The 72089-nt window shown below is 46.8% G+C and overlaps 1 protein-coding gene across 2 annotated transcripts; it reads right to left on the bottom strand.

Moving 5' to 3' along the window:
- Nucleotides 1–927: 927 nt before the first annotated feature.
- Nucleotides 928–55114, bottom strand: DPYSL2 (dihydropyrimidinase like 2). Of its 2 annotated transcripts, none has more exons than XM_059490959.1 (14): nt 54752–55114; nt 41395–41483; nt 39990–40174; nt 21695–21859; nt 20879–20940; nt 19715–19795; nt 18388–18456; nt 14376–14496; nt 11113–11269; nt 10815–10956; nt 10457–10627; nt 7230–7409; nt 4691–4856; nt 928–3717 (listed from the first exon to the last, which is right to left on the bottom strand). In XM_059490959.1, exons 1-14 carry the CDS (start codon nt 55097–55099, stop codon nt 3626–3628), a joined length of 2028 nt encoding a protein of 675 aa, XP_059346942.1. In that variant the 5' UTR covers nt 55100–55114; the 3' UTR covers nt 928–3625. The 2 variants fall into 2 exon arrangements, with proteins under 2 accessions (XP_059346942.1, XP_059346941.1); XM_059490958.1 differs by lacking the exon at nt 54752–55114 and adding an exon at nt 44717–45142.
- Between the last annotated feature and the right edge of the window lie 16975 nt (nt 55115–72089).

Consider the following 72089-nt stretch of genomic DNA (forward strand, 5'->3'; position numbering starts at 1 on the left):
TCCATGGGATCTGATTGCACAGATAGTAATATTTAATTTATGATGCCAGTAGCCAAATAGCAGCATGTCACTGGTGCCAGAGCCAGGATCCTCATGTTAACCAGAGGACTATTTACCAGGGGACGACCATTGACCCCTTCACAGAATAAGGAAAAGCCACTCCGTGGGGTGCCAGGTTTAAAGTTGTGTGGAGGAAGCTCAATGCATTTCACAGAGCGCCCCAACATTTGCATTTGTTCAGATGAGGAACAAGAGCTAAAACTCCTCACAAAGTCAGTCACAAACTTCAGCTGTGCTCAGATTTGGGTGAAGATCCCCCAGAGGGCTGAGCTGGTGGGTGTAGGAATGCAACATCCAACATTCTGAGCAGCTGACAGGGATGCTTATCCCTGTGACAGTGAAATCCAACCATCACCACCCCAAGTTCCACTGGTGTTTTTGCTGTAAATCCCGAGCACCACCACCCCAAGTTCCACTGGAGTTGTTCCAGCCAGCTCCAAATCTCCCCACTCAGCTGCTATTTACAACTCTGCTTTTTTCCCCATTCCTTGGGTGGCAGAAGGTCCAAGCACATCCACACTGAGGGGCTGAGAGCTATGATGATACTTTTAGGGGCCTTTGCTCACATTCCAGCAGCCATCCGTGCAATGCAGAGCCAGGATTTTTCAGGCAACTGCCTCTGCTTTGCCAAATGCTGTTTTAAACCAAGTGCCCTCAGTCGCAGCTCACTTTCTCCAGAGGAAATGACTCCGTGGCCCATCAATTCATCTTTACCATCACCATGGGAGTTCCTCTCCAGCTGCGCCCCTGCACATCTCCACATCAGCCCACCCCTGTCTGGTTTTCAGGACTGTTTGTCCCTGCTGAAGGCAACAGCCCAGAACACAGCGACACACAACACACAGCGCCTTGAGACACAGGTGCACCTACTGGAACAACAACATTTTGTCTTTATTAGGAGTTCGCATGGTAATATAACACAGAGTTCTTAAGGAATAAAACACAAGACTTGGGGTTGGGATAGGGGGGTTGTTTTTGCCATTGAGACAATGGTCAAATATCAGTACTCCTCTTTGTCTACACACATGATCAGCTTTAGCACTTACAGCTCCTCCACTCATGGTTCACAATCACAAATCCAAGGGTTAAATCCAGCTAGTATTAAATCCTACGTTTTTCTTTTATTATTTTTAGAGCTTCAAGTCACTGCGGTTAATTAATTAATTCATTAAGTCATCATCTTTTTTTAGCATTTACATATGACATTCATTAAACAGACACAAAGCGGACGAGTTCTCACAGAAAAAACATGCTTACATAGCCTGCAAAAAACTTTTTTTTGTGATTTTTTTTCTTTCCTTTTCAAGAACAAATTAAAATTTAACAAGTTAGCATGAGTCAGTGAAGGAAAAAAAAAAGGAAGACTTAAGTGAATACTGAAGAGCCGCAAGTGTTTCGTAGAACTGAAACAGATCCACAATTCTTTTTTTTTTTTCCCCAACTCGTTCAAATTGATTTTAACATACAGGTGACAAAGAAAAAATTAAAAAATGAAAATAGCTGCAATATATATATTAAGTTCATGGATTACTTAACAAACAAAGTGCAAACTCTTTATGCAAAACTAGAAGACCCAGGAGTTGAACCTAAATGCAAAATACGTGGAGGAATATGGCAAAGTTTTTCTTAACTTTCGTGTTCAAAGTGGCCTAAAGAGTTTAGGTGCTGCAGCTGGGAGGATTTGGGTAGCTAAGTAGCTTCCAGACACTCTGCAGATCCCAGCATTGATACCTCATAACAACAAATTTGGTACTAATTTCTTGAAAGCCTTCATATATATATATTTTTTTTTTCCTAAAAGAACCTGTAAACACCATTTAAGAAATACAACTATGGAAAAACAAGGTTGATGGAGGTGGCAAAGCACAAAGAGAAGAGGGAGCAGAAGATGCAGCCAAGTGCCAGGGCAGGCAGACAGTGGAGGCAACACTGTGGTAATAAAAGCTCTGTGCTAAGACAAGTCCTTGGGACTGCTGAGCCCTCCAGCTATGCATAAGTGGGGATCTGAGGGCGCAGGTTTATCCTCCATGTCCCAAAAACAAGAAGCCTCTAGTCCCAGAGCTACCAGACCTTCGATCCCAGAGGGTGGTTAAACACCCAGACCCTGCTGGCTGCCCCAAAGCTGAGGCATTCCTTTAAGGACCACTGATGGTGTCTCAAATCCTAGGCATGTGAGGCTGGGTGGGGAACAGCCAGGCCTTCCCCTGTGCAGGATTCCTGCAGGGCTGGATAGCCGTGACATTCGTACAAGAGATTCTCAGCTGCTGGGGACCCAGCCAGCTCCCAGTTACAGCAGCTGGGCCTGGACTGGAATTGCCACAGGTGCTCAGCACACATTCCCTGACTGCCCTTTGAGAACTAAAGATAAGCCCTCAAAGCTTTAAATAACCTGTCCTTGATGGCCAGGGAGGGAGTTTCTGCTACAAAAATCTTTCAAGCAACGTGTTGCTCTTTGCCCACAGCTCCCTGCCCGTCCATGCCCACCTTCAGGAACAGAAGAAAAACTAACTGCTACAATCTCTTCCAGATACTCCATCCCAGCAGTTCAGATGGTGTCCAGCTCCTCTGTTTGCACCAGCTCAAGACCTGATGGACTGAAGATCCTATGGACCTGCTCCATGCCCTTACTGCAGCTACATGACAAGAAATGTCTGGAAAATGCAACTAAGGGACACCTGAAGTACCAGGGTGGCAGTGGCAGCGACACTGGTGGGAATCTGTGACTTGGATGAGGTTTGGGAAGAACAGGGAGATTCCCAGTTCTCAGGTAAGGCTTCATAAACACAATGATACAAACATATTGAAAACACACACACAAACATTAAAAAAAAATTTTCCTCAAGGACCTAATTTGCAGCAAAATCCAGGAGAAAAAAAGAAACCAAGGAAAAACCAACTGAACAGAATAGAAGTCCCCAAGGATTCTGGCTCAGCCACTGGATGGGGTGATGTTCTCCACCATTCCTAGTGCTGAGTCCTGTTTCTCTCTCCTGGCAGCATCTAGTGACCTCAGCACTGGTGGTGGAAAATGGCCACAGACAGGCTGGGATTCCTGGTCCTTAGTGCTTGCCTAGCTAATTCTGTTGGAACACAGAACCCTACAGAATATCCAGTTTAAAACCCTTGAATTACTCTTCTGCTTGACATTAAAAAAAAAGCTTTTTCTATGCATTTATCTTTACTTCTTTCCTTTTTTTTGTGTGTGTGTGTCTTGAAGGCAGCTCCTGGGAAATTCACTTTATCCTTCCTTTACTAAAAGAAAGATGCTGAATAGGACAGAGACCATGTATCTCAAATACCCTCTTTACATTTACTCTTTCATGTCAGAGGTGTCAAAACACGGTTTATTTCTTTAAATGTGTAAGGGGCTGAGGGGGGGGAAGTGCGAGGGGTTGGTGAAGATGAGGAAGGAACCTGAGGGGACTGAAAGAGGTGCGTTTACTTCAGCCCCTCCCCACACTGGGTGCCCACAGTAACTGTCACAGGCTCTAAAAGAATCAAAAAGGGTCTCCAGGTGCCCCAGTCCCCCCAAGGTGTACCCAGTGGGCACAGGAGGGTTTGGTCCTTAGCCCAAGCTGGTGATGTTGGCACGGCCACCCGGCGGGGCCACGATGCGCTGGGTCGTGCGGCGTGGGATGTTGTCATCGATCTGTGCCCCTGTAGGAGAGAGAGGAGGAGTCACCAACTCTGCCAGTGTTTAAAATCCATGTGGGTGTAGCACTTTGATGCTGCCTTAATGACTGGATTTGCTCTTAGAAGGCTTTTCCAGCCTAAACCATTCTGTGATTCTGTCTTTGGAGGAAAAGCCTTCACTGGCCCACACTGCCTTTATTCTGCTGAAACCTGTTCTGGTCTGAGCACCTGAAGCACCCAGTCCTGCACAGGTAAGAGCTGGATGAATGATTATCTTAGCCAGCTTTACTATCCCTTTCTATAGTCCGCCCTTCTTGCAACTGAAGCACCAGCTGAGAAATCAAATCTGCCACATCCCAGATCCAGAGCTGCTCTCAGCTGGCAAAGTTCTCCTGAAGCTTGTGTCATCTTAAAAAAAAAAGGGTTTTTTGCTAAAGCCTCTTAAAACCAGAAAATACCCATTTCTAAACACAGTTGGGATGGTCTCAAGCTGAAGGAGGGCAGTTAGATGAGATATTGGGAAGAAATTCCTCCCTGAGGGTGGTGAGGGGCTGGGGTGAAATTTGCAGAGGAGCTGTGACTGCTCCATCCCTCTAAGTGTCAAAGGCCAGGCTGGATGCAGCTTGAAGCAACCTGGGATAGTGGAAGATGTCTCTGCTCATGGCAGGGGGTGGGAATGAATGGGCTTTAAGACTCTTCCCACCCAAACTATTCCAGGATTCTATGATCTGCCCTCTCTAGACAGCCAGCCAAGGACTGAGCCCAGAATACATTGGAGCATTCATGTGACATCATGAGAAGAAGCAGGAATTTAGGACAGCTCCTGTACTACTCTTCTTCCTCCCTAAAGGGAAAAGCTCAAAACTGAAATCCCCCCACAGCCTCTCTCATTCCATCCCTATCCCAGAAGAATGAACTCAGAGCATGGGAGCACAAACCAGCCGTGATTCCAGTGCAATAAATCACTCAACAATCAATCATTCCCAAAATAACATACCAGACAAGCTGAACCCAGACTGGTGCAGGTTCCTCACGGGCGGTGCCTGCTGTTTGGCAGGAGAGGTCTTGGCTGAGGACGCTGGTGTGACCGTTTTGGGTGTCACCGACACCTCACACACTGGGCCGTCGTAGAGGCCTCGGGGCACGCCCCGCAGCTCAGCCAGCTGAGGGAGAGAGGGCAACACTGCCTCAAACACAGCCACAACACAGCCTTAACACAGCCACAACACAGCCTTAAAATACAGCCACAACACAGCCTTAAAATACAGCTACAACACAGCCTCAAAACACAGCTACAACACAGCCTCAAAACACAGCTACAACACAGCCTCAAAACACAGCCACAACACAGCCTCAAAACACAGCCACAACACAGCCTTAAAACACAGTACAACACAGCCTTCAAACACAGCCACAACACAGCCTTCAAACACAGCTACAACACAGCCTTAAAATACAGCTACAACACAGCCTTCAAACACAGCTACAACACAGCCTTAAAATACAGCTACAACACAGCCTTCAAACACAGCCACAACACAGCCTTAAAACACAGTACAACACAGCCTTAAAACACAGTACAACACAGCCTCAAAACACAGTACAACACAGCCTTCAAACACAGCCACGACACAGCCCTCAGCTGCTCAGATGTGGCTCAGCCAGTGACACACATTTCGGGATTGCCTGTTGGTAAGAAAATTTGAAAGCACACAGCATCTCTTCTGTACTCATCCCTGAGGAGCTGCTCTCTATCTATATTTATCTTGTATCTATATCTAGATTTTATCTATATCTATTTTACATCTATATTATATCCATATCTATATCTATATATCTATGTATTTATATCTGTAACATATTTATATCTGTATTATACCTACATCTATATCATGTCTATTTCTATTTAATACGTAGCTCCATATCTGCATTATATCTATATCTATTTTATATCTCTATTATATCCTATCTATATATCTATATGTTTATATCTCTATCTGTATTGCATCTACATCTATTCCTATTCTATATCCATATCTATATAAATCTATCTTTATAAACATGTCTGTGTCTCTGTCCAACCCAAACAGTTTTGCAGCAAACAACTATTTTCCTACAAGCTAAAACAGATGTTGGTGCAGCTCAACACCTTCCATGATGGAGAGCTGAGGTTCCCTGAGTCCGTGGGCACCCAAGGCTCCTTGGCAATATGGACTTGGCTGCTCTGCACTCCTAAAAACCCCCACTTTTGGATCATCCTTGCTGTGCAATACTGTGAGTTGGGAAGAGCATAGGTTCCTACTCTGACTCTAGATTTCTGTGCAGGACAAGATGCCTACTAATTAGTATGTGACATGGAATGTGCTGTGGCTCCAGCCAGTCTGTCCCCTGCCCCAAAGGTGCTGTCCTTTAATGATCCCAACCTATGTGCCCCTGGATTAAAGGCTCCTGACAGGTCTCAAATGCACCTTATTACTCATCCCCAAAAAGCCAAGCAGTGCTGAGACCAGCAGGGCAGCCCAGAGGAGCCAGGCTGGCTTCAATGGCCACCCCTGGAGCTGCAGATTGGGATAAATGCAATTATTCCAGTTGAGATGCTGCCCAATTGGATTTATAGGTCAGACATATATTTCTGTGGGAGGACACAGTTCCTGACCCCAGGAACAGGGAGCTGTTCTCCATGGGGCTAAATTATGCCAGGTTGTAATTTTGATAACTTGCAATTTCTTCAAAAGAAAAATTTCTTCAAAAGAACAATCAAAGAAAGATGATTTGCAAGGAGTGGGAGGATCACTTGCGCCCAGCAGAACCAACAAAGGTCAGGAGTTGTCCAGCAGAAGGCAACACTTCAAACAGCAAAATAATTTCTCCCCAGAAATAATTTCATCTATAAATAAGCTCCTTCAATTCTCAGCAACTGAGTTCAGTGTCATCTCCCTTGTCAGGCAAATTCAGGCATATCAAAAGACAGGTTCAGTTTTGAATGAGTGCATTTTAGAGAATCATTTTCCAACTATTTTAGCCTCTTAAAAATAGAACATTGTTCCTCTTAAGCAGTCTGTAGGCTGTGCCTGTGACTCACTAGTCACCAGACAAGAGCATCTGATCGTATCTGGCAGAAGGGAAAGCAGCATAACATATCTGTAGAAATTACAATTCTAAATTGCTGCTGAGAGCTTTGATATATAAATGCTAATGATAACTTTTCCTGGGACCTCTGTGACAGGAGAAACCTGGTGGGTTCTGGGTAGTTTGACAAAATGGCAAAATTCAAGGGTTCCTGGACACATACTCAGTTTGGCCCTCCTCAGAGAGAGAAAAATTAAAACCTGCAGAAAACCCAAGCTCAATCCAAAGTATATTCCTGTAATGACTTGAGTGAACAGCAAAAATGAAAGAGGAATGAGATAAATGTGGCTCCCATCCAGGAAACAGCAGTGTGGCCTGAGCCAGGGGACAGCATCTGTTTTCCAGCCACTTTAACTCGGTGTTGTCAGAGGGAGAGAACAAATGTGCAGCCAGGCATTGACACTCACCCTGCTCCTTGCTTTGATTCGCTTGTACACAAAGTCAGGGAAGGGTTTCCTGGGGATGTACCTCCCAGAGCCCTCCGTGACGTGGAGATTCCCATCCTCCAGCACGATCTTGCCCTGGCTGATCACCACCAGGGGAGACCCACGGCACTCCATGCCCTCAAAGATATTGTACTCCAGAGACTGCAATGAGAAAACCAGCACATAAGGCAAACATATTCACCCAGCAGAGTCTACTGGGCTTTAATTAGCAATCACTGGCCATGCTAATTGCCAAAATTTTAAGGACAGATGGAAGCAAACTCAACGGTGTTTACCTGAGCTGTATATGCTGTGATTTAATAAAGGCTGCTATAAATTATCAGTCTAACTTTAGGGCTTTATTAATGCAAAATTTCCACTGAAATAAGGTTCATAAAGAATCCCAGAATGGTTTGGGCTGTAAGTTTATCCCATTCCACCCCTTGCCATGGGTTGGGACCCTTTCCACTACATCCAGTTGCTCCAAGTGGCATGCAACCTGCCCTTTGACACTTCCAGCCACAGCTTCTCTGAGGAAGAAATTGTTTTTTCTCTTCTCTGAGAAAAAACAATTTCAAATGAGAGCCTCCCTGTTTAAATATATTTAGGCACCTATGTCTGTTGAGCTGGGGGCAGATTTAGGAGCCACAGAAAGCTTTATGTGAGTTTCCTACTAAAAAGAATAATTCTGAAAAATCTGTATCTTAAACCAGTGTTTTGGTTGATGGATCAGGGACCAGGAAAATCTTATTTTATTTTAATGGGATTACTCATCCTCAATTAACTGGATTGGAAACATCACACCATGGAAAAAAGGCAAGTTTGAAAGAAATCACTGCAAATGTGAAACATCCTGGAATGAGATGCACTGCAACCATGTCATTTGGGGACTGTTACTCTAGTGACCATCTCTGAGTCAAATGCAGGTCTTTTTTACCGAGTTAATGATGGAGTTTGCCCTTGAAGTGTGTTATAAGTATGGGAGGCCTGAGTGCAGCTTTGCAATTAGCCAGAGCAGTGGTTAAACCAAGTCTGAACCAGGTCCAGCCTGAAAAGAACTGGGGTGGTAAAGGAGGCTGGGTCGGGAGCTTATGGATTAGGCTGCTTCCAAGAACAACACCACCTCCCTCTCCAGCTCCTGACGCTTCCTTGCCAGAGAGTGGCAAGAGCAGTGCGAATTCTTGGAAAATATCCGTAAGTTGCTCAAACATTTAAAAAAGTAGCAATCGTCCAAGGCCACATAATCAGAGGGTGTCCCTGCGCCTGTCAAGGGGCCTTTTGTTTTCTGCTTGGCCAAACCAGGATATCTGGACTCCAAGGGCATCACTTGTATCAGTTTCTCCTCTAACACAAGGCATCGTGAGACCCAAAAAATTACAGACTTTGGGAATCATTAAGGTTGGAAAAGAGCTCCAAGGTCACTGAGTCCAAGTTGTGCCTGATTCCCACTTTGTCACTGGCCCAGAGTGCCATGTCCAGACTGCCTTCCTTGGACACCTCCAGGGATGGGGACTCCAAACCTCCCTGGGCAGCCCCTTCCAATGTCTAATCACCCTTTGCATGGAGAAATTCCTCCTGATGTAGCTTCAGGTGTGACGCCAGGTACAACAGGCAAAGCAATGACAGGGGACGAGGTCAGAGATGTGTTTGTAAGCAAACAAGCTGTGATTGCTCAGCTTTTCAAACTCTTGGGAATGAGAGCCCTTCCTCCTCAATGCTCTTGGCACAGCTCAAGGGTGCAGCCTTTAGCCACAGCTGAGTGCTAGGGCCTCTGACACACTGTCAGGGTTTTGCGGGATGTGCAGCTTTCAGCAGACAAAAATACTCCTGAATGGAGCTGCTTCTCCTTTGTCTTGCCCAGATCCATGCCAAAATCGTGGAACCAATCCTGACTGCACTTGGGCATATCCACAAAAGAGAAAGTCTATGAGTTCTGTGTCAGGAAACTGAAAGAGCCCAGTTCATTTCCCAAAGACAACAGCCACTAAATAGAAATTACTTTCAAGCACTCCACCCAAACTACTTCCAGCTCTCTGAGCTATGCGTAAGTACATGCCCAGGTTCAGACCATGAATTCTGACACCTAAAAGCAGTGAGTTGTTGGGTTCTGTCTTCTAAAGTCATTCCTCTCCAGATTGGAAGGAGTCTGGAAGCACCTCTGAGGTGACTGAAGTGACCAGACTCCTGGAATTCCTCTGTCAGAAGCCTAAGCAGAGGCAAGATGAAGCGAAACCATCTGTGACCAATTTTGACAAAGAGTTAAGTCACAGGGAAGTGAACCAAACCTTTAAAAAAATGATGTTTCCTTGTGAATGTGCCCAGGGATCCAAGTGTGGAAGAAAATTTTGCTCCTTCAGCTCCAGAGTGAATGAAAGCATTCATGGGGAAAAAGAACAAGCAGTTTTTTCTTTTTCCAGGGAAAGATTCCATACGTTCATAGTCAGCAGCGAAACAAGTTGTCAACAAATGCAAACAGTGGCTGCTTTCTCTGAGACAGGGCTTGAATGTCACGGAGAGACTTTAGCCAGGCCCCTGCACTGGAACCATTCTGCAGATTCCCACAGGCTGAGACAGCTTGATAACTGCAGGGGCCAGGTGTAAGGCATGGGACTCAGCAAAAGTGTCCCTAAGAGTGCTACCACTGCAGAAGCTAACAGCGACAAGCTGCAGAAGAGCTGAGGGGAAGGTCTGGTTGTTTTGGGTACTGCCCTTTGCCAATTAATTTGGGGGTCACCACCAGGAAAATCCTGACTCCACACACATGTGCCAGATCAGTAGGTGGTATAAATCCACTCAGACCCTGGATCTGGGCCAGATTTCCAGAAAAAGTGTCCGTGAGCTGATAAAACTTCAGTGAAAAGGGGCAGTTCCCATTCCCACCACTGGCAAGCCTGGATGTCATAAACAACACATTGTCCTACGAGGCCTTTGCGTATTTTAGAGGATTTAAAGAGCTTTCTGTGAGCTCAGATCTATGCACCCAACACTCAGGAAGAGCAGATATGCTCTCTGCTCCAGGGGGAATCCATGTGATTCCAGATGGACTCATCCTGCTCACACAACTGAGCTCCACAGTGAGACCAGACAGGGCTTCAGGCACAGGGAAGATGACCCCGGGGCTGTCACAAGCTCCCGTTGCTAGCAGCACAGCCTGGCACTGAGGATGAGAGGGGTAAAGGACATAGGTAAACGGTAGGGAACATCCTTACTATGTTGTGAGTCTTGGCAGAGATTGTTTTGATGCTGTCAGGGTCCCAGATGACCAGGTCGGCATCGGAGCCCACGGCGATGCGGCCCTTGCGCGGGTACAGGTTGAAGATTTTGGCTGCGTTTGTGCTGGTCACAGCCACGAACTGGTTCTCGTCCATCTTGCCAGTCACCTGGGGGGACAGCACAGGAGTCAATGCATGAGCCAGCAAAGAGCTGGCAGTGCAGCAGATTCCCAAGGATCTCCACAGGGCTAAAAACACCACGTGGAAGGACCATGACAAGAAAGTAACACATTCCTGCAGCTCCTTCACTCTCAGTGTCCAGCTGAAATGTAAACCCATGACAGGTGTGACCTACCACAGCCTTATCCCAGATGATGGACATCCTCTCCTCGGTGCCATTGGTTCCTTCAGGGATCAGGGTGAAGTTGTCCTTCCCAACAGCTTTCTGAGCAGTGTTGAAGGTGCAGTGGGCACTGCCAGTCACTTGGAGGTCTCCACTGGAAGAAAAACAAAAGGTATTCAAGATATTTTACGGTAACAAGAATGCTCCTGAAGGTAAAACAGCTTTTTGCTTGTTGGCAGCAACATCCCTTTTATCACCCATTTCCTCGTGATGAATCACATGTTGTTTGAACACAGAAAGCTCCACTCACCAGGACAGTAGTGAGTTGAGAAAATCAGGAGTGGTCGGGTCAGGACTCAGTGGTGGGGATGTAACAAAAGCTGCTGCCTTTGCCCAGTTCTTGCTCCAGTAATGGGATCCATCGGTGCCCAGGCTGGCTGTGATGGGCTCTCCATACACCACGGTGCCTGTGGGACAGGGACACACATAAACCTTCTGTGAACGCCAAGGAATGTGCACTTCCAGCCTGGCTTCCTGGCAGAAAGCATCTCCTGGGAAAGGACACATGCTGCAGGGCTGCCTGATGCTTCCTCTGAAGCACTAAATAAAGATATTGCTACTGACTAGAGCTGGGAGCAGCAAAATGGGCACAACCCTTCACACAACTGCAGAGGTTGGCACTGATTAATTGGTCTTGAAATGGTTACTGTAAAGATTCATTTTATTGCTTATATTCATTTTATTATTTATTTATCCTGAGCCAAGAACTTTGGAAGAACCTGAGAGCAACTGCAAGGGAGTGAGGAGATTCAGTCTGATCTAGAAGAGATGTGCAAGAAAAAGGATTTTAAAAAGAGTTTTTATAAATTATAGTTTGAATTAAAGACCTTCTAACAAGGCCAGGTTTCTTGGAGTAGGGTCTATGCATAGACCAGGTGAGAGAAAACTCCTAGCAGGAAAGTTTTTCCACATACAAAGAAAACCCATCACAGGGGAAATATCAGAGTTCCTGGTTCACAAATGCAATGCAAGGGAACTCTGTGATCCCCCCAAGGCACACAGCAAATCTGTGGCAGAACTGGGAAATGGAACTGCATCTCCTGACTCTGTCCAGTGCGCTCACCACCAGTGCATCTTTCCTCCTCATTAACATTTTTGGAACCACATGAAGGAACAGCAGATCCTTAAGGCCAGGATACTCTGCAAGCTGGAATGCACCAGCACCATCTGCACACCAAGCACATGCTGCAACTTCAAAAGCAGCACAAGCTGGCAGTCCCAGGGATCTGCTTACCAAATGCAACCTCACCAAAATCTGCTCTGTGCCCACCCATCTGCCTCCCCAAGCACTTCACGGGTTTGGATCTGCCTACCAAAGATGTGGGCAGCTGAGATGCCAACCCTAAATATTTCTGTCAGGAAAGATGGGCAGAGGGACAACCAGAGCTGGTCAGCAGGGTCTCACACCTCACCATGCAGAATGAAAAGACAGAATATTTCTTTCACTATATTGCCAGAGCTACTGTTACATCTCTGGGGGCTCAAGACAGCTGGAAAGAGCCTCCTAGCTGAGGCAGGATGATGATTAACTGGCTCCATGCTGCTCCCAGGACCCTGCTGACGCAGGAGGTCCAGGAACAGCCTTTGCTAGAGAGCTTCCAGGAGCAAAAGAAGAAGCTCCCTGACATCACTGGCCTCTAATAGGGTTCTGAAAACAAAACAAAGCCAAACACATGCTGGCTATTAATGGGAGGCCTCTTGTGGTCCAGCACACTGGCAATATTGTTCTGCAGGGAGTGATGTTTTCAGGCCCCAATCTGCCAGCGATGGAGTCTGCAGGGAATCTCCTCCATACAAAAGCCACTGGGAACATCTGGCTTTATATAATGTCTGTTCTTTGCCATTTAGCAAGTCAATCCTTGGATTGATTGTTTTTGCCTTGGATAGTCTTTGGTTATATTTCCTCTATTGTTTGGGAGGGCAAGACCAGTGCGTGTGGCCCTTCTGGGTTACTGCACAGCATTGAACTTGAGTTATTTGAATAAAAGGAACAGAGGATGGGGCACTGTTTATACCCCAAATTCTCTTTATAAGGAGAAAACACATTTTGAATGAAAACTGCATGTTTTGGCTCACTCAGGAGGTTGAGTGAAGCGATCCCTGTTGATCATTCATCTGGGACAATCCCAGCGCCTTTCACAGGCAGGGTAACATCCACACAAGCCAAGTTGTGCTTTATGGCTTTCTGTGATCCAGGTGTGTGGTCCCTCATCCCAAAGCCCCACTTTCAAGTGGTGGTCTCAGGACACTGAGTGCAGCAAGAAGATGTTTCTATTGATGCTCCACCTTTGTGGGGCACATGCCTTCAATATTTTTATCTGGAAAAGAGAAGAGAGACTTCCCTGGCTCTCAGGATACAACTGCACTACGACATCAAGTTCTTTCCTGGGGGGATGCAGCATGCAGCCACATTACTGCCACATTTGGTCAATGCATCTTCCTTCAGAATGATCCCCTCTGATGGAGCTGGGAGACAAAGATTCATTCCAAACAGCTTGAGCTGCTTTCACAGACAGCCCTGAAAATCAGTCCTCCTCACCAATTCCTTTCACAGGAACCACGGGACCAAAATACTCCCGAGCTTATGCACAAACACCAATCTGTTTGCTGGAAATCAGCTCCTCTCACATCAAACACCCAGATGGAAAGTGATGTAATTTGTATACCCATCCAGGCTTATTTAGGCTGCAGAAAATTAAATCCAAGCCTTGTGAGGAAAGAAGGGGGTAAATCATCCCTCCTGGTTACTCACCCAACCAGAGCAGCTTTAAATAGAAGTGAAAGGTTTAGTCACAGGATAAAGCAGCAGACAGCACTCACTCTGTGGGCAATCCTGACTCCTTGAGGGCCAGGCAACAGGGGAAGGGCTTGGGGGAAGCTCCTGCATCCCTCAGAGCAGTTCAGCTCCCTCACAAGCCTCAGTCAGAGAGGAGACATGAGCAGCAGCATCCACAGGGGTCTAAGTCTTGCTTCTTGCAGCATCCCCAAGCAGAGTTATCAGAGGCAGTCACAATTCTCAAACCTAACCCAGCCTGCTGATTCTCATCCCTGCATGGATGTCAGGCTATGAGTTACACCACATGAAAAGCCTATTCCACAAACAAGAAGTACAGCCCAACAGCTACAACTGGTGAGCCTTTTTGGCTACTCCAGCTATATACAACAGAGCTTGTGAGTCAAGAACTCCAGCAGGAATCACTGCTGACCCCAGGAAGCGCAGCAGAATGCACCAAGGGAAAACCATAGCAGCTGGAAGGAGGACCCAGTTGCAGTCTCTGGGGGAATTCACCACATGGGCAGAGCATGGAATGACTCTGTGATATCATGAAGGCACATGGCTTGGTGGGGGAGGATGAGTGTGAATAGACAAGCTCAGGACTGAGCAGAACAAGCAGCTCCTGGCTCTGACCCAACCACTGAATCCTCATGTGCTGGAAATGAAAAAGAAACCTTTCCTGTAGGGATGAAGCTGATGTTGGCAGAGGTGCATGAGCTAAGGAGGAAATAACTTACCCTTTTTCCTGGCTTGAGCAATGACATCAGCAGCACTTTTGCTCATCACCTTGGTGATGTACAGGGGGCAGTTGGTCTGGTTGGCAATGGTTATTGCCCGGTTCACAGCCTCTGCCTCCACCTGAGAAACAGAGGCGGCAGGTCAGGGACACCCAACAGCACCCCACTCATCCTCAGAAGTCACACACCCTGCTCTCCCAGAAAACAAGGAGTGACAAGGTATTTCCCACCTCTGTGCCTGAAAAGGCACAGTGTAATCACAGCAGTTAAATGACATCAAGCTGCAGTTCCCTCTCATTACTACCTTTCCTCCCAGGCCACTTCAGAGCCCCTCTGCCTGAACTAAAACAACACTCCAAGTGCCCAGGGTCAGAATGATTAAGCCCCTTCTTTAAACTACAAAAAAATAAGCAACTAAATGTTGACTCAACAGACCTGCTCCTGCTCCAGCCCACGCAGAAGGGAGATGCTGTACCACATACTCTGGTAAACCACATTTGCAAACAAGCATCCTAAATTGTACTCTCCACTACAATCTCTGGCTTGGGATCTGAGAGAGTGTGAACCACCCCATAAATCAACTGCTCTTCCTTGCATGTGTACAGAGAATTAACCTCAGCCAAACTGAGGGTCATGTTGTAACTGCAGCCTCAGGGCATCACTCTGACTTTATGGATCACACATCCCAATCAAAGGATCCAGGGACAGATTGAGCAGCTGGGTGATGCTCACTGTGCCTGCTGCCAGCAATGCCACAGACATTTTCCAAGTGAACAACAGAGGAAACAAACCCAGAGCAATCCCCCACCAGATTCCCCAATGCAACAGGCTCCCAGAACCTCTTCCATGGACTCTGGTGGCATTGACACACACTTAGCACTTGTGATAATCTGCCCTGCAGTGACTGATCACAGCCCAAGTGCCTCAAATCATCATCACCTGCCCCAGAATACATTGCCCAGGCAGGTTGCAGGAATGTGTCCCATTCCTGGCAGTCTCCAAGGCCAGGCTGGATGGGGCTCGGAGCATCCCGGAATAGTGGAAGGTGTCCCTGCCCATGGCAGGAGTGGGATTGAGGGGCTTTGAGGTCCTTTCCAACCCAAATCACTCTGGGATTCTGTCACTGCTGGCTCTCAACACTGTGCTTGGAGGAAAAGAACCACCAGCTTAGGGAACCATGGCCAGGCTGATGTCCAAGTGTCCTGAACAGCTCGACTCATGCCAGCAATGCCACCACTTGCACTCATGCCCTGTGTGCAGCCAGAATGCCCCAGGAAAACAACAGCCAGGAGTTTTTACAGAAAACCAGCCCCCCAGAGTCAGCAGGGTGGTCACAGCCCCAGCAGGGGATGCTCACAAGGGGGTATTTTCTCGCCCAGATGCTCCAGACACACGGGAAAGGCTGTGACGGAGGGTTTTGTTCCAGGATGTTGGACCCAAAGTGTCACAGCCAGCAGCACTCACAAAGGCTGAAAGGAAGAGCCAAGAAAAGCCCGTTGTCCCTCCTGAGAGACAAGGGGAGGACTCAGACAGGCCAGAGCTTCCAGGCCATGGCCTCCCTTTGCAAACTCCCCACTAGAGCGGGTCTGTGCACAGCTCTGCCTCTGCAGCACCTGGGAACCACATTTCCACTCCGTGCCTCCGTTTCCCATCAGGCAAAGCAGAGATGAAACAACACACACCTCCAGACTTTTGGGCAGAAGGCATTTGAGCAACTGTGAAGCAGCAGGAGAGTATTTTCTGAACAAGACTGCTGAATTCCTGCCTTGTGCCCAGATGCTATGGTGACAGGCATATAACAATAACCCAACAAGTAGTCCAAAGCAGAATGTTTGCAATTACCAGGATGCATTAGAAGCCCTAGCACAGCAGTTCTCTTGGAAAAAAAAAAAAAACAAAACAAACCAAAAAAGAAGACAGACATTTCCTGGAGCATTACAACTGCTTGTGCTTCCAGCATTTTTGTGGCTGAAATAAAAACAAAAAAATGATGGATTGCTTGAAAAGTCATCACAGAATGAACTGAGCTGTGAGGGGGAGAGTTTTCCAGAAAGTGATGGGTGAGGCTGACTTGGGATGGTGCTGTCTTAACTCAGGCCCTGTTTTGTGGCTGGAATAATGTGCTGAACACTGAGGTGAGCAAAGCTAAACCCCTGAGTCAGCAGTGAAACTTAAGCCTCAATTTGAGCCTCCTGCCAGCCTGGGAATTCAGATGTGTGTACTCCAAGACACAAGTGCATGTGGCCAGCCCCTGAATGCTTCACTCTGATATATTCTACCTGAAAGGAGCAGGAGTTTTGAGTTAATAAATGTTTTAGATTTGCTCAGCAAGTCCTGCTGGTTTGCTGTAGATGGAGCACTGAATGACAGAGCTGTCCAGTCAGATGCCAACCATCCTTAGGATGGGCTTTGCATTCCCTGAAGGACAGCAGGAAAACCAATTCTAGTGTCAACCGCACCCCAGAGAGACACAACAAACATCCCCTTCACTGAAGTCAACAGGAATTAGGGATCTGCTGCCACCCTTGGAAACTGGCCTCTTTCAGCAGCCAGCCCAAGGGGAGCTGGATGTTTTTAAAGCAGAGAGGGGGAGGAGGGAAGCAGATGACATCGTTTCCTGCTCTGCTTCCTATGACTTTCAAGGCGGAGAATGTTGGACCAAATGCTTCCCAAGCCTGGGCAGAGCACAGCTGAGTTCAGCTGCACAGAGGCTGCCCCATATGACATCAGGGAGAGGCTTCACTGAGCCTCATCTGCAGCAGCCACGCGTCCTCAGGCTGCCTTTTTCCTCCCTGCACTGAGGTAGAGCACAGTCCTGCACAGACTAACAATCCATCCATGCCTGGGAACCACACAACTCACACTTTAAAGCTCCTGCTCCATGAAGGATGAGCTCTTAAACAGCCAGACACAACTTGGCTGGTTTGATGTCCAGATCCTTTAAGGTAAGAGCAGCATTCCCTTGAACACAACACAAATTGAACTCCGTGAAGTGTCACACCAGCATCTGTTCCCAAAAAAGAATGTTGGCAGGCCAAAAAATATGTTAAAAAAATCACAAATTGGATGACTGACTGGAAAGCTCAGTGCAAAGTGCTCACAATTTCAGGAAGCAAAAGATTCCAGCTCTGGGAGCCACACACAGATTCTGTGTTAATTCACTTACAAGTGGAGCTTGTTTTTTTTTTTTCTCTAGGCAACAGAATGATTTATGTTCCCACTGAACTGCCTCTGGATGCTGTTTGTCAGAATCCAGGGGAGGAAATGCAGAGTGAGCATGAGGGGCATGTGTGGATGATCTCACAGCCCCAGCTCCCAGCTGCCACATCTGGAAGGCAGCAAAGCCCCAGGATGTTGGAGGAACAAAAAGAGCTGCTTGCACAGAACAGATGAACCCCACAAACCTGGAATGCCATGGTGAGGCGTCCGGCTTAGAGACAGTGAAGGACTGTGAGTGAAGAATGCAATGGGAAACAACCTCAAAGGAAAAGTTTTAAGGCTCTTTAAAACTTCTGGGATTTATTTCAAAGGCTTAGAGGGACTGGAGTGCTCATCCCTGGAGAAATCCATGGGGAAATATGAAGGGTAACTATATTAAAGTGCTGCGCTAAGGCCTGAGCATGACCTCCTCTCTCTGGTACATATTTTCTGTGCCTCCAGCAAACCACTTCATCCATTGCTGTAAAAAAACCCACACCATTGGTAAAATTTCATCAAAATATCAAATATCACAGTAATGGAAGCTATGGAAGTACATAAAACAATGTTAACATTTGGGCATATATTTAAAAATTCTGCTGATTCACTGGAAGTCTGACAAAATAATGACCAAGAGAGAAGCCCAAGACACCAGACCTAGAAAGGACAATAGCAGAATTCCACCAACATAACCCCAAATGCATAAAAATCCTGTTTCCAGCCACATTCACCCCAACACGAAGCATTTAATGGCAATGGAGAGATATTACAAAATTGGGGGGGGGGGTAAATGCAAAGGCAGGGGAGTTCTCACCTCTTCAGGTCTGCTCAACACATGCCCTTCAGGGCCTGTGATCCCCAGCTCCAGGATCCTTTGCTGCTCCTAAGGCAGAGAAGAAAAAAGAGCACGGATGAGATTTAAAGCAACAGGGAATTTTTCTTGCAGTACACACAGCTATTGGAAAGGGGCATGAGTGAGATCCTGAGCATCTGTGCTGGCTAAAAATCACATGAGGCTTTGCATAAGGGCCCTGCAAGAAAGTCCTGTCCAACTCCCCTTGCTGAGAATAACCAGAGCTCACAAAACCTTGCTGATTTGTTCACAGGAGGTCAAGGAAACTTTTTATTTGGATTCTCTTCACACTGGGCTCATAGCCCCTCGACTTTCAGCACTAATTTGTGTCTATAAAATCATCTTTAAGATGTGGCAAAATGATAACTCGTGGAAAAAATCATCCTGCAACTGGGCTCAAGGACTGGAGCAGGCTCTTGCCCAGTCAAAGAACACAGAAATCCTCTGGGTGCTTGAGACACAGTGTACAAAATGAGCTGGAGATAAGATTAAATTGAATACATTATTAACATTTCTCCCTTGCTGCTGTTTGAAGGATAAACAGACCCCAAACATCAGCACCCCATGTACTGTATGAAGCTACATCCCTTCCCACTCCCCCTCTTCTTATGCCCTGCAGAACAATTTGTTCCACACAGTGACAGTCACACCCAGCTTTTCACTTTTGGGGAGAGAGGCAGAGATGCCCAATATCCACCCCAAACTGTAAGCTGCCACAAAACCCTATTTTATCAGTGTCAAAGGGGTTAAAAACTGCTGCACAGCCCCACTCACACCCTTGGTACAACCATGCACAGAATCACAGAATTTCTAGGTTGGAAGAGACCTTTAAGATCACAGAGTCCAGCCCATGTTCTAATACCTCAACTAGATCATGGCACCAAGCGCCACATCCAGTCTTTTTTTAAACACATCGAGGGATGGTGACTCCACCACCTCCGTGGGTGGATGATTCCTGTATTTCACCGCTCTTTCTGTAAAAAACTTCCTCCTTAATTCTAACCTGTATCTCCCTTGGCACAATTGAGACTGTGTCCTCATGTTCTGTCTGTTGTTGCCCAGAGAAAAAGACCGACCCCCAGCTCACCACAGGCACCCTTCAGGAAGCTGAAGAGAGTGAAGTCACCTCTGAGTCTCCTTTTCTCCAGGCTGAACAACCCCAGCTCCCACCCAAGCTTTTGCCATTCTCTCAAAAGCTTGGGTGGCTCTGAGTTTGCAAAGGAGGAGCCAGAATTTAAACCCCTCCCAGCGTTTGAAGCCAATAACTCAGAGAATAAACAGGCCATACCTCAGCAATGATGTCACCGTTCTCAGCGTGCACTTGGGCTGTGGCGCCAATGTCCCGGATCACACTCAGGACCTCATAAATCTGGGGGACAGAGAACACACATCACACCAGGAACACACCGGCTGGTGAGGCCACAACCCAGATCCACAGAGAAAACACAATTTTGCAGAGGAGAAAAGAGAAAGACAAGCACTAAGCAATATAAAATGTGGTTTGCTGGAGAGAAGCAAATAATTTTCATGCCTATCACTGGATTTCCCAATTCTACAGCTGGATGCTGCTGATGTGGCAAAGAAGGATTATCCAGTGGCAGGTTTGGAGTACGGGAGGAAGAAACAGCAACAACTCAAGCCCCACAGCTGGATGATTTTAAAGCACTTGCAGAGTTGTACCTGTTTGATGTCTCATTTACTGGTGCCTGGCACGAAAAACATCCCTTATATCTGAGTGCTGGGGGCATGTTCTCCATGGATATCCAGTGTCTGGAGGTAGGAGCAGTGTGATTTCCCACTCCAGCTGCCACTCTGAGAGGGCTCAGGTCCAGTAACCCCCAACTGGCGCCATCAATGTTCCCTCATCACAATGTTTCCAGAGCCCTCAGAGATAACTCACACACCAACACTCCCAGGCATTCCTCTCCTCCCACGCCTTCAGAAACATAAACTGCTCCTCTGAACAGCTAAATGTGCCCAAATGTGCCCACCAGAACAGCAAACAGGAGAGCAATTAATTCCTTTCTAAGGTCCCAGTGATTCTACCACCAAAAAAACACTTCTGGACCAGGATCAGCTTTAGCTTCTAAACAGAATAATTATAATTAGCCCAGAAATCTCCCTGTCCTGCCCTGTGCAGAGGCATAAAGCAGCAATTCAAAGAACTGCCACTGCTTCTACCCCAAAGAGCTGGGAAAAAACCTCCAACCTCTCAAAATGAGTTTTACCATTGCTTCCCTCAGCCAGGCCTTTCAGGGTTTGCTGTTGGTTAGGTTTTATTTTTAATTAAAAATATAATCTTCACAGCAGAGCTATGGGTGGTGTTGCCAATCTTAGGTATTGTTACACACATAAAGATTGGAACCAGGATAGAGTGTCAGATCCCAGGATATCTTAACTTATAACTTAAACACTAATTTGTGACAAATTAAACACAAAGTTTCCTTCCTACCTGAGAATCACTGAGCTGAAAGCGATCTTTGAAGGCCATGTACACCAAGAAGGAATTCACACCTTGGGGAAAGAGAGCACATTGCAGTAAAGCCATGGACTACAATCCCCAAATCAGCCGCCAGCAATAATTCCATAAATTCACTGTAGGAGGTTGAGTAACAAAATAAAAGCAAAACTGTATCTCACCCAAAATCAGAGACTGGGCCTGCATGGCTGATCCCCCTCACCCTCCAGAGAGAACAATGGGAAATCTGTGTCTGTGACATGTCCAAACTGACCCTGGCTGATCCTAAGCTGGCTTTTCCTCCACAGCCTTTAGCACATGTGGGAAGCTCCCATTATGGCATAAAATGCTGGGTTTTCAAACTACAATCAGGATGGAAAATTACTCCAGCCTGAGGATGAAATGCCAAGGGTAAATAAAGAGGGGGAAAACCTATGAGGTCGTTTTACTCAGCTCTTCACTTTTAGCATCCAGAGCTGGATTGGTCCTCCTGGGGCTCTTATTTCCCTTGTTTACAGCACTTTAATGGCTGCAGGTGTCATCAAGGGCACTGATGGACCCTCCACTGGACACAGGAGCTGCTCTGCGTGGGAAAAGCAGGAGATTCACCTCAGGAAAATCAGTGCTGCAACACCAGTGTGCCCCAACCCCTGAGCCCTCTGCAATCCCAACTGCCCAAACCTTCTCAAGGAGCCAGAATGGGCCTAAAACAGCTTTATTGGGATATAAAAGGAAAATACTGCATGAGAGACAGCCCTAAGTAATAGGGGATCCTGAAAAACAAGGAGGGGCAAGGCTTCCCTGGCTTACCATGATCTTTAACTAGAGCTTCCATCTCCTCCTGGACACCTTTATGCCACTCAGTGATGTCCACGTGCAGGGAGTAGTCACAGCAGGATTTGCTGTCTGCCCACTCTCGCCACTGGTCAAACGCCGTCAGCAAACTGGTCCCAGGCTCGGGCACCACGTGGTCAACTGGGAATGACAACCAAAGCACTGGTAAATTGCTGGTGCAGTGTGGGAACTCAGCACATCGCTCCGGATGTCCAGAGTTACCAAGACAACCCTTGGGGGGGCTCGGAAATCCTGGAATGTTGCCAGGAGTGCTTGGTGGTTGGATTTTGACCCTGCACGGGATGTGCCACCTGTCTGAGGGCAAGAGAATCACTTGGGGATAAATGATGTAAGAATTAAGTATTCACAAGGTGGAAATACATATTTTAGGATTTTGGTACAGGGGGGATATGGAGACAAGATGGAGGAATCAGGGCGTGTCTTGTCCTTTCTTCTTCTTGTCATCCACTTTCTGTGGTGATGTTGGCACTTTGGGATTGGTCCATGGTGAAGGTGCACTTGCTAATATGGGTGAAAGGTATTGGGAAATAAAGGTAAATATGATGTATGTAGTTTTTAGTATAAAAATAGACGACCGCCCAGTGGGAGGTCAGAGTGCCCTTGGCTGCCTTGCTGGTCAGACCTCTGTCAGGCTGGAAGAAAATTTTGTAGATAAGAAATAATAAACAATATCGAAGACTGAAAATCTGAAGAGTCCAGACTTGTCCTTTGGAGCATGGGCTGTCCCAAGGCCATCCTACGTGTGACCGGGCAGAGACAAAAGGCTGGACAAAGTGCAGAAGCACAAGCACAGCTGTGCAGAGGCTGCTGCAAAATCAACGCATCCTCTTTTCCCTTAAAGTATTTCTAAGTTTGCAATTTCTCAGTGGTTTCTAGAGAATGCAGCACGGAAGTCGATTATGGAGCAGCAGCTGAAGGAAAATGAGTTGTTATTACAACCTGTTTACTACAGCTGTTGGTGTTACACATCCCAACCAGGAGCACCTTCCAGAGGACTGGAGGAAGCAGGACCAACAATTTGTGGTTGGAGAGATCTCTCTGACATTGAGAAGGTCCTGCTGCCTCTGGCACCTGCTTAGTTTGATCCTCACACCAAATCCAGCAGCAACTGGATTCACAGGCAGCTGCAGCTGCAGGACAGCCTCAGTGGGTGATACAAGGGACCTGGATCCGAAGGCTCAGTGCTCCTGGTTTTTACTTGAGCACATGGAGTCTCTGAGTTCTTCAAAAGACACAGTGAAATAAAAAAAAAAAAGCAAGTCAGCATCTCCAATACTGAACTGTGAGAACAGGAAAAGCCTGTGTGATTTTGGGGTCACAAACTGGGAAGCATTGCTGGGAAGGAGGAGAGGGTCCGGCTTGAATCTACATTAAACCTCCAGAAAAATAAAAAGTTGTTTCAATTATCAGCAGAGAAATCCCAGTAGCTTTTTTTTTTAACTTTATGGTGACGATCAGGGCTGCTCTAAGTCACAGCTGGGATGAGAGAGCGCCTGGGATCCACTCTCCCCCAGGGCAGAACAAAGCTTTGCTTTGCCCCCACACAGACACAGCAGCCAAGATTTACTGGTTTTGCACCACCTAAGGAACCAGATTCACACTGGGAAAGGCAGCCCAGCTCTCCTGAAGTCAGCAGAGACCTCTCAGCTGCCTGAGCTGTGCACACACTGCACAAAGCCAAGAGCTCACCCAGAACAACATCCCTGCGGCAAAACGCTGCCCACCCTCTCCCCTTTGCAAAGGGAGACAGCTTAGAATATTTCTGCTTTCCAAGAGGCTTTTCCCCTGGAAGTAATCACACCAAGGCAAGGACATGATATGCACATCCTTACTGCCTTGGCAGCTGCAGCTTTCATCAGCCCAGGGCTGCAGGAGTGGCTGGGCATCTCTTTGTTCCCCCAGTACCCATCATAGAAATCTGTGCCATGAGTGAAAACTCGGAAATTTGCCTCTTGTCTGGCACCACACCAAAGATGTGCTTTTCACCACCACTGCAAAAAGCAGCCCAAATATAAGCAGACAACAAACAGATCTGTTTTTTAAAAAATCATCCAATTTCTGTTCCATGATCTGACCACCCCAGTGGTCAGAAACCTTCCACTGACTTCCAGCCTGAATTGTTTCTTGGCCAGTCCAGAGCCCTTGTTGCTCTGTCAAAGCTAATCTTTAGCTTAAGTAGAATGAACAACAAGGAGAAAAATAACATTCCTTTTGCTTTTCCAATGGGATGTGGAGAAAGCCCAGGTTTACACAAATGTCTAATTAAAAAAAAAAAGTCCATTTAATCTCTAACACATCACAGGAATAAATCCATCTCCACTTGAGACTAAAGGTGCCCTCAGAGTTCTATCAGCCCCAAGATGATGGATGGGCTGTGGGCATTGGGAAATCATGCCTGAAGGCACCAAGGGGTTAACACAGAGTCCCCAAAGCCCAGGACTGAGCCCCTGGGAATGCTCTGGAGCTCCCAGGAATGACTGTGTTGTCAGGGATGAGAGCTTTATCACCACCTCACTTCATGCACTGCCCAAGGATGACAAATGGGATTTTTTGGAGGCAGTGGAACCAGGGGTAAGGGAGCTCTGTCAGCTCTCTGACAAAGCCAAACCACAGCTGGTTGCAATAAGAGTCAGGCATGGAAGTGCTGGTGCAAGTGTGCAGGGAAGTCAGCCCCAGGGGCTGGGAACATCTCCTGTGGCAGCACCCTACAGCTGCCTGACAGACAAATCACTGCCCTGCCCCTTCAAAACACAGCACACTTTGTCTCCACAGCAGCTCTGCCAGGCAAACATCAGTGAACAACCACTTCCCCACATCCACATGGAAGAACTCAGCAGGAAAGCAGCCTGAGAGTGCAAGGTCAGGGACAGCCTTTGCACCCTGGCACTGAACTGCTCTGAAGAGGCTCAGGGGGAGGTCCCAGCAGAGCACACCAAGAGACAGCCATGGTGACAGGGACATCCCTGCAGAGGGGCCCAAGAGCTGGGGTCCTGTGTCCTGTACCTGACCCTGGGGCAGGATGGAAGCTATGCTGCCACAGAGCAGTGGATGCTGCACAAAAGGCATGGAGCAAGTGGATGTAGTACCACATCCTGGTCTGGAGGCAATTCAGAAACAAATGGCAGTCTCCTTGACTTTTCCATCCTCTGTGCAATGAAAGGGGCCAAACACTGTCCAACATGATACAACAGAAATAACCAGAGTTCTACAAAGAATAAAACAAAATGTGGATCATCACTGGTGGCATGTGGTCTTTGGGTGGTCACCAACTGCAAATGAAATCTTTAATAAGTTGTGTCATCCCATTGTAATTTTGTTAACATTAGTTGGGATAAACTTAGGATTATCTATTATATTGCTAATTTTGAACTTAGAATTTTGAAATGGAGAAAGTGGATGTAACACCATATCCTGGTCTGGAGGCAATTCAGACACAAATGGCAGTCTCCTTGATTTTTCCATCCTCTGTGCAATGAAAGGGGCCAAACACATTGCAAGATCATGGCCTACATCCCCCCATGCAAGGGTGGGCTTTGGGGGAGACCAAATAAGTAAAAATGAGCCCAGATCCAGGAAAGGAGAGTAGTCAAGGTTGACTCTTTTCCTGCTCTTGAAAGGACTGAGCTCTGAAACTGCTTCTGCCTGTTGAGATGGCCAGATGGAAATGCAGCTTAGAGAAGCTCCTTCTAGCCCTCAGGCACAACTCAAGAGCTCAGAGTAAAACAAAAAGCTTTTTCTTTCAGGTCCCTGTGCTCCAGAGCAGCACAAGAAACTGATGGAGGCTCCATCCCACCACGTTCCCACAGCCCCAGGCTTCTAGGCTGGCCCCTGGGGATGATCTGTCCCAGGACCATGGACATGAGGGCTGACCTAGCCCAGCTCACAGCAAATCTCCCTCCTGGAGAATTCCCAGGAGGCTTCCCATGGGAAAGGCAGTGCTGTCCTGACCCCACAATGCTCCTTCTCCCTGGGATCCCATCCCACTGCCCCATCTTTCCTTCCATGGCTTCGGGAACCAGGACTGTTCAATCCCTGGGTGACCCCACGCCTGCAGGGCACACTTCAAACAAGCTGCAGTGACACAGGCTGCTGTCACCCCTTTATTCCCTCCACCACCACAGCCTTGATCTGCTGTGCTTCCCAGCCCAGATGTTTTCTTCCTGTTGTTGGTTTTTTTGCAGTGCAAATGAATTCAGCTGCTTGAGGTCTGAGAAGGAAGTTGCCAGCTCTTTTTTAAACTAAAAGCTTGTTCCAAAAACAGAAAAAAAAAAAAACTGAGAAGAAAAAAAAAAAAAAAAAAAAAAAAAAGAAAAGGAAAAGATAATGTAAGAATCCTTTAATCAGTGCTGAAATCTTCAAAGAAGAAATTAAATAGCTTTGTGGGCCTTGTAGTGGCTCCCTGAATCTGAGTGAAACTCAGGTCTAATCCAAATGTTTCTCTTTATTTAACATTTAAATGTTTCTCTTTATTTAATTCTCAGCAAGGCACAGGGCAAAGCCAAGCTCAGGGTTACACTGGTTTCTCAGCTAAGAGCAGAAAACATTCTGTAGATTATCTTTTCACCTTTTGAGCTGCAAAACCCAAAATGCAGCAGCCCAGGGCTGAGGGCAAACAAGGCTGTTACACCAGCAAAGGAACTTCTTTAAAAAGAAATGAGAAAAACCATTTTATACATTACAAATACTCTAATTTTTTCCTAAACACTGACAGGATTCCAAAACACCTGGACAGTCTGTCTTTCTCCCAGACAACCCAAGTTCTAAGCTCCCTCTGAGGGCAGTGGGATTTGAGCACCTGTGGACACACAAGCTCCAGCCCTAATCATCCAGACTCTTAATTACCCTTCCCATTCCTGGTTTGGCTCTCCTGTCATTACACACAGGATTAAAAGGTGCACCTGCTCCTGCTGCCCAGTGTTCCAGCTCCCACCCACCACCAGCCAGGGCTGCTTCCCTGCCTGCCCTGCTCAGCTCAGGGGCCTTCGCTCCTCCTCCTCCTCCTCCTCCTCCTCCTCCTCGGGCAGATTAATGGGCTCAGGATTAAAGGCAGACAATGAGCTGAAGTGAGACAACAACACTGGGTGATCCACGTGGCTCCTCTGCACCAAAGCTGGCACCCAGCCACGCTGGAATATTCTGTATCTCATGGGCCAAACTGGTTAGATGCTGGTGGGGAGATAATTGGGTGTGAAATGAAAGGGAAAGGCAAAAACTTAGGGGAATGGATGAAATGCTCCAAGGATGGGGAAAATAAAGCAGCGTTGCTTTAACATAAGCATGGAAAAAGCATGGAAAAAAAGTTTAGAAGTGCTAGCAGCACTTTATATAGAGTGCTAGCATCACCCATTATTAACACAATCTTATCATGCATTAACATAAAACCTGTACTAAAATCAGATCCCAGCACAATCCCATCCACACAAGTAATTTCAAAGTTCAGATCACTCCTACTGCTTTTTTGCACAATTCACAGAAACATGGAATACCCTGAGCTGGAAGGGACGTGCACAGATCAAGTCCAACAACTGATTCCAGAAAGAGCAGCCTGAAAGCTGAACCACAGTTCAGGCTGGCCTGAAACTCCTCCTTGTGTTCATCCAGCTGTCCCAGACTTTAAAACCACTTCCACAGCCCACTGAAAATGGTGCCAATTTCAGCTTTAAATGGTGGCTTTAGGAAATGCTGCATCACATCTTGGTTCCCTTTTGGGGCTTTCTGCTCCTGAAGAGCTTTCCTGGAGCAGAGTGGAACCTGCACCCTGAGCAAGAAGCCAGATGGGCAAGAGGGATCCAGCACAGAAAGCTGGGGAATTACCCAACAGCCTGCAGGATACTCTGAGACCAGAGCCAGAAAAATGCCATATGATCTCTTTCTGGCACTTTGAATCTCTCTCAAATTAAAAAAAAAAAAAATGCAGATGAAGAGCAATGCCTTTATATTTTTGACCCCTTGCTAAACTCCAGAGAAATTATTGCTTCAGAGGGAGAGCTGGATCAAGCTCTTTGCCTTGCCTTGAAAACAGAACTCTGCTTCTGGGATGGATGTGCTCATGGGTGGGGATTAATGGATTTTATAGCTTCCTGGCATTGTGGCATGTGCATTTTTTTTTTCTTTTTTGCATCCTGCCTCAGTTGAGCAAGCCTTGGCTTGCAAACAACCCGTTCCTGGAGCTTCTATTAATAGCCCATGCTTGCAGCTTTCCACTGGAAAGGATTTTTTTCAACTGGTTTAATTAAGTGTCATCCAAAGCATGCATGAAAATTTTCTGGGGCTTCAGCTCATGAATGCCACTATCAGGAGAAGAAAAACTGTTTGAAATGGACAATATAAACATGAATTAGGGTCAGATGTTACCAAAATTGTGTATGTAATAAAAACCATGTATTCAGGGTGGTTCCAGTTGCTATTACAGACTGCAGTTTTACACATTATTTCTTGCTCCTACCAGCATTAAATGTGCCTATTGTTTAAGAGGAGTTTATAAGGTGAAAATCCTTAACATTTAAGCTTAACTGTTAACAGGCAGATCTCTCCTACCCAAAACTTTAAATAGCAACTTGATCACTCTAAACACATCTGCCTTTTTAATACTACCTAATCCCCACAGCAACTGCGTGTGGTGAAATCTGGTGAATTTACTGAGTTGTACATTCTGTCACAAGCCATTTTATTGAGAAGCTGTAATTAAATTCAACCCTGGTAATTGCACAGGTCCCTACTTAGAAGTCTGGAGTTGTCAGGCTGTGGCTGCAGGAATATTCTCCTGGCACTGATGTGAAGTGGGAGTAATTCTGTGAAAGCAAGAGGAATAAAATCAATCTCTGTGAACTGAAAGTCAGGCCCTTGACCGACGCACAGATTATATCATCATCATCATCACAGACCTTATTTCATCCAGAGGCTTCAAATTCTCAGCTGGTAAAATACCACAATTCCTTCTACCTTTTATGTGTCAAGGAATTGAGCTACCAAAAGCCGCCCCATCCAGTAACAAAGCCATTTTCAGCAGCAAAAATTCTGATTTAAGTATTAAACCCCAATTTCCAGCTAAGCAGCCCTGCACCCATCCAGAGACCACAACCTTTCTCTGAGCTCAAAAATCCCAAATAAAGCAATCCAGAAGAGCCTCACACCTCCTTTTTTTCTGATTCCATCCCAATTCTTCCTCTAAACCACATTCTGGGTCATGGGTTTGATCTGGGAAAAGGAAGGACAGCGACAAAATCACTTCAAAGGAAACTGCTCCATGGACCTGATGCACCTCAGCTAAAGAGAAATCAAATGAAGGATTTTCTTCACATCCTGGTTCCAGCAACCAGATTTTCAGCTGTGTATTTGTGGGGATTTATTCCCACAATATTTTATTCTTGTTCCCTCCCCCCTGTCCCCCTTCCCCAAGAAAAGATACTGCAATAAGGAGATTGCTCTGAAGAGCTACAGCCCTGCACAGAACAGCATTTATGGTACTAATACAACTACCCAAGGGCTGGTGTCCTGTGCATGCCTGCCAAATTCATAGTAAAGGCAGCCTAAATGACATCACATGTTGTTTTCTGTCAGTTCAGATCCAGTTTATAAGACCTAATGTGGAGAAATCAGAAGCTGGACCAGGCTCAGAAGAATCAGACACATCCGTGCTCCACTGATTGCATTTTCAGACTGCAACATTCCCTTATTCCCTCACTGATGTCACACAGATATTTCACTTGCCCTTTTGGCTGATTACATCCAAAATACAATTGACAATCTGAGGCCAGCTGGACACAAACATAAAGAATTCACACAATTATTAATAACCCCCCAGCAGCTGGCATGGCAACATATGAAGGTCAGATCAAAAAAAAAGGCTCCATCTCTTCCCAGTACAGGTTTATTGTGCATTTATTGTATCTCAGGAGGTCACCATGGCAGAGAAGGAGGGGAACCAAGTTCAAAAGAGACATGGAAGTGGTTCCAAGATTTATCACTTCTTTCAGGCATTACTCCACACTTGAAGGCCATGAAAAGAGCACACAGAGCTTCCAAGGCTTCCATATTAATTGCTCTGTAAACCTTGAGGGACTGATATGGAAAAAAACCTCGGTTTGTAGCCACGACTTTCAAGTCAAGACAAAACACAAGAATTAATAACACATCCAAGGGGCAAGAGCTGATCAGACACAGGAGGACAAAAGATCACGTGCCATGAGCCAACTCTGTCTCTCTCAGGTCACTGGAGATGTGTGCTGCCCCTTGGGCTTTTTCCACTCGCTGGGAAGCTGGAACAGTTCTGGACTGGCATTATTCTCACCGAGTTTTGGATTCGCACCTTCATTTCATGGCCTGGGGCTGTTTCAGGGGCGTTGGAGATGAAGACAAACATGTTTTTACAATGGAAATTTGTAGTGGTTCTGAGAGGGCTTTGTGTGTTTGGCATTAGAAAAGTTGGTTTTTTACCCCCAAAAAATAAACTAAATGTGAAGAGCTCTGATTCTACACAAGCACTTTTTATTAATACAGCTTGTATTAATACAGGAGAAAAGAAAAACCCTGTATTTGTCAAATAAACATCTCCCGTGCCTGGATGAGAACCAGACACTTCCTCTCCTCGTGACTGCAACAAGGTGACATCATGTTCCAAGGAGGAAGCTGTCACCCACCACTGCCAAACCACAGCCACTTCTGCTCCAACACCAGCAGTCCCCACCCTGCTCCCACTCAAACTGCTCTCACACAACTGCAGGCAGGGCAGAGCACTGAATGAGACCTGAATGTTTATGGAGAAATCCTGCTGGGAGGTGCAGCAGAACCTGGTTTCCACCAATGGACAAGGATCAAGCAGCACATCCGTCCCTCACACAGCCATTTCCTGACCACACCTGCCCATCTGCAGGTGTTCTCTCCACTCTGTGGCACTGATATTGCCTGAAAATTAGCTCTGGTGCTTGCTGAAATCATTAACCTGTGGGAGGTCCTAACAAGATTATCCCCAGTTTAAACAGAGACTCCTGTGGCACGTTCCCCAAGCCCTGAACCTCCTCCTCCAGCTCTGAGCCAGCCCAGCCCAGCCTCACAAGCTGTCTGGTGTCTTCCTAGACTTGTGAAGAGCCCAAGGTTTGGGGCACAAAGTATCACTCCTGAGCTGCCCACCCAAAGAGAGACACCCATCCTGTGGCAAACTGGTTTGGGAAACTCCTACACACAAGATCTAACTTTTGTTTTATCTGTGCACCAAGTCTTTAGGGGCAACTGTTGCTTTCTACACCACAGCTTTATTTTCTGTCTCAAATGTGGTATTAGAAGGAAATTATTTACTGTAAGGGTGGGAGGTCTTGGCACAGGTTGTCCAGAAAAGCTGTGGCTGCCCCATTCCTGTCCAAGGCCAGGCTGGACAGAGGTTGGAGCAACCTGAGGCAGTGGGAGGAGTCTCTGCCCATGGCAGGGGGTGGGACTGGATGGGCTTTAAAGTCCCTTCCAACCCAAACATTCTGGGATTCCAAGAACAGCTGGAATTGCCCCTGGATCTGGGTGGGATGGCTCAGTGCAAGGTGCTCCATTCAGCTGCCACCTTCCCCTGTATGACAATGTTTGCATTGCAGCAGGACTGACTGGTTCAGAGCCCTCAGCTGTGGTCCTGGTTCCATGGCCCAATTCTGCTTCTAGGAACACACTGCACACCTACATTTTACTCAGCTGCACTACAAAATCTTTCCAAAACTTTTTCCATTCACAGTGGAAAGTCTCCGCCCATCAGGCTGAAAAGTCCTTTGTAGCCCATCAGTAGCTGAACTCTTCTCTTGGGACACTGATACTAATCCTCAGAAATCTTATCTGAAGTAAAGAAAAGCCTGCTGGAAAGTATCATTAACTGACAGCCACTCTGGAATGAGATTTTTTTTTAAGCAATATTGGAATATTTGAACAGAGAATCCTGTGACAGTCCCTAGCTGCTGAACCGGCCTTGCCTGGCTTTTCAAGGAGTCTGCAATCTCGCCAGGCCCATGAAGAGCCCAAATTTGAGGGCACAAACCACTCAGGGCACTCCAGATTAGGAACTTCCCCTTCCCTGCACCAACTCGGTGCTGTGCAATAATTTGGGAAAGTTCTCCAGGAACTCCTTCCCCACTTCCTGCTGCTTGGAGGCTGTGCAAGGGAATTTCATTCATATGTAAAACACCACCATCAATCCCCCAGACCCAAAAATATCCACGCTGTACATATGTAGCTGCTTCTAGGGACAAAAGCAATGTGGTGGAAACGCACTTGGACAAATGGGAAGGGAAGCTTCCAAAAGCTGAGCCCTTTTTGGTGGGCTCTGAAAACCAACCAAGGCATCTCCCAGCTCACATTTGCATGTGAAAGCTACAAGTTCCTTCTTTTACCTACATAGGAAGCCAAAAGCACTCTCCTCTGGATCTGCAGATATCAAGTGGGATAGGGATTATCTCCTTACTTCCAGGGTTGCCCACACCAGCTTCTCAGGTACCTCTTCACAAAAATAATCACTTTTTACTTATGATATGAGGCTCTAGGTGAGCTTAATGAATTTGAATTAAAACCACAACCCCTCAGCAACAAAGCCACCTCCCATTACAGACAGCCAGCATGAAGAAATGGAATGATATTCCCATTGTCACAGAGGAGGTCCCAACACCAACTGCAGGGTATCAGGGAAGAAAAGAGTTCTCCCAGAAGCCATAACTTGTAAATGTCCATCCCTGCATTCCTTGCAAATGCACAGGGCTTCCATGGGAGTGAGGGCTGTGAAAAGATGCAGGCCCAGCCCCAAGCTGCCAACAACTGGCAGTTCCTGAGGGTGATTAAAGTGTGCCAGACAGGAGGAGCTCATTTGTATTCCTCAAACAATTCTCCCTCTCACCAGAAAGATTAAAAAAAAAAATAAATCCAGTTTCTAAGAAACAGATGGGATCTACAAACTCTAAAGGCACTGGGGCTGAAGGAAAGAGGGGAAAAAAGGCTCTGCTGATCAAAGACATCAAATCCCACTCCACAGGCAGCATTCCAAATCCATCCCAAGTGGGGAATCCTGCAGTTGGTTACAGCCTTTGCTTCTTTCAGGCTCCACTTGCTTCCTTCCCATGGCACACAGAGCTCATTTCCAGTGTGGAGAGCTGAAAGGTCCTGCCTGACCAGGGCATTTTCTGCTTAGTCAGGCTCACAGGAAGGCAAAAGTAGCCAAGGTGTTGAACACTGGTGGGGAGGCAAAAATTCCCTGCCCACAAAAACAGGCCAAGAAAAGAGCTGGGGGCACCACTTCCTGCTGCTGCCTTGAAGGCCTTGGCAAGACTTGAAGGTGATTAGGACATTGAAGGTGATTAGGACACTTTAGCTAGCAAGGTTTAACACAGATGCTCTGAAAACCTATCACAAGCAGCTAATGATGTTAAAAGAAGCAAGGTGGATAATTATATTTTATTTTTTAAGATTTTTTTCCATCCACACCAGACCTGGAGGAGCCAACTTTCACACCAGCCCCCATGAGAACATCACGTACATTTCCCATGGATGTAAGCAGCTGGGTGAGACACAGCCCACCAGAGAGACCCACCAGCTCTTCACTCCTGTGTCATCTCTAAGGCCTGCATCTTGGGGTTGACAGCAGTGGACAAAGAAAGCAAGAATTTGGGGATTTTTGGGACTTTTCACAAGGGCATGTAGTCATAGGACAAATGGGGTGGCCTTAAGCAGAAGGGGGGCAGGTTTAAATGACATATTAGAAAGAAATTCTTTATTCTAAGTGTGGTGAGGCCCTGGCTCAGGTTCCCCATCCCTGGAAGTGTTTAAGGACAGACTGGACAGCGCTTGGAACCATCTGGGTGGTGGAAGGTACCCTGCCCGTGGCAAGGGGTGGGACAAGATGATCTTTAAGGTCCCTTCCAACCCAAACCATTCAGTGATTCTGTAAGAAAAGCACTTCAAAGCAGCTCTTCAAGCAAAAGAACTCTTCCCTATGCAGTGGGAAAGCAGCATCATTGATCCCCACCATTAAATGGAATAAGAGGGACGAAGTGCTATTGCATCAACAGACAACACAGGTTAATTTCTCCTGAGATAAATCCCTCTTTTTGAATGCATGAAAAAAATCTGAGTCAGTCACACCTGCACTGTCAGAACTGCTGCCACTCCAGCCCTTGTGTGTTCCAAACTAAACCAAGCTCCAGCACGTGTGGAATTGATTCCATCCCCTCCTTCCTGCACAGGGAGAGGCTGGAGCAGAATGGGTCAAAACAAACAGAGAAAGGGACCTCTCACCTGCTCCTTAAAAAAATCAGTGCTACCAAGAGGCAGAAGGATGGAGAGGAGAAAGGGGCAGGATGCCCAGCAGCTCTGGGGACGGAAAAGATGGAAAACAGGGAAAAATCTCCTGACTGACTCAAAAACAAGCCAGGCTAGACTGCACAGAGGTTTCACAGGACTCCAGCCCAACATCAGGGCGAATGATTTCACCCTTCAGCACTGAGGGGGAATGACGGCCCAGCTGAGTGTGACACCAGAGTTAAACACCTCACCACACCATAGGTCTCTTGCACCATCCCAGACAAAGCCAAAGGGCCCCCGAGTCCCTGTGTGCTCCCACAGGAGCTTGTTCCTCACAGCACAGAGAGGTGGCAAACAATAGCTATGGCCCAAAGGGTCACAAAACGCCCCCTCAGCACACACGGAAACACATCACACATCTGATCTGCACAGCTGCTTTCTCCTGTGCTCTCTGACAAGGGACATCAAGCACTTGGCATATCTCCATAAGCCCCCACTGGAATCCCCCACAGGACAATGGGGATCCCATCCAGCACTGCTGGGATGCTGGGAACAGAGCAAGCCCTGGACAGAGGCTGCACAATCCCTGCAGGCAGAGCCTGATGGACTTAGAGGGGTTTAAAAGCTCGGCAAGAGAAGCTCACACCAGGGAACTGCCCAGCTCTGCTTACAGCCCCACTTTCTCATTAAGGACTTTAAGCCTGCCCTGAATGAAAAGTACAAACACAGCAGCAGGAAGCTGGGAGCTGGTGAAGCAAAGAGATTTAGGGTGAATCAGGGCCAAGGCTGGTTTTGGGGGTGTAAAAAGGACCAAGGGGAGCTGGAGAGAAGACGGACAGGGCAGGAGGGGCTCTGCACCTCTGTGTGGGGATGTCATTATTCCAGTCACAGAGAGAAAGGATTCTTACTCATAGAAATCTCCTATAATGTGTAGACATTTTCACTATGTTTCTGGAGAGTTAAACATTTCTTTGGGGCAGAAGAAGCACTGCCAGAAACGAGTTCCAGAGCTAGGGCAGCCCATCTGCAGGGCTGGTCCCAGGGCACAGTTCCTCTTTCATCCCTAGGTGCAAAGAGAAACAAAACTGGGGCTGGTGCCTGTGGAACAATGCAGTGCTGTGTACACACAGCCAGGGACCTGGGGAGACACTGCAGCTCTGTGGTCGCTGCTCTTGGATGCAAAACATTCGGTTTTATAATTCCAGCTCAGCCACGAGTCCCTGCCTGACCACTGCTGTCAGCCCCTTCTGTCTCTGCTTCCCTCCTCTTCCTCTCACCATTTAGACTCTAGAGCAGCACAGGACTAACCCTAATAACACCAAATAAATGCGCCCAGTCAGGCAGAATAGAATTTAATCTCCACTGGAGGGTTTAAATACCACCCCACACCCTCATCCTGTCTAAACCCCACTTTAAGCTGAGACTGTCACAGAGTCTGATCTCCTTTGGGGCATTCTCTGTCCCACTTAGATCAAAACTCAAAAGGTGAGGAATCATTCCTGACTAGGAACATCTCCTTCCAGCAAGGTGGTGATCTTCAGAATGACCTGGGAGACCTGGTGTCACCTCACATTGAGGTGGATTGTGGCTGGGCAGCCCAAACCCCTGCCATGCGGCCCACAGGAGCTCTTTAATTCAGGGTCAGGAATTAGGGAGCCAACAGCAGCCCAAGTGAGGCCCCCCTTCATTTCCTGAAGTTCCCAAGATACACAGGCTCCCCTCCCCAGCCTTCCCTCCCCATGTCATTAGGATAACTGCTGCTTGAGTTCAAAAGGCTCTTGGCTTCCAAGCCACCAGCCCAGAAAAAGCTATAATTTCTCTCACTGTAATTTCTCTCTATGATTATAACAGCGGTTGACTGAGTCAAGAGAGGCAATGTCAGCAAGAGATTTCACCCAAGGACAGCAGATACCAGAGAAGAAGCAGAGTCTGGGAGGAGGGGCTCAAATGTGTGTGGGAGCTGGCCTGGATGGATGGAGCTCTCACTGGGACATTAAACAGGCTCAGGGATCAGAGAGCCAGTAAATATACAGAGCTTAACTTTTTCATCCCTTCTGCAGGGCTGGGAACAGACAGAGGCAATCCTGCCCCTGCTCAAATCAGGGGGAGTTTTTCCACTGATTTTGATGGGGATTTCACCCATCACAGTTAATCAGCAACCAAACCATCAGCAGGCTCCAAGAGGCCACCCTGTTCCTAGCAGGGATTCTTCCTCCTCTAACAGCTCCAGGGACTGGGTTATATCCTGGGGTATTAACCTAGCTCAGGTTGGGAAAACAGGGACTCAAAAAAGGTGTCTTGTGCAGAACCAGGCATTGGGCTTTGGTGATCCTTGGAGACCATCCCTTACAACTCAGGATGGTTTGTGAGTCCATGAAAAATACCATTTTTAGCTCACCAAAACTTTAGCCTCTTGTAAGGGCAACTTCCGACAGAATCCTTTTCCAAAACTCTGGAAGGACTGTTCTCTTTCCATGGAATACAGGAAAGTTTACAGAAGCAACCAGAACAGGTTGGAGCATATCTAATACTCTCCTCTCCATCAAAATCCTCTGCGGAGCATTCTGGAATTCTCCTTTCAACTTAATGCCCAAACACTGCATTCGGACATTTCAAAAGGGCGAGAATCCAAGTTTCTTTCCCAGAGCAATGTTAGCCTAAAGCCCAGAGGGAGGGCTTTTCAGCTAACATACCCACACCGGTATTTTTCTAAGGTGGGGACCAAGAAAAGGACTGTGCAAATGGTTGCTGCAGAAAAACAAAGATATCACAATACGTCATTTCAGGCAAAACCAACTCTGCTTGTTCCTCTGCTAGCAAAGTCAGCTGGAGCCTTGCCTTTGGCAGTGCAGAGGGGAGAGACAGAAGCACCATAGCTGGAATTCCTGCTCAGATGGCCTCAGGGGAGCCAGCAGAACAAGCAATCAGCCGAGGAGGGCTCAGCAAAGCAAGGGACTGAGAGACAAAAGGGCAGGTTTGTACCCTCACCCCCAGCCCCTTTTCCCTGATCAGCTCCTGGATTGGAGCTAGATCTGCTTCCCACCCAGAAAAATCTCCCCTGGTGCCACAAAAACACACAACTGTTCCATCTGACAGCAGGACCCATCTGATTCCCCCTCCCTGATGCTGCAGGGATGAATTTAGAGGGGAACAAGCAAATGAGGACAGGGCTTGGATAAAACAGGTTACATTCCTGTGCATCCCCTGGTTGTGTCTGCCATGAGAATTAAAGGGGCAACATTGAATTTGATCTGAGCTGAAAATGAGGTTCACCAAAGCAGATCCTCCAGATGATTCCTGGCACTGCAGATTGATGCCAAAACTCAAAGTCAGAATTCCACCCACAATTTTTATAAACCAACCATCAGTGGAAACCTATCCAAGGTTCTTGGTTCAATTTCACTGAAAACTGCATGCAAGATAAATATTTCCCTAAAATGATTGTAAAGTAAACAGCCTTAAAGTGCCCTCCAGCACAAAAATGTGAAATAAATTGAAGCATGAAGCTAAGGAAGCTATTTGTGTGCCCAAAGTGAGGGTTATGCATAGACCAGAGAAACAGATGGAGTAAAGGTATTTGTAAATAAATCATACCAAGTTTGCTAAAAGCACTAATGAGTAAATTGGGTGGTTTTTTCCACAGATCTCACATCCAAAAAGAGGTGCTTTTTCCTAAAAAAGACTGAAGAACAGAGACACAGCTGGATACAAGTCCATGGAAGGAGCAGATTCCCTTTGCAAAATCCCAGCATTTTAAACATTCAATGAGATAAGAGTGTCATTTCCAGGCTGCAATTTGTGATATTGTGAATCCAGTTCACCTCTTGGTGAATATATTGTCCTCTTAATCATAAGAGCAAAAATGTTGCCATCCACCACAGCTCCCACCTGCTCTGGGGAAGCCCAAGGGCCACCCACCAGAGCTTCACTGTGGAAGAACTTTTCCAAATGCGGTAATTTTGCTCAGAGAAACAGCTGAGCTAACACAGGGCAGAGGCTCCAAGGCTTGGAAGTCTACTCTGGATCATTCATCCTGCTTTCTGCTGCTCCAGTTGCTGATTCTCACCTACCATAAATGTCTCTCCATCATCCTATTTAGTACATTTAGTCCTTGCTGCAGTCTCAGGAGGATTTTTTTGTTGTTTAGAGATGGTTTTGTATTTTGGTGTCTTTATCTGAGATACTCAGGATGGTAAAGTTTAGTCCCTAGTCTCCTCTAAATGGTTTGCTCATGGTTATAATCCAAATTATGCTCATTTTCACAGCTGTAAAAGGAAAAATTGTAAAACGGGGTATTCTCCTCCCACCTCCCTAACTCAGAAAAGCATTACATTGTCATTAGTGAAGTATTCAGATATTACAGCCATAAAGGCAATAAATATTTACACACATAAAGGATTTCTGAAACAGGAGGCTCTGCAGAGGTAAAATTAGGCATCCAAAGTATAGGGCTACTCCATAAAAATTTTGCCAAACCCATTTCTACTTTCAAAAAGTGCCACTGAGGGGAACAGTGCTGCTGAAAGGTCACATGCAGATGATGCAGATGACAGAGAATGTTATTTTGATCTAATTCAACTTAACAACGAAGAACAAAATGATAACTCAAGTGTGAACCAGGTACTTTAACAAAGGAACAACCAGTGAAAGAAAGTCAATGAACTGAGGCTGAAAATAAAAAACCATTTCAGTGCTATTGATTTAAATTGACAGCAAAGATTTGAAGGAGAATTTGGTATTAGTGTGCACAAAGGGATCATTCACAGCCACATGCCCTGTGTGGGTGAGGCTATCTTCAGACAAAAACCTCACACTCTGAAGTGAAAATGTTATGAAAAATAATTTCCTGAATTATTTTAAGATTATTTCTTTGAAGCATTAACTAAGACCAACTTCCAGCCTCCTCCATCCATTCAAGTCCAGGGACCAAGGACTGCTCACAATCACACTGAGGATGTTCCAGTCCATGCAGGGCTTGGCTGGAACTGAGGAAAGTTAAGCTGGTTTCTGGCTGTGCCTAAGATCTCCTTATACCCACAGACTGGACAACAGACACTAACACATGTTCTGAAACAGCTTCTTTTATCCCTCTGTATCTGAACTCCCCTCCTGTGGAGTGGCAGCACCTGAGAGTACATGAAAGACTGTGAGATGCTCAGATTTTGGATCACTTCACATCTTTCTCTCCCTCATTCCCACATGCAGCAACTGAGCCTGGGACACCATGGCAGATTTTTACACCTGATCAGCTGCCCTGCAACAGAAGGGTTTGTTTTTTCCTCTGGCTCAAACAACATTACAAGGTTATGACTATGACTTGCTTGTGGAGTTTTAAGATCCTGTGGCAAATATAAGCAGGAACAGATAGTCTGGAAGTAATTCCTGAGGCATTTTAGAGGCCGAAGGGATTAGATTAGACACCAAAAGTATCTAATCCTGCTGCCAGCACACCAGTCAGTCTGCCTGTCTTGTTTATTTTGAGGTATTTTTACTTCACAATTCCTCTCTTTCTCCAAAGGAGGAGATGAGCCCAAGTGGAGCTACACTAAAAAAAATCCTGGTGGCTAAAGCAGATCCTGAAATAATAAGTAGTCCAGATTTCAAAGACACACTGAACACTGCCATCAGGCTTCTGGGTGTGAGAAACACAACAGATATCTTTCCACAGACAAGGGACCAAGGCACAGGAACGTGGGGGATCTGCTCCTCACTCTGGAGCCAGATGTCACAGAGACAACTGGCTCCAGCAGCAGCAGACCCAAAACCTGCTGAAGTCACACCACCAGCAAGGGAAGATAAATGAAACGAGTGAAAAGTGCAAGATGAGGAAATCCTGGGGTCCTGCTTTTCCACCCCTATTCCCACAAGCTTTGCCCAGCAACTTGGCCAGACATCACCCACTGGTTCAGAACAAGGTGACTCCCAAAGTTCCTGTTCTTATCTGGGAAAAAGAAAAGCCCAGCTTTGCTGGAAGAGGAAAACAGGCACTTACTGATCATGGTGGTGCCCCCAGCCAATGCAGCCTTGGTCCCTTGGAAGAAATCATCAGCAGATGTCATCCCCTGCTCTGGCATCTGGAAGCGGGTGTGGACGTCGATGCCTCCAGGAATCACCATCCTGCCGTGGGCCTCGATGGTTTTCACTCCCCCTGGCACGATCAGGTTCTCCCCTATTTGCCTGGGGAAAGAGGTTTTGAGGAGCAGGTCAGGCACAGCCAGGTAAGCAGCCTGTAAACAAACACCCCTGTGCTACTTAGCTGAGCTGCAGTTGTGTTTTCCATATAAAGCAGGGCACAGGATCAGCATGCACAGGGCTGAGGGTGCTTTATTCTGCCTGTGGAAGCAGCTGCCTCACAGTGAGTTCAGTGTGCAATTCCTTCAGGACTTTAGGATAACATTAAAAGGAAGGAAAAGAAGGAGCCCCTCTGGAAGGGGCCGTGTAGGTCATGGATGATCACTGCCCCCAACACAGCTTTCCAGGGGCTGGACTTCTTAAAGCAGCAGCTCAACACTGGATTCCAGCTTTCTAACAGCTACTGGTTTGGGAACACTGAAAGAATTTTTGCTTCTTTATTTTCTACCTTCCTCTCATATGTAAGTATTACGGAGTCTCTACACAAATATAAATTCAGGCAGATATTGGTTACCAAGTTCCTGGTGAGACCCTCAGAGGTCTCTCCAGTCCAGCTCTTCACAGACCTATTTTTAGCAGTGCAGTAGTGGATGCAATTAATTAGCTGTCTCTGGCTAGCTCCTTTAACTTTTAACCTTGATTGAAAAAGCACATGTGCTGGCTGCTTAGCCAGAACAGGAAAATTCCTTGTTTGTAACCTCTAGCTTCTCTGTTTTTTCCTAGGAATAATTTTCCAAAGAAATCTGTAACACACTTAACGTGCCAGGAACATATGCTTCAGGCCTGAAAATACAGAAAGAAGTCTGAACCTCTTCCACTTCAGGGTCCTTTTTTACTTGAAGGGGGGTTGGAGTGATCTCTGCATCACAGACCCAGAGAAGTCAAGCACTGCAAGAGACTTCCAGAGGTCACCCAAAAGAGAATTGTGTTAGGATGCTGAACTCTGAATTCAAAATATCTGAAGTCATAACTCAGTGAAACTTTACAGCACAGATAACTTCAAACACGTGTCATCTCAGCATGGGGCTGCTCTCATGGCTAAAATTAAGCACATGTAAGTACCTCCTTGGAGCCAGCAGGGTTTGGGCCCAGCTGTTTATTTATTCAATACCCTGCTTTTAAAGCTCCTTCAGTAAACACCAGGATAGATGTGGAAATATTCATTTTTCACTGTAATTGAATAGATCTCTCTGAGATTAAGCTATTCCAGCCAATCTGCAGTGCATTTCTGTACATACCCAATCCCACCATGAGGCTTCACTTACTTTATCAACCCATCCTCCATGTAAATGTCTGCATAGAAGGACTGGTCGTCATTAACTATTTTACCACCTTTGATCAAAAGACGATCGCTCTACAACAAAAGAAGCACAACACAAGACACAATTATTCAATGGGAGAGCTGACAGTCTGCAGTGTCACTCCAGAGATGAAAGAGGAGGGAAGGCAACAACCCCTGCATTATTCACCAGCACACATCAAAACACGAGTCAACTGCTGCACTTTCAACTGGAAAGATAAAATGCTTTATTTCATCTGCAAGGCCTTTCATCACTGATGATCCAAAAAAACCCAAAAATCAGAATGAGGAAAGAGGTGGATTCCAGTGATCTTATCTACTCTGGCAGCTTCACTCCCACCTGAAGCCTGCCACCATCACCGGCAGCAGCAGCACCGAATAGCACTTGGAGGGATGTGTTAGAACCACATCTCTTGTTTCTTTCTGCCTTGGTCGTGCGCAAAATTTCCTATACGCATCCACACAGTGGAGTCACTGCTTGGCCAAATGTGAGTCAACTGCTGTCAGGGAAATGGCCCAAAAGTCTGTTGCCAGGGGTTGCACAACACAAACAAACTCCTTTGGTCCAGTTCAGTGATGTTTCGATGCAGTGGATCCAGAGCACCACTGCAGAACCAGATGGAAATATGCACGTATTCAGCAAATTAGGGTTAAGGGAAGGATATACAACACAGTCATTAAAATTTCCTCAAATTAGAAGACAGTTTGGCAGGAACAGGAAGGTAATTATAAAAAGGCAGCTATCAGGCAGCACGACTTTATCCCAGCCCAGGTTACAGCTTACTTTCACAAGATTTTAGGTTAAAAAAAATGTTGCCATTTGTGTTTTTGGGGGGTTTTTTGCAGTAGTCATAAACAAGAGTGAGACCCACTGCAGAGCTCCTGATGGGGAGGAGAGTTAAAAGTGGCTGCTACATCCCCCTGGTTCCTTCATTCCCCACATCACAGATGCATTTTTACAGCAGATAAATATTTAAAGCAAAGCACATACATGCTGTGAATCTTTGGTTTAAACCACACCTTTGGCCCTCGGAGCTGTGCTTGTACTTACTCTGATTCTTTTTTCCCTCCTCACAGAAACACCTTTGGAAGAGAACAAAGCAATACTAGCACAGCCAAAGGCTGGGGAAATCAAAAGCTGGACTTTTAACCCAGAGGTGCCATGGACTTAGAGAAAATATATGTAAGAATTTATAGAAAAATACATTTAAAACAGTGATGGGGATGCTCAGGGCCCTGATTTTGAAAAGCCAACTCCACTCATTGAAAGAAGGAACAATCAGGCATTTTCCCAAATTCCTCTTAATAAAACTGAAGAGTTGGAGCACCCAATTCTCAACTGACACGGCTCTTTTAACACCAAAAGGGCTCCAAGAATTGCATCAGATACTGATTTATACCATTAGATCCATCTTTTATAACACTGTTTAACATCCCTCCTTTTCTGCTTCTCCTTCCTCTTCCTGCTGCAGTGGAGAGTTCCCCTGGATAATGCCACTGATTTCAAATAAGAAGAAACCCCCAAAATTTAAATTTAGGAGCTGCTGCAAATGCCAATAAGCCTGAGTGAATTAATGTGGGGTGTGAAAAACCCACTTGTCTTTCAATACCAGCCTCTCCAGCAAACTGTCCTACATGTTTACCATTTCCAGAAATACTGCAGTGTTGATGCCCACCTCCACTGCAGGCTCCTCATGCCTTTAAAATGGGAAAGCCTGGCCATGGATGTCACCAACAGCTCAAGTCTTCATACACTGGGCATCAATTAGGGAAGAAGAAGGGAAAAATAGATACGTAAAGTGGCCACAAAATGCAGCCTGGAACATTTTAATGATGCTTCTGGCAGTAATCAGGGCTGCTGCAGGGCTCTTGAGAGGGCTCTGAGATCAGGATGAATCCTCTTGCTCATCTCAACCACCTTGGAGACAAAAGCACATGCAGCTCACATCCCTGCGAGGGCCTGCCACCAAATCTGTGTCTATTCAGCAGTGAAATCAGGGCAGCCACACATGCATTATCCTCCTTTTTTCCAGCGTTAGCCTCGGCTGATAATCCCAGGTTTGCACAACAGTAAACAGCAGCAGAATCTGATTTTTCCTAGTCCTTTGCAGGAGGACTGGGTGCACAGAACATAAATCAGAGCATTCAGCCAGAAGAAAAATGCGTCATGCTACTCCTGGCCCGTGACAGGGATTCAGCAGGAACCTCTATCGCCCTTAAAACAGAGGCAGCTTTTTAAACTCTTTACCATTGGGCTCTTGGAGGGAAACTGACTCCCCTTTTCCAGAGAAAAAAATAATTCAAAAAAAGAAGAATGCACCATTTAGCAATAACCATTTTGCACATCCCCTGCCTTCCTTAAGCACTGCAATTGTACAATCCAGGGACTCCTGCCCAACCCCGACACGTCAAAGCCCCGTTCCAGAGCTCCTTTTCCTGCCCCCGAGGATGAGGAAGGAGGACGGGGAAGGGTGTGTCCCTGGGGAAGGTGCGGAAGCGCTGCCAAGGATGAAAAACTCGCGCGTCCAAAAAAATAAGCAGCTCCAGCAGCCCGTTAGTCGAGGATATCTTACGTAACCCAAAGTTGGTACCCTTGGATCTGCAATACCTGCCCTAAATCGGCTCCCTCAACAAGGAGACCGAGGGAGGGGTTTATATAACGGCTCCTTCCCCGCTCCCCCAGGACCGCACCGAGACCTGCGCCTTGCCAGAAGCTTCCCGGAGAAGAAAAGCCCATCCTGGCAAATCCCCAGCGCCAGCCCGCCGGGGATTGGGGTCCCGAGCTGATGCCCTCAGGGGCCGCCCTTGGCCGGGCTGGGGCGGGCGGGGATGGAACACCCGGGAAGGCACCGAGACACAGCCCCAGGGCAGGGAGAGCCCCCCAGGCACAGCCCCAGGGCAGGGACCCCTCCCCAGGGCAGGGACCCTCCCCGGGCACAGCCCCAGGGCTGGGAGCCCTCCCCAGGGCAGGGACCCCTCCCCAGGCAGGGACCCTCCCCAGGCAGGGACCCCTCCGCGGGCACAGCCCCAGGCTCCGAGCGGGGCTCCCCGCTGCTGTCCGGGGCCGGCGCTGCGCTGCTGCGGGCGATGCCGCTGAATCCGCCCCCGGCCGGGCTCAGCTCCGCCGACCCCGGCCCCCCCGGCGCTGCAGCACAGGAAGCGCCGCATTATCCCCGATCCCATTATCCTGCCCCAGCCCCGCATCGCTCTGGCACACAAAGGGCTCCATCCCCGCGCACCCCTCCCCCTTCCCCGCCGCTATTCCCCTTCCCCTGCGCTCCACTCACCGTGATCCGCGGAATATTTTTCTTCCCCTGATAAGACATCTTGGGAAATCAACCCCCGATGTATTTATTCAGTAATGTTATATGTTTTTTAAAGAGAAGCGCAGCGGCTGCTACACCGCTATTGTCTCCCGCGTAGCAACTGCTCCGCAACCTCCCCTTCACCAATGTGTAGATCAAAAAAAAAAAAAAAACCCAAAAAAAAAAAAACCCCACACAAACAAACAAAAAAACCCCAATCAGAACAACAACAACAACAAAAAAAAAAACAGAACAAAAATAAATCCCCCGAGGTCAAATCACGGCGATCCCAGGGAAGGGGAGCGGGGGTGGGGGGCGCGGTGCAAGAGGTGATCGGTGCTCTCCGCAATGGCCGGAACGGCAGAGGCGGCCAACCCTGCGCGCCTCCCTTTCTTCCCTGCGCCCGGAGCCCGGCCCGGCCCAGCCCAGCCCAGCCCAGCCAAGCCCGGCCCAGCCCCGAGCAGCGCCGGGGCGGCAGCCGCGCATGCGGCCCCCGCCGCTCCCGGGCCCCGTCCGCCCGGCGCGCTGCGCCATTGGCTGAGTGCCCACGGGGATGCAAATCAGCGGCGGCTTCCGCCCAATGGGAGAGCGAGGGATGCGCCAGGATGCAAATGAGCGGTGGGAGGGGCTGCACCGCGGTCCGGGGCGCGGGAGCAGGGACGGGGCCGGGAAGGCGTCGGGATATATCGGGATACCTCGGGATATATCGGGATACCTCGGGATATATCGGGATACCTCGGGATACACAGACCGGAATTCATCGGGACACGCCAGGCACCGCCCGGCCCCCCGCTCCCACCGCAACGCTTCCCGCGGGCCCCGGCTTAGCGAAGCTGCAGCGCTGGGCGGGGCAGCCGCGGGGCTCTGCGAAATGCGCCCTTCGGGGGATGCGAACGCTGCGTTTTAATCCCCGCAGGGGCTGCGAGATCCCCGGGAGGAGCGGGAACGGCCTCACTATTCCCGGTGTGCGGACACGCCCGTGCATCCCCGCCGAGGCTGTGCCCATCCCGGAGGAGCGGGAACGGCCCCACTATTGCCGGTGTGCGGACTCCCCCGTTCATCCCCGCCGAGGCTGTGCCCATCCCGGAGGAGCGGAAGCCATGCCCGCTCCCGGGGCTGCGAACAGTCCCCACCCGAGCTCCGCACGAGAGGAGCAGAGGATGCCCGGTGGGGACCTCGGTGCTTTCCATCTTCTTTGTCCTACCCCACCCTTCTGGCGCTCCCAATTAGCAAACTGGGGAGGGGGGGGGAGGGAATGAAGATGTGAAGCCACTCCCGACGCTTTGTTTTCCCAGTCTGCCTTCTCCCACACCTCATTTAGACAACGCAGCCCGGATCCAACCCCCCAGAGACACCTGTGGTCACTAACCTGAAACCTCAGTGCCAGGGAAATGTGGGCTCAGAGCTACGCACCCGGGCGGGGGGGTCCTCTCCATGGTGCCTCGGGCCATTCCTTACTACTCCAATGCTGCCAACTCCGTGCTCCATGTTTCAGTCACACTTGGAGTCAAATTTCTCACTCCCTGAACTCCATAAGCTGGTACTTCAAGGAAAGAAATGCATTAAATGGCATAAATATCTCCTCATTGTTTACAATGCACTTGTACCAGTGCAGGAAAAGGAGGTGGGATCCGTGGCCAAGCAGGCTCCTCTGACATCGGCTGTGCTGGGGTAAGGTACAACACAATTTTTGGAGAACTCAATGCCACAAATTCACTTCTGCTTGAAGATTATAACTAATAATTAACGATCAACGACTTACCTTCTTCCATCACTCACGATGAATTTCACATCACACAAACTGCATCTCTGCCTGCCACAAAATTGTGATCTCTACATACCCAAACACACCATGCACAGCCAGTAGGAAATGAAACCTTTGGTCTAGGAGAGCAATAAATCATTATAAAAACATCATCTGTTCAAAGAGACTCCTATCAGGAACTTTTATGTTCGTTTCTTCACAGGAAGCTCTAAGGAATATAGGATTTAACGGCTCCTTCCATTTTTCCTTCCAAAAAGTCGTTTTTCCTGGGTATAGGTAGGATATCCCACAATACTTAAGGAGATGATATGTCAATCAGTTAATATCCAATTAGCAACAAATGAAGAAGTGGCTCATTATTACAGTGACAAAATGATTAATTTGTCAGCCTGTAGGGTTTATTTTGATTTAATGATTAGAATAGACAACCCTGAATGAATTATCCTGAGCCTCTGATGTGTGCTTGAAAAAGTTTTGAAACCTTAGCATATTTCTGCTCAGAACATGGCACCAGGAATCTACATCATGTCTATAAATTTAGACAGTGCAACTGTTCCTCTTTTTTTCTCTTTGATGCTTGTTCTCCTCCTCAGATTAATATCTGAATGGTTTCATGCCTTTTGTTTGCAGGTGGGAGAGTACCAGAGAGGGATCACACACTGCCCAAGGCTGGGAGGTGGCACCCAGGCCTTGGGCAGTGGATCACCAACACACCTAGAGCCCATCTCAGCTGCCCAAATATACCTTTTGCAATTTTTCTTTTTTTTTTTTTTTTTATTTTAAAAAGGCTTCCTACTGCACATGGGCTTAATTCAGAGCAGCAGTTCCTGAACGCTGAGTATTCCATAATCATGTATTCCATAACTTGGGTCCAGCAGTGACTGGGGTCAGAAAGCAATAACCAATCTTAAGGTGACACTTAGCTTGTCTTTCTAATCACCTTGTTGCAAGAACCTAAGTAATTCAGAATGAAATAAATTCAGAGATTAAAGGGCTGGAAAACCACTCTTGTTGAAGATGCAACATCTACACAGTACCGAATTTTTAAAACTTCCATGATTTAGGACTAGAAATGAGCTCCCAAGCATGTTTCCTAGCTCCATTACAGCTCACCAATATGCCCCAATTTTCTTTGCTTTTAACAATGAGCTAAAACGTCAAAATAAGTAATTTTCAAATTACTGTAGTTGCAAATTGGCTTATTTAGCCTTGCTTAAAAAAGGTAAGGAGTGGAAATTGCCTATTGTATAATCTCACATAAGGAGAGGGGAGGAGTAGAGCTAATTGACAATGTTAGGATGAGAACAAGTGGGGAACAGCCTGGAATTACCTAAGTGCATCTTTTTGGTTAGTTCTGGTAGAGCTTGGAGCAATCTGGTTCAGTGGGAGATGTCCCTGCCCATGGCAAGGGGTTGGAACGGGATGAGCTTTAAGGTTCTTTCCAACCCAAACTATTCCATGATTCTCTGAGTAATTCTTCTGGTAAATCTCTAGTTCCTGCATAAATTCCCCCACAAGTTAAATGAAGAAAAGTAACTATTGATGAAACATCAGAGGCAGGATTTGGGTCCTTTGTTAAAAGAAGAGAACTGAACTTCCTTGTTAAATCCAGGCTGGATGCAGCCCTGCTGCCCTATACAGCGCTAGGATATTTTGAGAAGTGGTGGGATATCTGCATAATGCTGATGCACTTTGTCTTCCACAGGTCTCTTCTGCACACAGGGGGCTGAACAGGATAAAATTATAGGTGTCACATAAATGAGCACTGTCTAATCAATGCTAATAAAGGGAAGGACAAGAGTGTCCCTGAGCCATCCTCAGGCTTCAGATAATTGGGGGAACATTGGCCAGGATCATCAGCAGCCCTTCCTGCCCAGGTGCTGCAGCACTTGTGAGGCTCTTGGCAGCAGAAACTTATTTCATGTTAAAGGAGCATATATATATGTCTAAATTTGTATCCTGCAAAGGTCTAGAGGGAAAATGGCACAGGAATGTGAGAGCCTTTGTGCAGTGATAATCTATGCTAAAGTCATCAAAATAAATCTATGCTGAAATAAATCAGCACAGGCATCAGAAGAAATCAATTTACATCAGCTCTGAATCTTAACTCAGAGATTCTGTGAACTACCATAAAGCACTTGGAAAAGAATTTTATTCCCACTGTGAAGTTACTGGATGGTTGGGAGAAGAAGTATTAAAAATAGTTTCTTCCTTAGTGGAATTTTAGTGTAATGGCAACAAAGCCCACAGAATTTCTGCAACACCCAAATTGCTTCTACTCCTACTGAATACTTAAAGGTGTGTCCACAATGGCCTTTTGCCATGAAATTAAAAAACCTGCAAATGGAAATATCCATTTTAAAACTTAATGAAAAGAGGAATCAGAGATGGATTTAAATGAACTGGGCCAAAAGAACTTTCAGGAGTTCACTCATCAGGCCCTAATTTTCTGTCATGATCCTGCCAATGCCAATTGTTGCATCAGCTGCAACTCTCAACGATTTTAAAGGAGTTTTCCATGGATCCAGGAATGTCCTGTATCCTAGGAAGTGTAGGGAGAATTAAATCCAGGCTGATACGTGGTAGGAGGAGTTACATCTGTCCTTCCCAAAAGATTATGAAAGAACTGTCCTTTATTAATCACTGTAAATTAAATTACTGAGAGGAGTTAAACTTGACAATGAGCATCTCTTGCTTTATTATCTTAGAGGAGAAAATTAAAATTAAGAGTCATAGCACAGAAATGACCATGGGGGGGTCAAATGTTACTGTGAGGAGGTGAAAATCATACAGCTTCTCAGAGAAACAGCCTGATTTTTTTTTTTTTTTGCATACAGACTATCACTTTTTTTGAGGGTAAGATTCACTTTCTAGCCACAAAAACAGGTCAATCAAAATGTACATTCGATCTGCAAATTAAAATTAACCTTCCAATTGATTTTCTTTCTTTTAAAATCCAGAGAACCCTTCAGGAGGCTCAAAAATAGCATTTTAAGAAGGCTGTTAGTGTTGGAGTGTGTTTCTTAGAGGAAATGTCCTGAGTGCCATGATGTGAATTACCCTTAAACAATCCCAGCAATTAAACAATTCCCCATCATGTACCAGGAATGAGCCAGGCTCGCTTCAGGGTTCTAGACAGAGATTGCTCTGTCAGGGGTTATACAATTAACAGAAAAAAAAGTGCTATTCTCTCCAAACCACTCACAGCCACATCCTGCCCTGATCTGCAGCACAGCTAAATGCAGAATTTCTGGAACAAAGGCATGGGACATTCAGGCCTCACTGTCACTGCCTCTCCCTTTCATCGTCTCGCACCCCCAGGCCCATGGGAAGCATGGGCAGGTACTAAGAAATGTCTGTTTTCAGTGATTGTAGTTTTTTAACATTATAATCTCTTCTCCTTCCCCAGAAACCTACAGGGCAAAGCATCAGGCTGTCAACTACTGCTGTCCCTGCTTTGCCTTCCTCTGAGGTGCAGGATGATCATGACTCAAAGAAAAAATGGAATTTTGACCTGTATTCTCCCACCCTGAGAGTCATTCCTGCTCTTTGGGAGGGGATCACAGGACAGGACATTGATAATCACACAGAAGTGCAAAGGGGTTTGGGTTTTGGTGGTTTTTTGCTCCCAAATGCTGTTGTTTTATAAGCTAAGAGAGTTCATGAGGACACATGCCCCCATCCTACCTGAACTTTGTTGACAACGTCATTTTCCAACTTTGCAACAACATCCCAGGAGATAACACCCAGATTTGATGTGCCACAAGACACAGGATGATACAGGGAGTCAGACACAGCCCTGCAGGTAGAAAATCTCAGGCAGACCCTAAATGACTGCTCAGCACCTACTAACACCAGATGGTGCTTGTTAAATTGTGTCCAGGGAGGTGGCATAAGAGTGGCACACCAAACTGCCACTCCCATGTGCCAGTAATTGAATTTATCCCTTGGGATGCAGCCTGCATCAGCTCCAAGCTGAGCAGGGACATCTGGCTCCAAGTGTTTAAATTTTCTCATCAAATCTTTAACCCAAATAATCCGCTGGCCCTGTATAAAAACCCCTTCTTCATTCCTGCCTGGAAGTGTGGTATTAGTGAATTCTGCATATAAAACCACTCCACTAGACACCCATTGGATGTATAGAACAGCAGCTGTGCAGAATGATGGCTTTGAGAAAAAGTTAAGAGGATTTTGGCATTTTTGCTCCTCACTGTTTCCACAAACCATCCTGACCCATTGGAAGAACATGCAAGTCATCCTTCCTTATGATTATTTTGCAAACAATGATTGTCGAAACAAGGCTAGAAAAATTGCAGGCATTGTAACAAATTAAACTCAGGACTGCATTTCCAGCTGCCTGGAACAGCTCCTTTGTTTTAGACAACAGTTCCATTAATGTTCCAGAGTCTGTGATTATTCGAGCTCTCAACAACATCCTGTTATTCATTATTTCTCTCCAGGAATGAACAACCATGATCCTGAGAGCTTTGAGGTTTTAGGAAAAAGTCCAGTCATGTTGCAAGCTTCATGACAGTGTTTTGCAAGTGAGTCCTCCTATCAATTCCAAACTAAAAACATTTTCCTACTGTCTGTTTATTCATTGTTGCTATTTGTTACAATAGGCTTTGTTGGTTTGGACCAGCAGTTTATACACAGTGCTCTGTGCTTCCCAAAGGATCAGGAGGCAAAAAAGGAATGTAAAAGTGCACAGGAGGAACACCTGAACCACTGGAGTAACAATGAGATGGCAAACGAAGGAGAGATCCAGAATCCCAGGTCTTGTACTGGTGTTGTAGGGTGTGAGCAGCTACTCAGGCTCTCTCTGCAAACCAGATTAAAGCCCCGTGATCTCTCTTGCAATTAAACCTTGCTTTTCTCCATAGATGTTTCCTAAAATACTGTCTCTCTCCCAAAAATGTCAATAGGTCAGAAAGACAGAAGGAATGGCAATTACAGATATGGGAAATCTGAGAGACAAACTAGGAGAAATTACCTAGCTCAGGAAATCAATGGCCAAAGTTTTTTGAACCCCAGATGAATTCCCCTCTCTCAAGACTTGTCATGTAAGGAAAAGGGGAATATTGCCCTGGGATGCCATTCCAGCAGTCCCTGCTCTGCGACCAGGAACCTTCCAGCTTCTGCACTGACTACAAAGCAGAGCTGATGGGCAACAGAGCTGGGGAGAGCCTGAGGGAGCTGGGCAGGGGCTGCAGAATCCCTGAGGAGCTGGGCAGGGGCTCAGCCTGGAGCAAAGGAGGCTCAGGGGGCCCTTGTGGCTCTGCCCAGCTCCTGCCAGGAGGGCACAGGGACAGGAGCAGAGGGAACGGCCTCAGGCTGGCCAGGGCAGCTCAGGGTGGGCACAGCAGGAATTTCCCCATGGAAAGGGGGCTCAGGAACTGCCCAGGGAGGGTTGGAGTGCCCATCCCTGGAGGTGTCGAAAGCAGGCCTGGATATGGCACTCAGAGCTCTGGCCTGGGTAGCCATTGGGCAAGGTCAGACCTGATGGTCTTGGATGGCTTTTCCAACCTGGATTGTCCTGGGGGTAAATCCCACTGCAGAAATTGATCTTGCAGGTGCACAGCAGCTCCCGAGAGCCAGGCCACGGACCTCTTGCCTCGTTTAAGGAATCCCACATCTGAAGATTATGTTCTTGGCACATCCCAGGGTTGGGGTCAGGGCCTCAGAGCACTGAGCAGGGCCCAGAACCAACACTGAACCAACAGCTCCAGAAACAGGAACAGCCCGAACAGGGAAGATGAGAAAGTTCAGATGGGAAACAGAAGCACAGCCAGTTCTCTGAGGCCTGGCAGCTGGAAGCAGCAGAGCTTGGCTCTGAGCTGAGCTGCAGACCTGTTGAATTGGCCACCAGAGATGGAGCTGCAAATGCTGCTGGAACTGAGGCTGAGCCTTCCTGGTGCCTCCAGAGATGATCTTAACCCTGAATTATGAGGCAGCACAGCCCAGGGGCAACACATGATAGATGGCTGCAGAATGTCCCAGACAAGACAGACACAGAGAGATTTGATTGCCCTTATCTTGCCCCACAAAACAATATATTGCAATTTAATGTGGAATAATTACATCCCCTTTTTTATCCTCTTGACAGTTGAGACCTCAGAGAAAAAATATAAAAAATAGCTTGTCCATATTGCTTTGTTAACTATTTCAAAGGGGTTTAAGACAAGATCTTTCTATATGTGACAGAAAGGATGACTGAGTTTTAAACCCATAAAGCCAATTTTACTTGCTGAGGATTTAACCATTGATTCAAGCTATGGGTGCAGTCATCTGGAAAACCAAAGCTAAAACATTCCTGCAATAATTTCCCAATCCATAGCATGACATTTATCCCAAGAGACTTCACTTACACCAGTGCTCACCACCCCTCACATCACAATCCATTGGCATCAGTGTTAAGTAAAGCTAATGAGAAACAACTCAAATGTTTTGTACCATCCCATTATTTCATCTCCTCAGTTAACATTTAGACAATAATCTTTAAAGGAGAACCAAAAACACACTTTAAAAAATATTATTAATATTCTCAGTGGATTCTGATTTTGCACAATGTTGTACTTAATTTTTATTATACTGGTACCATTTAATCAGAAAATAATTTATCTTTTCAGAGTTAATGTAAATCCTGCCTATACTTATGTCCCACAGAATATCAAATTGTCCAAAATTGGCTCTTAAAATGTCATGAATTGCAGAACCTTTGATTCTCCAAGATGAAAAAGCCCTTTATTCTTGAAATGCACCTTGATTGGTCCAACAAGACTAATTAATCCTGGAAAGTTACTCCATCAGTAGACACTTCAGCATGATCAGAGTAAACTTCAGGCATCTGCAGTGGCAAATTTTTGTTTGGGTTTGGGAAAGCAGGTTTGAAGCAGTGTGGAGCACATCCTCCTCCTGCTCCTCACTGGGGCTGGTGTGTGGGAATTCTGAAAATCTGTGCCTGCCTTTGTAAGCTCTTTGTGACAGCAGTGGTTCACATGTGGAAATATGGCTGGATGGAGCCCTTAGGTCACTGCAGCAGGAGCTGATTTGGGCAGGATGAGCCTCTAGTTCATATTTTATAACTAATACATTTGATTAATTTCTATTTTTATATTACCTCCAGTAATACTTCGTGTTTCTGAAAGCAGGAGAAAGCGGTGAACTAGCCCATATTCTGAATTCCAGGCAGACTTCTGCCCATCATACACAATCCAGATCAGATTTAAAAACCAGAAGGCACATCCTAGGAGCAGCTTCCAGAAGAAAGGGCTGCTCTATGCCCACTGGGAGACTACTCAGAGAAACTCATGCCCTGTGCTAGGAGTTTAGCAGGCTGCTGGTGGGTACTCCATTCATTCATTTCTGCTCTTCCAACCTCTGCCAGCACTGTCAGAGCTGTGCACTGAGTATTTCATGGCTCACAGCTGAGTAAAGCTGGTTTAAATCGATCTATTGAGGAAAGCAGATGGGCATGGTCAGGCAGATCTATAGGTTCAGTGGGTTTTGCCTCTGGAAGAAGATGGGCTTTATTACACCCTGACAAATCCAGAGAATGAGAAGTATCTGCAGCAGTCTTAAAATCCTGGGAGGAGTTCTGGGTTGCTACGAGGATGCCACATTCCTGTGAAAGTCCCAGATCTTCCCGAGTCAAAAATTCCCACTGTAGCCAGAAGCCCTGATGAAAATTGGCATTGAAATACAGCTCCCAGGGTCACTCCGGTGCCTGTGCTCCCCTGGGAGCAGGGGCAGAGTCCCCCCTAGGAGAAGCCTGCAGGGATTTGATCCCGGTAGGTGGAGGCTCATTGACGTTCTTTGCTCACAATCGCGTTTCTGTTCCGTGAGCTGCATTCCCTGCCTGGGTGGGGCATTTCCCTACCTCCGTGCTGGGGGAATCGCCTAAGAAAGAGAAAAGTCGCTGTTTCTCCCCATTCGGGAGGGCAGGGCGGGGTGTTTGTGAGTGCGGGGGAGTGGGGGGGAATCTTCTTTCTTCTTGTGCCCCCCTCTCGTACACCTGCAGAGAGCACACGGACAGCGTTCGAGCTCTGGGGTGAAGCTCTGCGAGAGATGCTGCTGCCCAGGGGCAGGCACGGGCGGCCACACGGATGCAGGGGACATAAAAGCCAGCGGCTGCAGGTGGAGAGGATCCGTCCCCTCTGCAGCCTATCGCGTGCCCGAGCTCACCCCACACAATATATATATATATATATATATATATATATAAATATATCTCTATATATGTATGCACCCACCTTGTCATTCAGGTTCTGCAGCGCCTCCTTCCCCGTGGCACTCCTGATCTCCACCTTTCTCCCGAATTCAACAGATGGTTCCCCTCCCTTCCCGCTCTGCTTGGAATAGACGGACGGAGCATCCGGACCCAGGTGGGCAACATCCTTCTGCTTTGCCACGACTTTGTTACATCCGCGGCCCACCGAGAGCGAGTCGAAGTCGATGGTCTTATTCTCCAGGGAGCCTTCCACTGGGCAGAACATGCCACAGAATTTCTGCCGAGGCTTGGGACTGCCCGAGCCCAGGTTTTTGAAGAAGGCTGGCACTTCTTCCTCGCCCTGCCGCCCGTTCTGCTTCTTCTCAGCCATGGCTGGGGTGGTCTCCCTGCTGAGGGGGAATAACAACAGCGGTAACCAGGAGGATCCTGCACACACACACACACACACACACACACGGAGAGAAGAGATGGGGAGGGGGAAAAGGAAAGCGAGAGCAAAGAGACAGATCTGGGTCCTAGAGATACGGCAACATCAACTGCAAAGGGCTGTGCCCGGCACGTCCCCTGCCCCCATCGGCACCAGCCAGCCTGTGGCTCGCTCTCTCTCTTTGATGCAGCGCAAAGTTGAAGCAAGGATGGGGCAGATCCTGCTGCAATAAAGGGAGGAGGCTTCAAGTTCCCAGCATCCAGATGAGGAGGGAGGGAAAAGGAGAGAGAGAGAGAAGAGAAAAAAAAAAAAAAAAAAAAAGCTCACTCTGCAGCAGAAACTGAGGACTGCTCCGGAAGTGATGCGAATGGTGAACTGGCAAATGGACTCGATCAGGTTGGAGCAGCAACCCCCTTCGCACCCACCCACTCCCCCTCCCCTTCCCCGGCGTGCGGATCTCGCTGTTCCAGGAGGCTGATGGGCACCGGGCACCTCCTCCCCTCCGGCTGCTCCCCTTGCCCGGGCAGGGCAGGAAGGGGCTCTGCCTCCCTCCCTCCTCCCTTCCTCCCACCAGCCGGTTCCCTGCCTCCCCCAGCCCAGCAATGGTGGAGGGCTCCGGGAATCCCATTGTTCCTCACTTTTCCCGGCGCCGCGGAGCCGGAGGGCGGCAGCAGCTGGGATCGCAGCTGGGTCAGTGGGGCTCGGAGCAGAACGCTGACTCAGCTTCTTTGGGTCTCGGGCGTCGTGGGTGCAGACTCTCTTCAGGGGGGAAAAGGGCTGATGGATGGCACTGAAGAGAGGATGAAACAGAGGCGCAGATGGGAGAGGGATGTGGGAACCGGGGGAGAGAGGAAAACGAGCTGGCAACCGGGACTTACCTCCAGGAGCCAAAATTATTGACCTTGCGAGTCAGTGAAGCCTCTGCAGTGCCGGGAGACCCCGGTTCCTCCCTGCGGGAGATGAGGGGAAGCAGCCAAAGGCGGCTGGGACTGGGGGCAGGTTCCTAGAGGAGGAGACAGAGCAGCCCCGCAGCTTCTGCCCATGGTGACCGTGACCCTGCGACAGGGGCGAAGGGACATGGGGACAAAGATGGGGACATGGGGGCAGAGGGCAGGGAGGCAGAAGGGAGATGGGAGCAGAGGAACGATGGGGAGGAAAGGAGGGATGGGGTAGAGAGAAGATGGGGGCAGGGGGAAGATGGGCAAAGGGGAGATGGGGGCCAGGAGAGGTGGGAGCAGAGAGGAGATGGGGGACAAAGGGGGAAATGGGGGATGGAGAGCAGATGGGGCACAGCGAGGGTGGGGAGCAGAGTGGAGATAGAGGGCGAGCAGAGATGTAGCGCAGAGGTGATGGGGAAGAGGGAAGATGGGGGCAAGGGAGAGGGGATGAGGCCAAGGCAGGGAGCGGGGCCCCGGCGCTGTCCCTTCAGCACCACCCGCCCGGAGCCCAGCGGGTCAGGGCCGGCCGCGCTCCCGCTGCCCGCGCAGCCCCTTCGCTGCTGGGCTCACACCCAGCGCCTGCCACGCGTGTCTGGCATCACCTGGGACTTATTCCCCAGGGTTTGTACCTAAACGAGCCGCTCCAGGGCCGGCAGGGTGGAGGGAGGTCTGGGGTCATTCCCAAAGGGCTCGTTCGAGCAGAGTCCACCAGAGCTGTGAGCCTGGGAGACCCTGGGGACATGGAAACAGAGCCAGGCTGGTCACAAAGGTAAGAAGTGCAGCGCACAATAGGCCGAACGTGGCCGTCTCTGCATGTTAATACGTTTTTCGTGTGTGATTTGGGGCCCTCAGGATAATCCATATGTGATATTTGTGCGGGCCAAACCCAATGGCCAGGCTACTTATTCCCATGCATTATTCATGGATAGGCATCTTTGCACATGCATGCATTAACTGTTAATTGAGAGGCATCTGTGTCCAAATGGCTACCAAGCACCTTTGCAAGATTTAAAAAAAAAAACAACCCCAAAAACTACTAAAAGAAATAAATCAAGGTGTATTTAAAAAATAATAATCCCAGAGCCATCTCTCCCTGCAAACCACGCCCAAATCAAGGCATTTGTATCCAAAAGGTGGACAACCACCAAAGCCAAGGTCACAGCTGAGCAAAGCCCAGTAATAAATGCACAGTGCAGTGATAAAAGACTCCAGACTAAAAAGAAAAAAAAAAAAAAAGCCTGCAGTTTGGCCCTGGAGGATGAGGATGATGTGCTCTGGCAACTAATGAAGGAGGGGGGAATCCAAAGCCAGGGGCTCTCCAGGGAAACGGCCCCACCTCCTTCCCCTGCTGGGATCATCCCCAAGGTCCCAGCAGGGTTACAGCCACGATGATCTCAGGTGCTTGGTTGGGGACTGGAGCCCAACAGATGGTCTCTCAGGTACACACAAGTGCTGTTTTATTTAAGGTTTATAAATATTAATTGCCACAGCACTGCTGATCAGGCAGCACCGGAGCTGCGGCGAGCGTTGGTGGAGGCTCCAGCAAGAGGAAAGCCGTGGAGTGATTGTGTTGACACGTTCTGCAATCTGCTGAGATGAAGGCAGCGGCTTTCAGGGACAGCCTGGAGTCCAGCTCATTCATCCCTTGGCACAGACCTGGAAGATGCTCAGATGGCCACAGGCACAGGCTCTGTGGAAGGGTGGGAAGGATCTGTCAGGAAAGCAGAGGCTGTGCAGGGATCCAGACAGGAATGAAATCCTACAGACAGGACTAAACCTCCAAATGGTTAAAGTCACTTCGAAAGGCAGAGTTCTCCTGCTGTACAGATCTGACTCTTTTACAATAACCCTACCACATACAGATAACCTCACAATGAATATCAATCTCCAAGTGCTTCCCCTTTCCACAGGCACTTGAGGACACACTGAGCAGAATTTCAGTTTCAGGATTTGTATTTCCAGCTGGGCTTATGGCAACTCTGTTGAAGACCTCACCTGTGTCTGCTGATCTGCTGAGACTCTGGCTGGTCTCTTGTATCAAACCAAAGATGATTTCAATCACCCAGAGGAAATTCAGGCATTCCAAAAAATTACTGAACTGCTAAAAGACAGCCTCCTTTGGCTTTATTCTCCTTTCTGTGTATTTCACAGTGTCTGTCTACTAATTCTGTTTTTACGGTCCTTTCATGGACACTGAAAAAACAAAGGAGACAATTAAAAAAGTTATCACAGTCCGGCTCACTGTGATCCCTAATCTGGCTCGGCCGGGGGAAGTGTGGCACAAAACAGAGGAATGGGTACAGTGAAGTTGCCCAAAATTAAAGATCTTTAATGGCAAAACAACAAATGCAGAAACTGCACCGTCTGAGGGGCAAGATCTAAAGAGCTGGGGCATGGCAAACACAACCAGGTGTAGGGATCCTGGAGGGCAGGGTCCAAGCATCAGCTCAGAACTCCACCTTATATACCAGAACCAGCTGAGAACAAGAAGCAGAAGCCTGACCAGATGCAGGACAGTTCTATCAGCATCCTGGCTCCCCTGACCCCACTCTCCTCACCATGACCTGGCTTGGTGTCCCCCCTCAGTGTCCTGTGTCCCATGGCCTCAGGCTGATGCCTTCTGTAAATGCTGCTGAGGCAAAAGTCCTAGCTGGATGCAATTCCATAAAAAAAGTTTTTATTTCCACCTATGAAACCCAAGTATCAGATCTTGCAAAACTCCCAACTGTAGCAAATTCTATTTATTCTGTTACACTTGAACTGAAACACTTAAATGTGTCTACATGATTCCACAGCTTTATTCCTCAAATATTTCTTCCTCCAGGAAAAGTCTTAGCATGAGTAAAGATGCACCAGCCAGTGCAGTAAGAACTCAGACCCTCAAAATTGGGACCAGACATAGAAATTATTGCCTACATGAGTCCCATTAAACCTCTACAATGCCTGACACACAAGCCTTGTTTAAGATTCCAGAATTTCCAGTCAGGTATTATCAGATCCCCATCAACTTTGTTATCATAAAGAGAATATGGGATGATGGAATTTATATTACAGTTTGAGTTCACAGCTACATACACAGAACAATTCCTGAGTAGTAACATATTAAGCCAGCAACTGGATATGTCCATGCTCTAAGCATGGAAATAACAACGTTTTACTGAAAAATCACTGGCAGCTGATAATCCATGTGTTTAATAATCCCATAGGGTTTCTATTTTCACTGAGAACCATGTAAATTACTTTGAGAATGACACTGACTCTGATTTGAATTTCATAAACCTGGCATCAATATGAAAATTCCTCAGAAAACTGCTCATATTTGGCCCTACAAAGGTGGGGAAACACTGGAGAAACCTAAACACAACATTAGAAATTGATCAGGGCAGTTGGAATCACACTGGTAGTTTCAGTCTCCATGCAGCAGCTTTTTATTCTGCTCCTGTAATAACATTATTTAGTTCTTGCTATATCAGTTATAGGGTGTGCAGAGCAGAATAAGCTGAATGCTTATTTGCAGATAAACCATTTAGCAACACATGAAAATGGGTTAAATTTGTAACATGGTATGTGTATATATTAATTGAAAAAAGGAACAAAAGGGGGAAACTAAGTAGAAAGACATCTTCAGATTTTCTTCATATCCTAAAACTCTGGAAACCTTGGAGCAAGTGATTTCCATCAGGAACAACACCCCAGAAAAGGGATGAATAGAGCGCTTACCTGAAACTGCAGAGGAGAGTGGCAGAATTGGCCTAATTTAGGATCCTTTTATGCTCCTGCACAAAAGTCCTGAGTGCCATAAGTACTCCCTGCCTTCAGCACTCAGCACCCCATGAGAGGAAACAATCCCCACCTTAGCAGAGACAAGGAGAAGGATGGCATGAAGACCCTGGATTGCACAATTTTCTTTTGCAAAAATAACTTTACACTGAGAGAAAGGAAATGTGAGCACAAAGATAGGCATTGGGCTGGCTCCTTGTCAAACAAGGTGAAAATTGTCTCTTTACTCTCATACTGAGACTTCCTTCATGCACAGAGCCCTGCACTCTGACTGGAAAAACTCAGGAGCACAGGACTGATCCCTGTGTCACACCAATGGTGACCAGCAATTTCTCATCTCCTGTTCCACCTGGCCAAGAGATCCCAGCTTTTAAAAGAGCCTGGAGTGACAGGACAAGGAGGAATGGCTTTAAACTGACAGACAGCACTTTTAGGTTGGATATTAGGAAAAAATTATTTTGTGTGAGGGTGGTGAGGGAGGGGACAGAATTCCAGAGCAGCTGTGGCTGCCCCTGGATCCCTGGAAGTGTTCAAGGCCAGGCTGCACAGGGCCTGGAGCCACCTGGGATAGTGGAAGGCGTCCCTGCCCATGGCAGGGGTGGGCATTGGGTGGGATTTAAGGTCCCTCCCCACCCAAATTGTTATGGGATTCTCTGATTCCATTCCTCATGAATGAAATGTCTAATGGCGCTTTATTCTATTTCATTCTCATAGTTACATCCAAGGCTGAACAATCAAACTTGATTTGAATTAGAAACAAGGCAATATAAGCTCTATGTTGTGTTATTTGTCTTCCATCCTCATGTGAGGTAATTGCTGCAAATCCAGAATTTTCTTCATTATTTAACAATTAAGAACCCAGACAGAAATTACAGCAGTATATTCCACCATTAAATTGCCATTATTAAACTAAATGACAGCAACTACTTCCAAATCTGGGGCTCTTCCTATTGCAAATAATTAACTATTAATACTTCCAGTGGGTGCAAGATTTATCATGCAAAGCAGGATCCCAGTGAAATTTGGGTATTTGCAGAAGCAGAACTCTGTAGCAGAACTCCACTGAGTCAATTCTCCAGTGAAAATGGGCAAAGAAAGCCTGGCACAAGTCACTGTGGCAATTCAAGGGATAGCTTAGAGAGCTCCATCCTGGATCTCTGTAGGGGATGATCTGTAAGGTCTCTTCCAAGCCAAACCACTCAGATTCTCAAAGAGAAGCTCAACAAACCTTGAATGTAAATCAACAAAATTTATGGATGCTCAGAGCAAGGATCTGTTTAAGGCTATGCTGAACTCTACAACTAGCACTGCTTACAAAATGATGCAGCCCTTAAAAGCATCAACCTGTTGCATGTGCCATTGCAATAATAATTCCCCTGCCTGGCCAGAAGCTGGGAAAGCCACCTTCCCTCTTTCTGAGTTTTGCCTCACCTATTGCTGCTCCCCACATCCCACCCTGGATTTGAATTTTCTAAGGCACAGGTTCATGATCAGGAGGTGGCACTGAATAACTGCCATTTCCAGAATACTTCTTGAGTATTGAAAATCCAACCAAATCCTAAAATGCTTCATTGGATTGGAAATTGTTGTGGCAGAGCATAAAATCTGAAAGACCAAGCTGTCCACAGAGAAATCATTAGCCAACTTCCCTCTGGGATATGATAATTGCTGGAGTGGCTGACGGCTTTTCTTGGCGGTGAGCACTCAAAGACGAGACACATTATTTCAGGAACATTAAAGACCAGCAGAAAGTCTTTTGATAAATGAATACAGTCCATTCACATGCTGAGACAAAGATCTTTTTTTTTCCACGGTCCTTTTTATTTCTGTTTATCCTATGCCTCACTTTTCCTTTATGTTTTTTTCCTCAGCGACCTCAGCTAACATAAAGTAGCCCTAGAAAATTTCTGCTACTCAGATTTTGTTGCCAGTGGGTTTTAGTCCATGCAAACAGTTTTGGTCCATGCAATAGTACAAATATTGGGTCAATTACCAGAGGATTTTCCAAAGGCCCAAATGGAAATGAGGCCCACAATTCACAGTGACTTCCAGAGGGAGTGGAGAGCCTCATTGCTATCAAAATCGCCCCTCACTAATCCAGTATGTGAAAGGCACCAGCCCGCCCTAAAATCAGATTTTTCTCAGCTATTTCCAGGATGATCATGGACAGAAGCAACAGGAATCTCTCAGAAGCGTTCAATATTTAAGACAGAATTTCCAAAATTTTTTATTTCCTTGAGATCCATAAATGTCCTGTGACATTTGGAAGCCCCACCACAGCTGAATTACAGCTGATGACTGAGATATGCTTCTTCCAGACACTGTCATTAAGAGAACTCGCCCTTCTAACCACAAAAAAGCAACATTAAATATTTACATTTCCTCTGAACTCCTCTCTCAGAATATGACAGCTTCTGGCTCACCATCACTGGCATTCATGTGGAGCTGGTACTGGGCAGGAAATAGCCATTAATTTGAGGACTGGAAATGATCTGAAGTTTTTCCAGCATTGTCTCAAATGAACCCAAAATTGACAATGGCAACCTTTACTATTGGAACATGGATTAAAATCTGACCTTCCAAGGCAGGGAGCTCTGGCCAAAAAGCAAAGAGGAGTGAGTGAATATCAGTTTATGTCCTGTAACTGGGATCTCCTGACTGCTCCCCATCTCCCCAGATAAGGTCTTCCCATTGCAGACATGCCAGAGCTGTCATCCATGTGAACTTCACACACCTTCCAAGTGCTACATTAATAAATAATAATGTCAAAAATAATAGCAAAGGTCATAAAGCACAGCTTGGCCTGTGATTCCCTGCTTGACTTTGAGTGCTGGCAGCCCCTGGGTTCCTCTGAGACAGGGCACAACAGCACTAAAAATAAGAATCAGATGTAAATTCAACAGGAGAAGGAGCCCAGGTTCATGAAAAAAATTTCTTCTTGGATTAACATACTGCAACTGCATCAGGGGTGAAGCTCAGCCTCACCTTTCCTTTCAGCTGCTCTAGAATTGCTCTCTCCTGTCCCTGCTCTTCCCTAACAATTCTAGAGCAGCACTTCCCATTCCGTGAAACCACCTTGCCTTTTACTGGAATAAAAATACTTAAATATAACATAATGATATCCTGGGACATCACCTGCCATGTGGTACTTACATTACAGCATGTTGGGCTCAGGGAAGGCTTCCTTGGGCACTGGAGCCAGTTTTGAGCACCCAGAGGCAGCAACAGAATCCACACTTGGTTCAGAGCTGAGAATATTCATCACACATTCACACAGGCACATCCCAGCAGAACAGAAATCCTTCCCCGCTCCCTTGTGAGGAATTCACTGTGCATATCTGAGCTCCACAAGCTGAAAGGAAAGAGGGGGAGGGTCCATGGCCCCAGGGGAGGAAGGGATGCTGGATGGAAATGCCCAGGTGAGTTCAGCAGGTGTTGCTTGTGCTGATGGTTCTGTTTATCAGCTGCACTGGCTGGAATCTCCACCAGTTCATAGAGCAGAAGCATCTTAACCATTAAGCTGCATTAAGCAGCTTCACCTCGTGTTTGGGGATGGCTTTAGAGCCTATTTTAAACACAGGGCACCTGTCTGCACAGGTAGGCTCTGAAAAACACCTCTGAATGCCCTGCTGGCTTACATGCACACATCACTGACCTGGTGAACCCAGGTGAAGGAGAGGAAAAATGTCTTGAGTCCATCAATAGAAGTAAACAGACTGCCCTGCTTTATTCTGCAATAAAAATGCCAACCAGAGGCTGTAATAGAGAAGAAAGAGCTGCTACACTGGAAATCCAATGGCTGTGGCTAAACTGGGCCACAGTGCCAGATAGGTACATTTTTTTTTCCAACTGGAAAAAATGGCAAATAACTAAACAAAACAGATTTTCAAGCAGTGCAACATTTTCAAGAAACAGAAAGAACTAAAGCTTCCTATATGCTTCAGATCATTATTGCAGCAGGTCATGAGCTGTATAATATTATAAACACACACAGAAGCAGCAGCCTTTTCCAAAGGTCTCAATCAAAGATTTCCTTGATGATCAATGTTGCCAGGGAACTGGGATTTGGTTCAATGTCAGAAAGAAGAACAGGGATGACAAACAGTTAAACAAAAACTTCATGCTGAAAATTTTGTGCTGTAAATATCAAAGCAAAAATCAAACCAAGTCATTAAATCCCATAACAGGAAAACTTCCCCTTTCTCTCTTTTTTTCACAAAGATTTCTCTCCTCTCCACATGTGATGTCTGGGAGGGCTAGTGCTAGCTGGAAAGATACCTTAGTGTTGCTGAATTTTAATTTAAAGCTAAGAAGAAGCTTCAAGCTTCAGCTTCAAGCAGTGATGTGCCCTGGGCTGTCTGTGCACTGCTCAGGTTCTTCATTTTGCTGACACAGCTTGAAAACCCAATCAGGCCACGCTGCCCAGCAGGAGAGCCCAGGGCCCTCTGCAGAGCCTTCATCCCAGCACTCACACACAGCCCCCAAAACCATTTGTCATTTCTGAAAATCTCATCTCATTACATTTTAAACAGTCCCACGGACAAAGGCAGCATTATTGGCCTCACTGTACACATGGGAAATGAGGCATAGAAATTCAAATTCACCTCCAACCACAGCAACAGCCTGGGACAGAGCAAGACACTGGGCCAGGCTCCTGTTGTGTGCAGCCAGCCCTGTTTGGGGATCTCCTCCACCACTGCTCTGCCCTCACAGTTCCCTGCCCCTATTTCCAGGCAGGAGCAGCATCAGTGGGAAGAAAAGGGACTGAACAGACTCACAGCCCTGCAGCCTCAGATCTCTTTGGGCTGCTCTGCACAAAGTCTGGGGCATTGCTGTTGCTGCTGCAATGAACCAACGTCCTTATGTCGCACTTATTAAATAAATTTAATCTTATTAAACTGCATTAGAAGCTTTTATTTCATAAATCAGTTTGCCTCCCAGATCACCCAGAGAGTTAACTCCTGCCTGGGCTCTGCTTTTCCTCTCCATAACCTTGCAGATGGCACTCCTGACAAACCAGACATCCCTGTGATTCCATCGCTGCCAACCTGGAGCACTTGGAATGGGCCACAGAGAGGATGAGATGATCCAGGATGCTGCCTTAGCATCCCATAAAATTGGTACCAGTGTTTCAAAAAGAGTGCGAGTTGCTTGTATATTCCCTTTAATATGTGCTTTTTACATGGAAATATTTGTTTAAAATCACCCAAAATCCCCGTTGAAATGAAAACACAGGGTATCACTAACTCTTGGAGGGGAGCAGTACCAGGAGATGCAGAATTTCTGTTCCATTTTGGGCAAAACAGCCTTTCCTGGCCTGGTGTGCTGGGATTTTGTTTTAAAAATCTGAGGTCAACTCTAAACAATTTGTTAAATAAAACTGAGTGAATCAAAATGTAAAGTTTCAGGTTTCCATCTGATAGGGATCATCTCCTCTGGAGGCCAAGCAGGTTGATTTGTACTTTTGTAGGATCAAAGGAAATGTTTGCAGAGAAAGTTCTTACTTCAAAATTAAGAGCTGCAGTTTAAGAATCACTTAACTACCTGCAAAGATAATTTCAATAAATATTTTATAAATATTTGGATAACTTGAGTAAATTGATATATCAATCTTTTAATTCATTAATTCTTTAGTGATTAGAAAAATAGACGTGGGGATTAAAGACAAAAAGACATAATAACAAAATTAATTACTTAAGATGTCTATTGCATTAGGCATTAATTAATCAGCATCTCAAAAATCAGATTTAAGAAATATTAGTGCTAAGTCAAGCAGTTATTTACTAATAAGAACATGTACACAACTCAGCACCAACAGAATTACCTGAAATATCATCAACATCAGAAAATAAATGAAAGTGCAGTCAATTTGGTGGAGCAGGATTTTAAAGCACATAAGTTTTTGGTGTATTTCTCTTGTTCAACTCAAGGCAGGACACATTCCCTGAGCCCAAAATATATTCCCACTCTCTAACAAACAGCAGTAGAAACTAAGTGAAGGCAAATATTGAAGAATGTTTCACCAGTACCTGGTGGGGGAATAAATGATCAGGTCTGATAGAAAAGATGCTCTGACTGAGGATAAATTTCAGGGTGCTGGGAGGAATCAGCCACCACTATCTCTAGGAATAATTAAGTTGGGAAGCTGGGTTTGATTCCTGATGAGAACACAAGGAATGTGGTCACTGGAAACCCGTCCCCTCCTTGGAGATGATTCAGTCTCTCTCACCTGGGACTTTCTCTCCCATCACGGTTCTTTGGGAGCCCCTGTGTGTGTGCAGCCTTTAGCACTGGGTCATTTTCAAGGTTCTTTGAGTTCTGTCCTAAACAAAGACCATTAATGCGACAGCAAGGGCCAATTTCTGACCTCCTTCCCCAGTTCTGGAGGAGTCTCTCTTCCTTTAAGCAGAACAAGCCCCGTCCCTTCGGTGGGACACGTCTGTTAAATGGCACAGACAACATCAACCCTCTGCTCCCACTGGTTACATCCCTGGTCTCTGATGTTTTCCATGGCAGCAGCAGCTCCCAGAGGGAGAGCAGTGCTGGCAGAAGGAAAAGAGCTGCATCGTGTCTGGAGAGGGGATGTCTGCACAGGGATAAAGGAGCACTAAGTCTTCAGAGCACTGGCAGCTGCAGAATCTACTGGCTCTTGTTCATCCTGCAAAAAACACCATGGTAAGGTGCTGCATCCCCAGAATGCCCACCGGCATTCCCTCCTGCAAAGATCCAACTGTACAAAGCTCCCAAATTTCCCCTCTTTGTGTGCTGTGGACATACGGTTCATTGTGGAGTGTGCGGAGACAAAGGAAGAAAGCACAAGCTCACAAAGGAACTCCCGGCTAAAAAGCGCTGTGCACTCAGGGGTTAAAAAGGAAAGCGAGCTGTGAGGATGTTTAGAACAGCAGGGCATCAGCTGGAGCCGGCACGGAGGCTTTCCCACTGCCATTCATAACAAAATCAGGAGGCAGAAAGTTACTATAGCAATGGCAGCAGAATGCAGCTCCTCAGAGGCCAGAGAGCTCCTGCAGACATCGGGACTCTGTGTCCCCATCCTGCAGGGTGCGAACTCCCATCAGCTCCACTGCACCAACACACCTTCCTCTCCATGCAATTCTCACTGTAGATCACTGAATTTCAGCTTAAACCTCACTGAAACAAGGCCCAGCTAAAGACAAAGCACAACCATTCACCCCATTACTCTCCAGGTGCTGAAGCAGCCAAACAGTCACCCATTCCTGCACAATGAAAGATTGGGCTCACTTTATATGACAAAAAGCACTGGGCAATAAAAACATCCATGGGTACAGACCCCTCCTCCAATGCCTTTTTCCAGGCAGTTTATCAGTTGTGGATTTATCCACTTCCAGCAGGGCAAAGCTGTGCTGGCGTTGGCATGTAATCCCACTGGCCAGCAGTGTGACAAAGGTGTGACAAGGGATTCTCAGGTGCCCAGGACCACCCCCAAACCTGGCCATGAGGTTCCTGCAGAGCTGTACTCAGTCCCTGACTCAGCCCCTGGGCTTGGGTTTGGCACAACTTCAGCAGCACCTGGATGGGGCTCATGTGGAATGAATTCAGTGTTGTTGGCTGCTGATCCAGAGGTCACAGTTTCCATATGTGCTGGTGCAAAACTGAGCCCATCTCCCAGGAGAGCTGATTGTCCCCACATAAACACAGGAAAGCCCTGGGGAATGCTGATCCAGAAGGACTGGCTGGGACAGAGAGCAACCCCCTGCAATTGTAAGAAACCCCAAAGCTAAGGTGTGGTTCAGAGACATCCATACAAGATCATCTCCCTACTCCACAGATCATTCCCTAAAAGCCTAAAATCACAACTTCTGTATTGACCAGGAGAGATGCTGAAGGGACATTCAGTGAAAAGAAAGACACGATCAGCCAAAGAATATCACAGTGTGAATGTAAATTAAAGCAGCCACAATACCTGTTTATCCCCGGGGCATTTAACAGATGATGGGAATACAGAAATGGCTTAAAACACTCCTTGTGTCTCCCTCCTGTTTATCCCCATGTCCAATTGAGTGATTCAAATCAGACCCAGAGGAATTTTTCCATTCAGGGAAGGCTTTGGGCTGCCCCCTCTATTAATAAACAGTTGCTGTCTGAGTTCTGCCAAAGATTCACAGTGTAAAAACAGAGCAGACTGAGACCACTTTACCCAAAAATCTTGCAACCTCTATTTTAATTTCTGGATTAGCAGAACCAGATTCTTTCACCCCTTGTGAAGCAATAACTCCACCAGCAATGACCATCCATCCCCAGCTTGTCCAGCTCCCACACAGCACCACTGACACCCTGCCTGATGATTTTGTCTGCCTCAGATGTCTCACCTTGTCTTCCCTAATTTTTAATGCTGACCATTCTGCACACAAAATGGGGGGCTGCTGCAGCCACTGATTTCCAAACAGGCCATGTTGCCTTGGTTACCCATTGCCAAGCCTCTCCCGAAATCGGCCTTCACCTTGGATTGCTTCTGTTTTCTGTGTTACTGAGGAATTTCCGCTCTCACATGAATCAATTAAATAAATAAAAACCTGAGGGAAACGTCCTTGGATGTGCACCATTTTTGAAGTCTTGTACAAATCCCCGGCAGAAAGAACAAAACCAGCATCAGAGGATGCGCTGCTGTGTCAGTTTGGCACAAAGGAGGTCTCAGAGCAAAAACTTATGTGCTTTAAAATCCTGCTCCACCAAATTGACTGCACTTTCATGGATTTTCTGATGTTGATGATATTTCAGGTAATTCTGTTGGTGCTGAGTTGTGTACATGTTCTTATTAGTAAATAACTGCTTGACTTAGCACTAATATTTCTTAAATCTGATTTTTGAGATGCTGATTAATTAATGCCTAATGCAATAGACATCTTAAGTAATTAATTTTGTTATTATGTCTTTTTGTCTTTAATCCCCACGTCTATTTTTCTAATCACTAAAGAATTAATGAATTAAAAGATTGATATATCAATTTACTCAAGTTATCCAAATATTTATAAAATATTTATTGAAATTATCTTTGCAGGTAGTTAAGTGATTCTTAAACTGCAGCTCTTAATTTTGAAGTAAGAACTTTCTCTGCAAACATTTCCTTTGATCCTACAAAAGTACAAATCAACCTGCTTGGCCTCCAGAGGAGATGATCCCTATCAGATGGAAACCTGAAACTTTACATTTTGATTCACTCAGTTTTATTTAACAAATTGTTTAGAGTTGACCTCAGATTTTTAAAACAAAATCCCAGCACACCAGGCCAGGAAAGGCTGTTTTGCCCAAAATGGAACAGAAATTCTGCATCTCCTGGTACTGCTCCCCTCCAAGAGTTAGTGATACCCTGTGTTTTCATTTCAACAGGGATTTTGGGTGATTTTAAACAAATATTTCCATGTAAAAAGCACATATTAAAAGGAATATACTCAGCTCAGCCTATGTCCCCCTCCTGAGGAGCTGGAGCTGACACAGCTCTGCTGTCCATTAGTGGTGAGACAGAACTAAAACCAGGGCATCACTGGTGCTGCCTGGGCCCAAAGCCCAAATCTCCAAAGCCCAAAGAAGGCGAGGGAGGAAAGAAATCCCTTTGTGCCGGTTCTACCGAGGGAGAGCAGCAGGATTTTCGGGATTGTCAGATTTTAGGGTTACAAGCAGGTCTCCGGAAAGGGGTGGGGGATGTTTGGCACAGGGACTCACACCACGGTGGGTTCAGGGTGCTGAACACTCATCAACACAGCACAGACCAAAATTACTCACAGAGATCCACCACGGGCTGCTTTTGATGAACAGACACATTGAGAAAACTTGGATGTGTCAGTGGGTAAATCCAAAGAAGAGACACAGCCAAATGCTCACAATTTCTGTTCACTACCCTCCTGTTCCTAGAAATGAGCTATTTTCTGTAGCCACAGTTAAAAATAACGCCTGATTAAAATTTTCAACACTGTCTGGGTGAATTGAATCAGAGCTAACTAAAATGTTAATATTTACTGAGAAAAGTCTCTGCATTCTTCTGTGTAGAGAGCAAGTTATATTTGGTTAATCCCGTTTTTGGAAAGTACAGGCAACATTTTCAGCACTGTAGACCAAAGGGTTATTCCTATCTATGTTTACTGTATTTCTAATTGTCATATCAAGTGAAAATTCTTAAAGAATGTGAAATAAATAAGATATCCTGCAGCACTCCTGCTCCACCTCTATTGAGTTGTAAAGGCCACCTCTAAGGCTTTCAGTGTTGAATCTTAATTGGATCTTCCAAACAGAAACAATCCACTCCTCACACAGGAGTTCCAGTAAGGAGAAAGAAAAAGAACAAGGAATTTTAATTGCACTGCAATCCTTCCTTCTTGCAAACGCCACATTGCAGGGACCTAACAGACTAGAACCAAAGGCAAAATTCACTGGGAACTTCTCAAAAGAAAACACATTAAAATCCATTCAGAGATGGATCTTCAGGCATTTGGCCATGCTGTTATTTAATGTAGGAAGTAATATAAATGAAACCATTTGTCACTCCTAACTGAAAGGGAAAAGGGGAACCAGCCAATTTGTCAGCAGATTTTGCCTTCACCATAATTGCTGCATCCATCTTTGCAGCCTCTCCATGCCCCACCACAGGCCCTGCTCCAATCTGTCAGCAGTTCTCACACCCAGCTATTTTTTCTGGGAAAACATTTCATTCTATAGTTCATATCTCTTGATGAGAGCCCTATAAATACACACCATTTTCTACCCTTGTTCCTGAGCTGTATCCAGCACCCTGAACAGCAGAATTACCTTTCAGCACTGCATTAAGTCGATGGTTCTGCACTGCAGAGCACAGATGTCAGTGGGGGAAGAGCCCACTGAGCCACCCTGCAGCTCATCACTTCCATCAGGAAGGGTCCCAGTCTCTACAGAATATACAAGGTTGACAACAGGCTGCCAACCCCAATTCCTGACAAGCCAGACAAAGATTTGCCAAGAGGATTTGAGATCCAGCTCCCATTTGGTCTGTGCTGCAGCAGGCAGTGCTCTGCTGGGCAGGAGGATGAGGAGGATGGGGATGAGGGTGGCTTTCTTAGGGAGTTATTGCACTCTGGTACTACCCAGACCCTTTCAGAACCTCCTACCCAAATTAGGTTTGGCAGAACTATATTCCAAACCTGGGCTATGGACTTGTGTCCATTCACACCATGGAGTTACAGAGTGGTTTGGATTGGAAAGGACATTAGAGATCAACCTGTTCCAGCCCATGCCATGGGCAAGGACACCTTCCACTGTCCCAGGGTGCTCCAGCCTGGCCTTGGACACTTCCAGGGATCCAGGGGCAGCCACAGCTGCTCTGGGAATTCCATCCCTGCCCCTCCCTACCTCACAGGGAGGAATTCCTTCCCAAGATCCCATCTAACCTTTCTCTCTGGCAGTGGGAAGCCATTTCCTCCTGTCCTGGCACTCTAGGCCCTTGGAAAGCCTCTCTCCATCTTTCTTTTACGTTCCTTCAGTCACTGGAAGGCCACAATGAGGTCAACCCAAACCTTCTTTTCTCCAGGCTGAACAATCCAGCCTTCCCTTCCAGCAGAGCTGCTCCATCCCTCTGATCATCCTGGTGCCTCCTCTGGACTCTGTACAACACCTGCTCCTCCATGGGGTTGTGGAGAGGACTCCCAACTCTTCCCACAGCCTTAAAGCAAACTATACAAGCATCTTTTATTTGTGACCATCACAATGCCAGAGTAAAAGTCCCAAAAATTCCCCAGGCAGGGTCCTGACAGCCCTTCTGCAGGGCAGCCAGGCCTAGGTGGAGCAGTTTAGCCGTGCTGCTCCTCCAGGTTGCAGGATAGGATGCCTTGGGACTTCAAAGGGGTTTTGTGTGTATGTGAGGGTATTTTGCAACCCTTGGGAAAATCAAATTGCATGTGTTCCTTGTGCTTGTCCCTGATTGCCCCAGTTAATGAGTTTTTAGTGCACTGAACTCTACTTAATACATTGCCTAATAAAATGAGAGTAATTAATCAATTATCCAGAAGGGCCAGCTTTTGATCGCTCTTACGCACTTATCGCAGCACCAGGCTCCTTTCCCCACCGTCCTCAGCACCACAAACCTCCCCTTTGTGATGATGTCCTGGACACAATGAGGGGCCCTCTGGGGGAGTAATGCGGCTGCTGGCCACACTTTGTCCCTGCTGTGTGGACAAACATTTGGCCTTGCTGCCACTTGTGCCTTGCTCAGC

The sequence above is a fragment of the Ammospiza nelsoni genome, chromosome 30 (genome assembly GCF_027579445.1).
Source record: "Ammospiza nelsoni isolate bAmmNel1 chromosome 30, bAmmNel1.pri, whole genome shotgun sequence".
NCBI lineage: Eukaryota > Metazoa > Chordata > Aves > Passeriformes > Passerellidae > Ammospiza > Ammospiza nelsoni.

What these genes read in the sequence shown, in the direction of transcription:
- DPYSL2 (XM_059490959.1), bottom strand. Translation starts at nt 55,099, where the DNA reads ATGGCTGAGAAGAAGCAGAACGGGCGGCAGGGCGAGGAAGAAGTGCCA. An exon ending in TGCAGAACCTGAATGACAAG is followed by an intron (nt 41,484 to 54,751) that starts GTGGGTGCATAC and finishes CTTTTGTTGTAG; the next exon opens with AGCGATCGTCTTTTGATCAA. An exon ending in TGGGGGCACCACCATGATCA is followed by an intron (nt 21,860 to 39,989) that starts GTAAGTGCCTGT and finishes TGTCATTCCCAG; the next exon opens with TTGACCACGTGGTGCCCGAG.